The sequence below is a fragment of the Mercenaria mercenaria genome, chromosome 12 (genome assembly GCF_021730395.1).
Source record: "Mercenaria mercenaria strain notata chromosome 12, MADL_Memer_1, whole genome shotgun sequence".
Lineage (NCBI taxonomy): Eukaryota > Metazoa > Mollusca > Bivalvia > Venerida > Veneridae > Mercenaria > Mercenaria mercenaria.
In genome coordinates, this window is record NC_069372.1 from 51,131,095 (window position 1) to 51,185,436 (window position 54,342).

Here is a 54,342-nt window from a genome sequence, read left to right on the forward strand (position 1 = left end):
TAGCTGTATTTTTGTTATGGTAAATACGACTAATTATTCTATATCTATTTTATTTACCCAATCGTGAACGTTCATTTGCAGCACATGACCGTACAATATATTACCTTATTGGACACACGTGTGTACAAATATTTGTATTTCTCCATATTTGGGCGGTTCAAAAAGTCACATGTTAAACATACGATAAAGCCCGAAATGCTTGAAAATGTTCCGAATGTAAACCGGGTGAAGTAGGCGCTCTATGTACAGAGTTATATTATGCGTCTTGAAATGAGGAAGGCAGAAATACAATATTCAGTTAATTATTTTTAATTTTAACTAAAATAAAATAGATATAGAATAAAAAAGTTATTTAACATTGAACTGTACAATACGAGATGTATTTGGACTCGTATCCAGCTGGGAAAACCATATTGGACTCGCCTAGCGGCTTGTCCAATATGGTTTTCTCAGCTGGGTACGTGTCCAAATATATCTCCGTATTGTACAGAGCAATGTTAAATAACCTAATATTGTTAGCAAAGGACACACACAAGCAACCAAAGATATGGCAGACTCGCCCCTAGTGTTAATAAAACTGAATTGATCAAAAATAATATCTTTCGCACTTGTAATATTGTATTTACATGAATATTGGTAACAGACTTTGTTTGTTTTTTTTGTTTTGGGTTTAACGCCGTTTTTCAACAGTATTTCAGTCATGTAACGGCGGGCAGTTAACCTAACCAGTGTTCCTTGATTCTGTACCAGTACAAACCTGTTCTCCGCAAGTAACTGCCAACTTCCCCACATGAATCAGAGGTGGAGGACTAATGATTTCAGACACAATGTCGTTTATCAAATAGTCACGAAGAACATACGCCCCGCCTGAGGATCGAACTCACGATCCCGCGATCCGTAGACCAACGCTCTTACCTACTGAGCTAAGCGGGCGGGTAGGTCAACTGTTAACATATATACTATAATCAAGATCGTCTTTTTTTCAGTACAAATAAATTTAGGAAAATCTGCAGCTAACAATGCACCTTTTGGCTAAAAAGCACCTTGATTTTCATCCAGCTAAATGATCAAATGCTTTACTCTGCAAAGAAATTACACAGTTTGGACAATCGCATTACAACTATGCAATGATGGAGTGGCGGGGGTACAATATTTTAACTTCATAAACATTGTTCCTTACAATATGGAGAGATATTGGGACGACCATCCAGCTGAAAACAAATATTGGAAGTAATATAATAATTTATTTGGCATCAGTTTTAGCCTTTTTGTTCTACGCTTATCATGGTGATGAACAAATCTGACGTGCTTGGCCTACGTAAATATCATTCAATTTCTTTAAACGATGAATCAGTTAAAGGTGAATCGTCAGAATATGAAATAAAATTGTATTCAATACAGAAGTATATTGACTGGCGATATAAGTTAAATCGCTGATTGGAAGAAAGAATAGGTATAGAATAAAATATCTAATAAAGGAGGAGACACGTAGCATGACTTAACAATATTGCTTTTATTCTCTTGCAGTATTTGTGATGACGCCACAAGGAAAACCGCGTACCAGCTATCGAGTCACCGTATCAATTTTTTCTCTCAATTTTCAATAATTCAATGAGATGCAACAGGATGCCGCAGATCTATTGTACAAAAGCAAACACGCTAAAAGAACATTAGCTCTGATGCTTGATAATATCAAACGTATAAATGAATATTATTTATGGTGTTTTTGATCACAGAAAAGCTGGATAATTTGTGTTAAAAGCAAGCATGGGAATATTTTTGTGGTAGGATAATTACTGATGGGATTGATTAAATGAGAAATTTATCAGTGAATCAAGGTGAAGTGAAATGTACTTGATGAAATGGTTTGCATGTGTTAGAGAAACTGCCTATACGGCTATACAGGGTGGCAAAAGAGTACGTTGCCACAATTTTTTACAATAGCCAGGGATAAAAGACTTAGTGTTAATGAAATAAAAGTGATGAAATGTAAGCATAGCTTTTAAAATAAATTTTCTAATAACCGTATGTGCAACTTAAAACGCAGTTTGGTTAATTTTGGAAAACGCCTTTATCTATAATAAATGAAAACTGTAAGTAATAAGATTACGTGTATCATTGTAACTTTTTCATACTTACAACAAACCAATGAATGATATTTGGTAATGTACATCATTGTAACGGAACTTAACCGTTATAGACGAAGTAGGTAATACTTTTGAATACAGGTAAAACTATATACAGTTAGTAAATTACTAATTTTCTTGCACACAGAAATTGAGACGGAATGCAGGGGCATTGGTGCAGCCTTATTGTCATCTCTAAAATATCTGAGTTGAAGATTACTGTAGAGAAAAGCGGATACAGTTTGCCGATTATTGAAAATGCCTTTATCTAATTATGAAATTGAAAACTGAAGAATATACACATTATGTGCATAATATCCCACGCTGTTTCATTCTTTCTAAGAACTGTTGAACGAGAATTATGTGTCTTTGTATCACTAATTTCATTGCGATTTTTCGGACTTTTAACAATTTCAAACAAATTTGGTTTGAACTTTGAGTAAAGTTAAAAAGTTACATGTCTGATTGTACAGGAAACAATGTCAACAGAGAAAGAAATTAACACGGAAGGCAAGGGCATTGATGGTGCTGTTCAGAGCCTAATTGACACCTCTACATTGGGCGCGGCAATAGCCGAACCAGAGGAATTCGTTGAAGATTACTGTGAACAAAAGCGAATAGAGAGAAGGCGTCCTAGAATTAAACACATACCTAACTGTAGGGAAAAGACTACAATCTGCATTAAAATAACATGTGTTTATATGCTGTCATACGTTGGGCTTACTTGTATAGTAGTCGGATATTCGATTCTAGGTGGATTTTTGTTTCGTGCTCTCGAGGAAGCCAATGAAGAAAGAGTTGACCAAAATGCATTGGATCAAAGGCATAAGTTTAGTATTGACCTCGATAATGATATCAGCGAACATTTTAGAAGCGCTTTACACAGTTTTTCAGACCCAGTAGTTGCAAAACTTCGTGAGAATGCATTGGCAATTATAAAAGATGAAATTGAAACAAATATGGAGAAATTTAAAAATGATGTGACACAGCAGTTTAATTTAAACGAAAGAAACCAAACTGATTATAGAAATCATCAAAATCAAAGTCATCAAGATCAAAACCATTTGCGAGGCCTGCTAAGAAGCAAACAAGACCAAATCGAGGATGCGTTCAGAGTTTTTGGCAACGACTTGGTAAACGATACCGTCAAATCTATTAGAACTAGATTATATAAATCATTATCTGTAAAGGATTCCTTAAAACATTCTCTTAAATACAACAAGTTTAAATTAAATACAAGCAAAATTCATAAGTTTCAGTTAGACACGTATGAATTAGTAAACAGAGACGGTTGGAATGGAGTAGACCCTGATTCTGAGGAAGGCGCTAAATGGACCTACGCTGGTGGTCTGTTATATGCTGTTACTGTTATAACTACGATAGGTATGTATGAAAAAAATCGTCAACACGTTCTTCTTGTAAAAAACTTAAAATTATTTTATGATCATGATCGAATTTTCATCCAGAATGCTAGTTAACCTTTGCCACAGATAAGTCAGACCGATTATAACTACTAAAGGTATGTAAGACAAAATTATCGCCGACATAAGCTTTTACATTATTTCATTATTGAATTTGCATCCAAAATGCTAGTTAACTTTTGCCACAGATAAGTCAGACCGATTATAACTACTATAGGTATGTATGACAAAATTATCGCCGACATAAGCTTTTACATTATTTCATTATTGAATTTGCATCCAAAATTCTAGTTAACTTTAGGTGCAAATTAATCAGAACGAGGCTATTTTAGGCACAAGGTGGTGTTTTACTCGTAGAACATTAGTTCTTTACTCTGATTAGAGCCATCATTATATTCGTGATCTGCTAAAGTAAGAAGTCAGGGTTAGAGCGTTGGATTCTTGATCTGTAGGTCACTTGTTCGCATTCTGGAGAGAATGGAGTTAGAACGTGACCTCAGCAATACTTTTTGTCGTGTTGAGTTTCCACTCTTTCTTTTTTATCATCACAGCAACGTTGTTTGTGCCGTGTGGCGGCCATAAAAGTCTCCCCGCACATTCAATCAGGGCTGTTATATTTCGTTCAACACAACTTTTTATGTCATGTTATTGGTACTGTTTATTTAATCAGCTTGAATATTTCGGCCTGGATGGTTCCAATACTCCCGCTTTCATAGCTTTGTGTATTGTATAATCCCCCTTGCATATGTGCCTGCTTTTTAATTTTGTCTTTTGGCAGTTCCTGTGATATGCAGGCTCAATAACCTCAGATTCCCTTTCTAAATTCCAGTTTGTTAAGTTCTGCCCATTGTTTTCTCAGTTAGTGCAAACTCTTTATTTTAACTGGGGACCATACGCCGCTTTTCATGGAATTACACGCTAGTGTATCATTGATGGTTACATGTGCACCGCCGTATGAATACATCTGTGGATGGTTCTAAATTGATTTTTTTTACTTGTAATATGTGTAAATATTGAGTTCTGCTCAACCCGGGGCTAGAGGGCGCGGACGGTAGCATGCATTTCCGCTACCGTCCATGAACGGGCTCAATCAAACCGAGCTTGTAACATTTCTGTTTTTGTCGTGTTGAGCGACCTGTGGAGTTTCCACTTTTTCTATTTACACTGGTAAAATTACAAGAAGCAGTCATTGACTGTATCTATCTCTGATATACTTGAAATAAGCAGTATATTAAATTTGCTTCTTTATTCAGAACGATAAATATACATATATATGGCCCATTCCCAGTTTCAGTTGCATAGTTGTGACGTCACGTAAAGGCAGACTACTGAAGAAGTTTTAACGGCAGATTTGCCATGACCCTTAACATAGTCTCAATGTTTTTTGATACACGTACTTTATCGGGCGCTAGCAATGGTAGCTATGGTAAGAGTGTTTTGTGGCTTTACGTTAACATGATTGCTATTCATGCAACAAATGTTAGATGACGATTCTATCATTTAAGATGTCTCTAGTTCAAAATATAAGCAACATTCAATGGATCATTTAAAAGTTAAAGGGAGAAAAGATACCCAAACGTAAACTATATATTTATCCGCAATTTATTTAAAAGTAAACTATGACTTCTGAATAAACAGACAGCTGTATAAGGTCTAGCACAATATTAGATATTAAACAGCATCTCAAATCATTTTGAACAATAGAGAAAAGCGAATTAGTCTTAGAAATAAATAATGCTGTCTGACCCAATAGCATCTATGCAGATTTGTTTAAGAAAACACTATCTTTAACATGAGAATCATGTTTAATTTTGACAGCACGCGTTAACGGTGACACCGCGGTAGCCTCCTTGAAGCGGCTTAGAAATAGTGCTACCATACTCTATCTACTGTATACGAAACACGATACCTCGATTGATACATTACAGAAAAGTGTTGTAATTTAATTGTTGACACATTGTATTTGTTCTACTAATAATATTTATCTTCGTCGTGTATAAATTGATTAAAACACACTTTTGGCTATAAACTATTTCTTGAATGTTGATATAGAAATAAACTATGAGAATCTTATGAGCGTCTTTGCTTATCTGCCACCACAGATAAGCGAGTCTGTATGAACAAAGGTTAATGATAACGAACTAGTAGATACATCATTGTTTTTCACAAAAGGTATTCTTTCACTGATTTGGCCGTGTGTCTTTTCTGTCGACAAAGAGGTTAATGATTTTTATTCATAGTTCAGACATTTTACTCAAGTGGCAACATTTCAGATACAGTAAAGTACACTGTTAAACAACTTTGATCAGTGTGAACTTTATCTTTGTTAACAGACTAAATATCCTAGGTGCATAGGCAAAATCAATCTTTATCCCCGTAGAGAAAAGATCGCATCCGATAATTTATCAAATTACTCACAGAAATTAGGCTGAAGCTCGCGTCCATCGTCAGATTAATCCAAACGATATTTGATATGACGTGGTGCTAACAACTTCTTTTCTTTGCAGTGAACAACCCCCGAGAATCACTGAAGAAAAACCCGTCGAGAATATCTGAAATTCGTACTACCAAGAATATAGTTTCCTTTATGACAAAATGATAAATGTGTGCTGCAATTGTACCAAGAACATGTTTTAGTATCAGATTAGTTTGTGTAAATCATACTTTGCAAGACCGTTTGATGATTTTTAGCTTACCTGTCACATAGTGACAAGGTGAGCTTTTGTGATCACCCTTCGTCCGTCGTGTGTGCGTCCGTCCATCAACAATTTCTTGTCTGCACGATAGTGGTTTCATTTATGATATTATTTTAACCAGACTTGCACACAACTTGTATCACCATAAGATCACGGTTCCTTTCTTGAACTGGCCAGATCCCATTATAGGTTCCAGAGTTATGGCCCCTGAAAGGGCCAAAATAAGCTATTTTGACCTTGTCTGCACAATAGCAGTTTTATTTATGATTTGATTTTTACCAAACTTGCACACAACTTGTATCACCATAAGATCTTAGTTCTTTTCTTGAACTGGCCAGATTCCTTAATGGGTTTCAGAGTTATGGCCCCTGAAAGGGCCAAAATTAACTATTTTGACCTTGTCTGCACAATAGCAACTTCACTTATGATTTTATTTTTACCAAACTTCACACAACTTGTATCACCGTAAGATCTCGGTTCCTTTCTTGAACTGGCGAGATTCCATTATGGGTTCCAGAGTGATGGCCCCTGAAAGGGCCAGAATTAGCTATTTTGACCTTGTCTGCACAATAGCAGCTTCATTTATGATTTGAATTTAATCAAACTTGCACAAAACTTGTATCACCATAAGATCTCGGTTCCTTTCTTGAACCGGCCAGATCCCATAATGGGTTCTAGAGTTATGGCCCCTGAAAGGACCAAAATTAGCTATTTTGACCTTGTCTGCACAATAGCAGCTTCATTTATGATTTGATTTTAACCAAACTTACACACAACTTGTATCACCACAAGATCTTGCTTCCTTTCTTCAACTGGCCAGATTCCATCATGGGTTCCAGAGTTATGGCCCCTTGAAGGTCCAAAATTGGCTATTTTGGCTTTTGCAGCCATATAGAGACTTCATTTATGGTTTTATTTGATACAAACTTCCAAAATACCTCCAACAACAAGAAATCTTGGATTCCATGACAAATCAGATCCAATCATAGTCATAGGTTCCAGAGTTATTTTATATCTGATTACCCCCCCCCCCCCCCCCCCCCCTGACTGTAATCAAAATAGATTTATATCAGTAAGTACTTACAGGACTTATTTGAAATTTCATTATTGTTATTAGTTGGACTGAGACAATCAGGGTAGATAACTATGGACTGATTTTATGTCAAATTACCTCCCTTTATTTCAAATTAAAATGGGTATATCTCCATAACTTATGAAGATACTGATCTGAAATTTCATTTATGTCAACAGATTTATTTGGCAGATCCTTCTTTTGTCCACTTACAATATTTTTTTTAATTACTTCCCTTTTACGTTACTATAAAAAAGCTTATTTTTAGTAACTTTTTTTTATTAATGGCCGTAGGGAAAACATGAGACCAGTTTTCTGTGGTACAACATAGATGGTACCTCCAATTTTTAGATGTATTTTAACATATCTATACCTTGTAAGATTTTTTTTCTTTTTGGTTAAATTTCTTCCTTTTGTTGTTCCTGTCCTTTAGATTTAGATATTTTTTCTGAGTACCTTCTTGTCCTCAAGTGCATTGATAACAGGTGAGCGATATAGGGCCATCATGGCCCTCTTGTTTACCTTTTAATGCAGCGCAAAGCAAGGGAGCTGGTTTCCCGCTAAATGATGCGCACAGCAAGGAGGATAGTATCCCTTACAATGCTGCGCAAAGCTAGCGATTTAGTTTCCCCTTTGATACTGTGCAAAGCAAGGGGTCTAGTTTGCTTTTTAATTCTGCGCAGAAAGGGAGTTTGTTTCTCTTTAAATGCTGCACAAAGCAAAGAAGCTAGTTTGCTTTTTAATGCTGCGCAAAGCAAGGGGGCTTGTTTCTCTTTTAATTCTGCACAAAGCAAGGAGGCTTGTTTCTCTTTTAATGCTGCACAAAGCAAGGAGGCTTGTTTCTCTTTTAATGCTGCACAAAGCAAGGGGGCTAATTTCCTTTTTAATGCTGCGCAAAGCAAGGGGGCTTGTTTCTCTTTTAATTCTGCACAAAGCAAGGAGGCTAATTTCCTTTTTAATGCTGCGCAAAGCAAGGGGGCTTGTTTCTCTTTTAATTCTGCACAAAGCAAGGGGGCTAATTTCCTTTTTAATGCTGCGCAAAGCAAGGGGGCTTGTTTCTCTTTTAATTCTGCACAAAGCAAGGAGGCTAATTTCCTTTTTAATGCTGCGCAAAGCAAGGGGGCTTGTTTCTCTTTTAATTCTGCACAAAGCAAGGGGGCTAATTTCCTTTTTAATGCTGCGCAAAGCAAGGGGGCTTGTTTCTCTTTTAATTCTGCACAAAGCAAGGGGGCTAATTTCCTTTTTAATGCTGCGCAAAGCAAGGGGGCTTGTTTCTCTTTTAATTCTGCACAAAGCAAGGAGGCTAATTTCCTTTTTAATGCTGAGCGCAAAGCAAAAGGGTTAACTTCACTTTCAATGTGCATAAAGCAAAGCAGCTAGTTTCTCTTTCAATGCTGCGCAAAGCAAGAGGGCTAATTTCCCTTTTAATGCCGAGCGTAAAGCAAGATAGCTAGTTTCTCTTTTAATCTTGTGCATAGCAAGAGAGCTAGTTTCCCTTTTAATGCTGCCCAAAGCAAAGGAGCTAGTTTCCCTCGTAATGCTGAGCGCAAAGCAAGATAGCTAGTTTCCCTTTTAATGCTGCGCATAGCAAGGGAGCTAGTTTCTGTCTTAATGCTTAGCGCAAAGCAAAGAAACTAGCTTCCCCCTTAATGCTGCGCACGATATTCTTTCACATTACCTAGATGCGTAGAAAAAATACATGATTTTTTACATTCTTCTTATCATTATAAATTTCTTTGACATCGTACATGCAAAATGTTCATGGTTGCTAAAAATAACACATCCCAAATTATAATTCAGCTAGTTGTGCCACCGGAAACGTAAGATAATTCAGAGTTTAATGATTCGGATTTGTAACATGTCTTTGCGGCTTGAGTTATAGTAATAATTGATAGTTCCTGTGAGACTTATTTCGATAAAAAGATCGCTTTCAGTTTCCTTTAATTGATTAAATCAAATATTATCAATAAGTCATGGGTCTATTTCACGAAATAATATGTGCCTTACATCTCCATCACCTATTTATTTCTACTTGAACTCTGATATAGTTCAATTGGTCTGCACTCAACATACTAATTGATCAATCAATCGAAATGATACATTGAAAGTAAATTTTCTATAAAACAGAAATGGAATTATAAATTATCGTCGTATTATATAGCGCGGTGGTCGTCATTGCTTTTTAATTGGATTGTATTATCTCATATAATTTCAGATTATACTGTTCAATGAAAGGCAATTACTTGATACATGGTGGTTTCGGAATAGCTTCCGAATTATAGCATTTTACATATTGAATAACAATTTGTAATGAAAATAGATATTTCCTAAATATTTTCAGTACTTGTATTTTTGCTTTCACGATATTTATGCTCATTCGTCAATAACAATTTTTACTATTTTTGTTGTGTCTACGCCAAGATGCACTTGATGGTCTCTTTGTACAAAGCATATACTCCGAAACAAACAAATATATATATTGTACCCGTATATATTGATTGTACTATTTTCAGCAATAATACCACGCCACTCAAATTTCACATAATAAAAGACAGTATACAGACAGAAATACATTTACCAAGACTAATTATCAAGAATATGAAATGACACTAACCAGTCATGTACTTTTTTAGTTTTGTCATCAGACGTCTTTCGGATCTCATCAATAAATGGTAATTTAAATTCTTAATTGTCACAACTTCTGAAATTGTTCTTCTAAATACAAAAGTTACAACTCTTACAACATAAATAGAGGATATTAAGTTACTGTCTTATAAATTTAAATTTATTAAGTGAGTCGGAGAAAATATAAAAGTCGAGGCTCTGCCGAGACTTTTATTTTTTCGTAGACGAACTTAATAAATTTAAATTTATAAGACAGTAACCTAATGTTCTATTTATCCTACCTTCTGATCTAAAATCATTCTTTAATTAAAATTCAAAATTTACCACCAACTAGATCTGAGTCTGTCTTGCACAGAAATTAATACGCCCCACCATTATACAAACAGGTCTTTAAAATAAAAATATTATAAAATTAGAGCCGAAAAACAAAGGCTAACCTTGTTCTGCTTTGTGTCTGACTTCTCTGTTCTGCTGAACATTAAAGAATAATTTTAATTTGCTGCCAAGTGAAGTTTTGTCCGAAGATCAGTTGAATGTCGGATTGCCCATCCTCACCAAGTAAACGATTGACGAGACTTATATAAACGCCATATCGCCGCTTGACAAAACGAATAGGCAAACCGTTTCCTCGATGATTTTATTCAATAACACTCCATAACAGATGCAATATATTCCTAGATTGACGAGTAGAAAGCTAAAATTCTGAACAAACGCTATACATGAGTCACTTTCTGTTTCTCCGAGCGTTTCCGTTATAAAAACTTTTTGTAGTAATTGCAAGTACGGTATGCATACACTATACATTTGTGATGGTCTCACATACCTAATAAAAGCGCGTTTATGAAAATAATTGCATAAATATGTCTTTTAGCAGTTATTCTCAAAAACAAGATGGCGTCGTTTTAAAAAAAATCCAAAAAGTAGTCCGCCAAGCTTTATTTAGTCACTGACCAGATAAAGCAAAATTTATCTGACCCCTTGATTTTTGCCTTTATTTTGCATGAAGGTAGGATAAATCTGTTTATTGAACAATTATACCTTTTTAAAATATAGTAAGATTAAGTAATTAGTTTTTATATTGACGATAAAAGTTTTATTCATGTCGGACAGATATTTAACTATTGCGTTATAAAGTATGTGCTTGATATGCATCTGTCATGAACCAAGTATGCTGTTATCTTATATGGTTGTGTTTTATGCTTTTGAAAGGATCGTCTTATAGGGTTTTTATTATTTTATAGCCAAGAAACCAGTTTTTCCCTCACAACACATACCTGGAGAAAGACTTTGTTAAAATTTTACTGAGAATTTCTGAGTAATCATCTGTACATATCAGCCCGCTTGTTTCATCATGCTTTTAAGAATAAATCAAATTCTTATTGAGACGATCTACTTTGAGTTTTTCTCAGAAACCTTTAATTGTTTGTAAACGGCGTCAATGGCGTATAAAGAGCCGAGCAGATACATGGTGTATTACATCTAACGAGAAATCAAAACAAATCTATTATTATTTTGCATAGTTATGTTCTATGCCTCTACGGAACTTCTTATAAATATATTATTTTCGCATTTGTTTGATATTCATGAACTTGATTTAATCAATTTTCATTGGCTGGTACTCGTAATGGATACATACAGCATGCACTCTGGTTTGAATCGTCAAAATTTAAACGGACGGGAAAATCTTGTAAATTGACAGCCAATTTAGAAACAATTCTTCTGATCAAAAGCTTTTCATACCTCCAAATAAGAAAAGGAAATATTATACTTTCTTGTTTGATATACACCACATTTGTTACTGAAGTGGTAATATTTGGTACAAATCGTACTTGGAAGAAACATTATACTATTACACTATTTCGATAAGCAATACCACATGGGTAACAAAACATATGAAAGATCATTATACAATACTACTTTACTGGAACCTGTAAATCTTTATTTGTCTTGTTGGCAAGAATTATACATTAGTGTCACTACTATGAGTATATAGATATCATATTTCTTTGAGCTGGGCGGTAAATATTTCCAGCATGACAAGGATATTGTCAACCGAGGCGAAGCATAGGGTGCCAGTATATCTCCGAATGTTGACAATATTTGAGTTATCTTACCGAACAAATATATTTGATACGCATATTACAAAATACTTGAGAAACAGTTTCTGTAAATGTTAAATAAACCTACTTGTTCTGATTTTATGCTATATACAGGAATAATGGTGCTGTTCTGAAACAGCAGTAAACATGAAAGAAAACTGTCACGGCCCTGTCAGTTAAAGGTTAGATGTTACAAAACATCTCATTTGGACAGGACCAAGAAGTAAAGCATTTGTTTGATGGTATTTTTTCTAATCACTATAATTACTATGAAACTGAACATAAATGTATACGAGCGGTCAGGACTAGTTTTTAAAATGTTACAGCTTGCTTGATGAAGATTGGTAATGTTAGACTACTGACTTGCTACGGACATGTCTTTGACAACCTTCAACGATGTGATGTAAATCATTGAGATTTATCAAGTGTTATGTTAATTTGTAATACACATGCTTTGAGATTTATCAAGTGTTATGTTAATTTGTCATACACATGCTTTTGATAATATACAGTTGATACACTATAAATTGATATATCAAATACTGAAAAATTGGTAAATTCAATGTATAAGTATATAACGTTTTATTAAGACTGATATTGTTACGATAGAGCAAACGCAATATTTCTAACAAATATTGGAAATACACAGGCAATATCGGAGAATTCTCTATAAAGGAATCTGTAGAAAATAGATCAAAGAAAAAATAAAACCTATTTGATGTCAGTTGACACCACTGACTTCGAATAATGGACGGTATACATACGTTCCATGCATGTTTTTACTGAAATTAAAGGTAATTATCAAGAGGTTTGAATTTAATCAGAAACAACCTGTTACGAAAAGAACCTGTTTGCGACCAACTCAATATACGGTCTTATATACCGTAAAATCCAAGTTCATGTTTTATAGATTCTATTAAGATAATTTGGTTATGATGCAATCTAAAAATAGCTAAAATTCTTTTAGATTAGTAACAAAATCAATGAAATAATTTCACCATTGTCTCATAGAAATTAATATACGGATTGAAAACATTCGAATTAAACCGAAATACGTAATCAGAATATATTTTTTTACATCATCGACAACGTTTGCACAATAGCTAGACCTTGCTACAAGCAGAAACAAATACGTCAATAAATATTTTAGTGTTGAGAGAGTATACCCAGCCTACCTGTTTCTTTTCATATTTTTTTTAACTTCTATGTGTCCATACATACAATTCTTTAGGATGAAGTGTAAGGTGGACTGCATGAAATTCTCAGAGCATGTTAGTTCTATTTGATCATTGGTTTTACAGTTTGGTGTGCGATAAAACGAGTCAGCTAATATAATCCTGAAGAAATCAAATAGCTTTACGGTTACAAGGATATCTTAATACATATCGATACTTGCATAAGTCAATCATAAGATATATATGTGTGTGTGTGCGTGTGTGTGTGTGTGTGTGTGTGTGCGTGCGTGCGTGCGTGCTTGCGTGTGTGTGTGTGTGTGTTAAAATGTTCATCTAAAATCAGTGTTTACTTCTTGTAATGATCAGTGTACTTAGTGGACCAGGTTATGTATTAAATGAGCATCCGTCTGTGTGATACATTATTATACATTTTATGAACATAAAACTTGGCAAAGCAATACAATTAGATGAAAGTGTCCAAATTACGAGAAAGCATTAAATCACTATAAATAATTTCGCAAACTTAATTTGTTGTCTGTGAGTGTTCCATATCTGGAAGTTCATGGAAACACCACTAATTGAATAACGGCATATGCAAATCAAATAATTTCTAACACTAGAGAGACATTTGAGTTGGAAAATTGGATACACAGTAAAATCCGGCAGAACTAGCATTGCAATTATCGTATATGTATATGATTATGTAGGTATGATTGTAGGAGTCATTGCACTTTCAAGTATGACATGCTCTTTATAATACTGATTTTAACAAAGCAGAAACAAGTTGTGCATATTTGATACCAGTAATAGGTTGGCGTTAAGTGACGCAACAGATACCACAGATTCAGTAATCCCCAATAGATAGAGCATGTATCTATCTTATTCAATATTGGAAGATGCCCGACAGGTCCAAGCTATTACATTTTTTCTTATTTACTTAACATTTTCATTAGTTTTACTGACGAATTAACATTTCCATTAGTTTTATTTACGACACAGTTCAAAGCTATAACCTCAAGCCTTGAATTCGATATCCATAGCGGTAAGGAAACCAATTCAAAACTCGTCTTACCCAATTATTTACAATATTCAGAGCCATTTTAGTGCAAAAGTGAACAAACTCGGTTTAAAAAGATGTGTTTATTTCACTATGGAAAAAATGTTAAATCAAATTAAAATTTATTAATTAAAGGGTTTACAGTCTTTTCTCACATAAAATGCTGTATTCTTTTGATGGTTATTATAGAAAATATTTTCACAAACATACTTTGATATGATACCTCATCGTGCAATCTCTTTTATCACTCTAGCACAATGAAGCGAGAAGCAATTAGAAATATAGTAATTAGGTTCACTTAGAACATCCCTTTTAAGGTAATTTGTGTTTGCAAATTAAATTGATTTGAAAATTGCCTTGTGCAAATAATTCATTTTATTTCATTTACTTCGTTGATTAAAAGCATATCTAAAATAATGTTATTGAAGATCCGTATCTCTAAATTCGTTCTAAAGATAAAAATGTGATGCTACTTTTAACAAATTTATTGATATTTTCCCTTGACATTTTCCCTTTAAAACAGTAACAATTTAGTTCACTAAATTAATTGAGATAATGCTCGAATAAATGTTGCATCAGGTACGAGTACATCCCAGATAAATGAGGATTTTTTACAATAGTAGAATAAGCAACATTTCTTATTTATCTTTTTATATAAATCATATAGAGAGATATAATAAAAAATGCTAGCAGACTATCTGATTTGAGTTCATTATGATAAATAGTTTAAATAGTTCTGACCAGTGCAGTAAAAGGCCTATTGGATTATCAAATAAAGAATATCATCTAGATGGTGTGATATTTTCTTTATTGCAGTTAAAGCTGCATATTCGAAGAAAGGCCCAACGGAACCTCCTTCTCATATAATAAATTCTGCGGTGCACGATTAATGTGCAAACTAGGGGATTTAGTGTGAGTGCATATATTTGAATCGGTGACATTTGTGCTAAATGAACTTTGTATCAAAAGAAAGGCTGTTTAATTGATTAACTAAATTGGTAAGAAGACAAAATTACTATTTGATTCACCTTTTCAATAAAATGTTTTCCTTGTTTTCTCTTTAAATATGAGACAATATGGAACAATCTACCTACTACTGTTACTCATATTAATAAATAACCACTTCTCAAAACAATTATTAAGAATTGTTTGCTGATAAATTTAGCATACCTATTCCAATCATTTTTTATGAACATTATACATAATCTTTTCCATACAGGAAGTATTTCTATTCACGTTGTCCTTCTTTTATTTAAATACAAGTCAATAATTGATATTCCTAGGGAGAAACGAACCATCTGGAAATTATTTTTGAAATGCACCAAAGATATGTAAATAATATTTACCGCCATTTCACAGGATAAATTATAAAAAGTATGAAGAGGAAGAGAAAGAATAATGTTAACTGTCATATAATAGTATATATGTATAAAGGATATGAACAACAAGGAAATGGAAATGATATTTACTGCCATTTTATAGGATACCACATTGTGTTTAAGAAGAGCTACGGTACATTCACTCACATGTGTATGCTCAAGCCTTATTATTAATCAAAGCACTAAAAGTGCTGAATGCGGCGGGCTTAAATAGAAGACATGAAATATAATGGAAGATTATATTTTAAAATTTCTCTTTCTCAAAACAGTGAGATTTTGAATTTTAATTATAAATTTGCATCTAGAATATACACATATCATTGAATACATATTTTTCTCAGCGAATCACATTTGTACCACGTGACTGTCCAGTATCTTACTGTATTGGATCCATTATATATTCCGTATTTGACTAGGCAAATTTTTTATTCTAATCTGCATGTTAGCAAAACGATAAAAGCCATATACCGATGAAAGTATCCGCATGAATATCAACTTAATGCAATGTTACATACGTCTAAAAGATGAGTTCATATGTCTGTTTGATTGTCTTTTTCCTTTTTTACCGAGAATAAAAGGCATAGAATAACAAGAAAATAATGATAAACCAATGGATGCTCACCAAAATATGATTATTGCATATTAAAAGAAACAAGAGGACCATGGTGGCCCTACCTCACTCACCAGAGTTGATCTGACCTACTGACCTAGTTTTTGACCTCACATGACCCAGATTCACACTTGACCTAGAAATCATCAAGACAAACATTTTGACAAAGTTTCATGATGATTGGGTTACAACTGTGGCCTCTAGAGTATTAACAAGACAAACATTCTGACCAAGTTTCACAAAGATCGGGTTACAACTGTGGCCTCTAGAGTTTTAACAAGCTTTTCCTTTGATTTGACCGGGTGACCTAGTTTTTAAACCCACATGACCCAGATTCGAACTTGACCAAGACAAACATACTGACCAATTCTTATGAGTTTCAAACTTAAACTATGGAGGTTAACAAGATTTTCCTTTGGGCTGGCCTGCTGACCTGTTTTTTGATCCTAATGACAGTTTCAAACTTTACCTAGAGATCATCTATACAAACATTCTGACCAAGATTCATAAAGGTTGGGTTACAACTGTGGCCTGTAGAGTGTTAACAAGCTTTTCCTTTGATTTGACCGGGTGACCTAGTTTTTGATCCCACATGACCCAGATTCAAACTTGACCTAGAGGACATCAAGACAAACATTTTAAACAATTCTCATGAATTTCCAACTTAAACTGTGGACTCTTGAGTGTTCACAAGATTTTCCTTTGATCTGGCCTACTGACTTAGTTTTTGACCATACATGACCCAGTTTCGAACCTGACCAAGAGATCTTCAAGACAAACTTTCTGACAAAGTTTCATAAGATTGGGTCACAGATGTGGCCTCTAGAGTGTTAACAAGGTAAATGTTGACGGATGACGGATGACGCATGCCGCATGACGAACGCAGCCGGACAATGACTGGTCACAATAGCTTACCTTGAGCACTTCGTGCTCTGGTGAGCTAAAAAGTGGAATTCCTGACTGGGCACATATAGTTTTAAAAAATACTCATGTTGAATTAATAAAATATTAGAACCTCACTGGAATATTATCCCACCATAAGATGAAGATACATGAGGGCCATGAAGGCCCTGTATCGCTCACCTGACCTATTGACCTAAAGATCATCAAGATTAACATTCTGACCAAGTTTTCATTAAGATATGGTCATAAATGTGGTATCTAAAGTGTTAACTAGCTTTTCCTTTGATCTGACCCGGTGACCTGGTTTTTGAAGTGACATGACCCAGATTCAAACTAGACCTAAAGATCATCAAGTTTAACATTCTGACTAAGTTTCATGAAGATACAGTCATAAATGTGGCATCTAGAGGGTTAACAAGCTTTTCCTTTGATTTGACCTAGTTTTTGACCCCACCTGACCCAGATTTGAACTTGACCAATAGATCATCAAGATCAACATTCTGACCAAGTTTCATTAAGATGTGGTCATACATGTGGCCTCTACAGTGGTAACAAGCTTTTCCTTTGATTTGACCTGGTGACCTGCTTTTTGACCCCAGATGACCCAATATCAAACTCGTCCAAAATTTATTGAGGATATCATTCTGACTAAGTTTCATTAAGGTTGGACCAAAATTGTGACCTCTAGAGTGTTAACATGCTTTTCCTTTGATTTGACCTAGTGACCTAGTTTTTGACCCCAGATGACCTAATATCGAACTCGTCCGAGATTATTTTGAGGGTAACATTCTGACTAAGTTTCATTAAGATTGGGCCAAAATTGTGACCTCTAGAGTGTTAACAAGCTTTATCTTAGATTTGACCTGATGACCTAGTCTTTGACCCCATATGACCCAATATCAAACACAACCAAGATTTTATTGAGCGTAACATTCTGACCAAATTTCATTAAGATTGGGCCAAAATTGTGACCTCTAGAGTGTTAACAGTCAAATTGTTGACAACGGACGACTGACAGACAGACGGACGACGACGGACACAGAGCGATCACAAAAGCTCACCTTGGAGCACTTCGTGCTCAGATGAGCTAAAAATGCGCACCACCTTTTGTTGCCAAGAAATATCCTGACTAGAATGGCGCTATAGTTCATTAAAGTTGAACAATCAAAGGGCAGTAACTCAGTGATAATCATTCGACCAAAACATGAAGATAATATGCAACTTCCGATGAAGTTTCTATGGATTCCAGTCCAGGACAAAAAAATGGTACTATAGTGTACTAAAGTTGAATTATCAAAGGGCAGTAACTCAGTGAATCATCTGACTGGAACGCGCATTTCCTCTTGGCAGTGAAGCTTCCTATGAAGCTACTATAAATTCCAGCCAGTGGTTGCTGAGGAATACTCTGGACAAGAAATGGTACTATAGTAAACTAAGTTGAATTACTAAAGGGCAATAAGTCAGTGAAAAATCATCTGGCTGGAAGTTGGAACATCAAGAAATATGCATATTTCCTCTTCGGAGTAAATCTTCGATAAAAGATTGATGAATTCCAGGAAATGGAACTTTTGTATACTATGTTATGTAATCAAAGGACAATAACTTTGAAAAATCATCCGACCAGAATATGAAGATAATATGTGCATCTGATATAGCAATAATATCAAACAAGAGATTTAAAGAAACAAAACTTTTAGTTGATGAAAAATGCCTGAAATAAAACACTTGAGACACCAGGTCTGTATGAACAAGTGACCGAGTATAGCCGTGGCAATACATAAGTCCCATACCGGTGAAAATGTTTTTTACTTGACTTTCAATAATGACTTTGACCTATGGCCGACAACAATGGGTCATGTCCGCGACATATAGCATAATCATGGGGAACATTTCTGTGTAGTACTAAAAATATCCTTTGATGCAATTAATGTAGCAGAAACAAATTTTTACTTGATCTTGAACAGTGACCTTGACCTTTAACCGACAAGCATAGATCAAGCATTGACACACTGTCTCATCATGGGGAACATTTTTGTGTAGCACTAGATAATCCATCAGCAGAAACAAATTTTTCTTGACCTTCAATAGTGACACTGACCTTTGACCTATAAGCATAAGTCAAGTACATGCATATCTACTTATTGCGCTCTAACAGGCGTCATTCCTATAATCCACTCCGGTGTTCCACCTGTAGGGGACTATAAAAACCTACTGTTCTATTTATCGTCTGATTTAATATCATTTTTTTAAAATAAAATTTCCCAACAACTAGAGTAACTAGCAGCTGGTATCCAGGTATGTGTTACTTCTATAAGTAAGCTTAATATTACCTTTAAACTTCATTTTTTACGATATTTTAAGTTTTTTGTTTTTCATCACGTTATGTCTTATGGATCATAGTACATGTTCATTTAGCAAAACGGAAATGCACAACTTCACACAATAAATACATTAAGGTCTAGAGGTCCGGCTAAGGGTGTAATTAACGACATATCGAAATTCACTGTATCACGATACATATATATATATATAGTCTGGCGATAAGACTTAGAGTATCGTATCATAGGTCTGTTTTACGATACAGTGAAAAGTAGAGATCGACATTGAATGAAAACTTCCATACAATCACTGTTGAAGATAGCAACTAAACAAATGTATCATTTATTACAGTTTCTTTAACTTTAAAGCAAAATTTCAAGTACTTTCCAAGAGAAGGAACATAAATTTTTTTTAATTTTGTCACATGATATGTATTGTATTGTGAGACTAAGCATATCGCTACACCCCTAGTCCGGGCATCAATATACAACATGTACAGTCATGTACTATTAATTTATTATGTACTGTATTACTGTGTATAAGGTAATTGCTGGTAAAAGTTCTGATTTCTTGTCATAAAGCAGAACATTTTGGGACAGCGTGATAACATAAATCTGACTGTCGCTGTCCCGTCACGTCCAAACTTAAGAAATCCCCAGTGAAATCCGTTGTGAATGTTTTCTGGTACATGTACAATGTATTTGTATAGATTACATCTCTGATAATGAATTTATGTTGACATTAAAGCATAAAATTGCATCACTGACATTTTTTTAATGTATATGTGTTTTCTTTCTGCAAGTTAGTGTCGTTCGCGTCCGCTGCGTATTGAAACTGGTGTCGGGGTAAATATCTCCTCACACCTGTTTACATTATATTATATAGATTTATGTCTATATAGATTTATCACACTGGATAGGCAAAACGACAGTCCTCGCATTGTTACGTCAGACCGAGCGTATTTGAGCGCCAAGGCTCGAGAAAAAATGGCGAATTCCGATCACGATATATTCTGGAAACAGAAAGCAGAAGGATAAAAATTTGTATCGTGAAAAACTTTCTATTTTAAGATCGTTTGTTTATAATGTTAATGGGTTTTTTTATTGTTGTTAGTATTTTCTACAAGATCACAGGGAAGAAATGAGTTTATGATTGGAAGTCTGAGAAATCAACAGTGCTCGTTTAAAAATTGGACCCGATTCTGTTTATTACGCAACGGCCGTACATGTATCACCAGTTTTAAATTAATAAGCGTCTATCGATTTGATCAGGAGTGATCAAGTCAGCATTAACCCTTCAAGATGGTAACATCAGTTATCGCGGGGATACGTGCCTGCGGGAGATGATCTCCAGTTGCGATTCTGTATATTTATAGTTATACTTCTTTGCTAAAAATCAATACACCCTACAAATTATTAACCTTCATAAAATAGCTCTGACAAAAAATCCCAAACATCATGAAATAAAAGCAGAAAAATCAATGGCTAACATTGTGTTTTGTACCGGCCTTCTGTCAATCTGTGTCCTGCTGAACATGAATGACGTAGTAATCTTCTTTTAATTTGATGCCGAACTTGTGAAGTATCCGAAGTTCTGCTAGTTAGATTCTAGTATCTAGTTGCAAGTTGGAATAACCATTCTTACCAAGCAAACGTAAGGCCCGATTTAAATCTATACACAAGCCATAACGCTGCTTGATAGAAAAATAGATAACCTTTTCCTCAATAACATTCCATTCCAAATGCAATATTCCTTGATTTGAGATTTTTTTAAACTGTTAAAAGTGCAGAAATCTATAATGCTATCGGTCATTTTCCGTTTCTTCGAACGTTTCCGTTATAAAAACTATTTTGTGGTAATTGCAAATACGGAAGGCATACGCTATATATTAGTGACACCTTGACACGGTCTCACGTTCCTATTAAAAGCTCGTTTTATAAAAAAAAATCACCGCATAAACAGATATGTCCTTTAGAAGTTGTTGTTGTTGTTTCATTCACAAAAACAAGATGGCGTCATAAACAACAATAATTAAAGAAGTCCGGTAATACCTATTAAAACAAAAAATATCATTCGCCTAGATTTTCTTCTTTATTCTTATTAAAATGCACGAAAGTAGGATAAAATACAAACTTCATCAAATGCATTTTTACGGTGTAATAACAATGAAAATGTGGACTATTTTGTCACAGTGTGTTGTTTGGTTTTGTCCAATGACATTCCGCGAAGTCAAATAGTTCTGTTATTGAACTAGTTTGATGGGTTTATTACTGTATAAAACAGGTTTAACATACAAGATATGAATACTTTATAAATCATCACGCAGTAACCACTAACCCTTCTTCTCATTAAACTATCCGTTTTACAAGAATTATTACGCTTCAATTTGATGTGTTATTCGGATTGTCTCCAATTTTCGATCTTCCGCGCGATGACACACTTTGAAACTGTGAGTGTTAACTAAGCGGCAGAGGCCGCAAGCGGCCCGCCGCAAAAAAGAGTTAAGTCGAAATACAATCTACTAACTTTCGAAGCATTCTATATCATATTTTACACAATATGAAAGTACCTGACTGCAGACATGTGGTTATTTCTGGTAACGGTCTAATATGGAATGTTGCACATTTACAAATCACTGAAAGCACTGGAAAAGCACGTGAAAAATCTATTTGTGACATAGTACTGTACAAGAACTTTGCTGCTTCATTTGGTACGATAAATGTTGAGGAATTTGAATTTAATCTAAACAATAAAAAGTGCATTTTATACATTTAACTTAAATTAACAATGCATTCAATTGCTCGGTTTGAAAAAAGTAGGAATCAATCAACGACATAGACAATGGTAAGACAAAACTAAATGAAATGCTTCAGTAGGTAGGTAATACAGAGGTAACGTATGAACGATGCTTTAATTATATCATACTGACATTTAAGCAGATCCTCGAACTCAGTTTTTAAAGATACCCAGTGCATATCCTTTACTAAAATAGTTTTTAAGGTACTAACTAGTAACTTAGAAAATCCTCATCAATCGAATTTCATTTGACTTAATATTTAAAAGAGGTGTCTTCGCAAAAAGAAAACAAAAACAATGTAAACCAGTCATTTTAGAAAACAACCTTCCAGTTTTTAATATCACATTCGTACTTTGCTTATCTGTACACGTTTTTACATCAGGCATGCGATACTATTTATTCACCAAATATGTTAATTTTATGTTAATATAGATACTTTTAAGTAATAGTTCAGATTTTCAAATATGAATTTATGTCTAATATATTTTTAATATTCTTTTAATATTTTTAAAGATGTTGGATCCAGTTTAGGTATAAATATATATGATACTGTGAATGGGGACCAACGAATAAGTGGAATAGGTATTCCAGATTAAACGTGGTTGGACAGTTATATAATTTCTTTGATTTAAATTAATTACCGCCATACTTTTCTTCCAATAGACTGTATTGATATCGATCAAATCACGAGATACATGCGCTTTTGATTATACTTTTACATTTTTACAAAATCTTATAATTGCCCATCCAACTATGATTGAACTATCGAGAAAAAGTAAATGAAGGTGAAGATCTTAAATAAAATATTAAAGAAAGATTGGAAATGTAATTTACTTCAAGAGATGTTGGAAAGCTATGGACTTGGCTTTCTTTCTATGTTTGTCATACAATCATGGACTAAAGTCAAACAAGAAAGTCCACATTAAAAAAAAAATCCTCTGTGAGTAAAAGATAGAGTGAAAACAACGAGCAACTTGATGTTTTTACAAGGAGAAATAAGACATGTAACTCGTGTGTAAAATGCTTTTATTTGTATATTCGATACCATTAAAGTTTTGGTAGCCACTTTCCTATTCAATTGTTAATTGTTTCCCTTTTTTCTATCAATTTCTAGTTCTAAGTGTCATCTATCTTTTAACAATTTTCTAAATGAATAAGAGCACACCCGTATATTACAATACCTTGTAACTGAAACACATAAATACTGGTTTCAATCGTGTAGGCACTGGAATTCTGCTAAAAATCAGTAATTTCTTCACCTAGTGCATCAAGATAATTGGTTATGTTCGGGGATGGTTTAAATGATAAGATTGGAGAACATTAGTTTTGACAGTAATGCATTTTCTTGTCTACAAAAATAAAAAAAACCGGTCACTTAAGGTGATTTATATCCTCAGGAAATATGCTTTGTTGTAGACCAGCCTATTTCCTTATTTGATCTCGGAGTTAACATTTTTCAAAAGAAGGAAGTGTTCAGAGAAAGAGAGGAAATTTTCATTGGATCATTTCAAAATTGATCTATTTCTAATCGGGTTCGCATGCTTATGGAAACTTATGAAATGTGCAATACCGATTTGAGCTGAACACTAATGTAGAGGAAAATTAAATGTATCCTATAGTCGCAAAGAAGCAGAACGAATAACAACACTGAGCGGAAATACAGTCACCGTAATTTTTACAGTCGGTTTATGGCACTTTACGACTGACGTTTCCATATTATGCCAGAACCATAAACCAATTAAGAAAGGCAGTGGCTAGGTAGCCGGTTCCGGCTCTATATATACATATCGTATATGAACATGTAAGTCAAGGTAGCCGGCTCTTTCATAAACTGTATGTATAAGGGATCATTCTTATGTTAGTTTAATAAATTACATTTCTTGTGATGTATTATATACTATTTGTGATTTACCTGTTTATTTCGCCATATTTACGCACTTATATCATATCGGCCGACATTTTGTTATGTTATCAACGAAAGATCAGAGTGTCGTTATCGTCATCGTAACCAATCTTAATTGGTTCTAATTGTTTGTTTGAACATATGAACTCTTTATTCTAAAGCAGCGTATGCTAAATTACATATCAAAAGGATCGCCGACAGTTGACATCATCTATCAAAGTGATTTTAAATATTTAACAAACAACAAAAAAATCATTAAAATATTTAAGAATTTATAAACACGCTATTTAAACACGCCTTCGTGAAAATATTCCATTGTCTCCCTTATCGGTGAAGATACATTTCGATATCACACTGCAAACAAACAAATATCCTCTATGTATTTCATACTCAAATGGAATATACAAATTAACTTTTCAATTTTCTTATTTCCTTCTTTCATATTATCTAAACTGATCTAGAAGTACATACTTTTGAAATACAGAGTTCTACGTCGTCTGTTGTAATAGCAGTGGATAATATACGGTGATATACACTCATATCGTCTGAAGACCTCATGTATGTTGGCAACTGACGCAAACCGAGTGTCACTTATACATGTTTTGTGTATACTACTCTTCAAAACGCTGTCATCTACTTGAAGTACCATTTGTATTCAGGAATAGGGTTAAATAAAGGGGCTGCACTATTGCAGAAGTCTCCGAGTACTAAAATTGCTATAAACCACTACTGGATGCACATACCATTAAACATGGTTTAAAACCCTGTAAAATACCCATTAAAATAGGAAAAACCGTAAATTAACCCTATAAATTCTTGCATCACTTTATTTAACAGGTTTCACAATATTAATGGGTTACATGTTAAAATACCATTAAAACACCTATTTTTTACCATGAATCATGCCATTAAAAATTAAGTTTGGTAGCTAAAAGAGTTAATGGCTTTGAAAAAAATAGTAAAATTCTGTATATTTTGAATTTAACAGGATTATTCATGGCCATTAAAATTGATTTAATGCCCATTAAATGTTCAGGTTCTGTACGGTTTCATTTAAAATAAACTTAATGGCCCTTAACAGCAATGTGATGCCCACTAAATCCTTCATTCTGTAAAATGTGATTCGTATATTTTCTCTTCTTTTTTGGTTTTTGGCTTGCACTCCCATTGAATGCTTATAATTCCAGTCCCATATTGTTCTAAAATGGACTTTAATCACAATTAAAACATACTATGCACACATTATCTATAATATATCATGATGTTATATTTAGTTGCATTAAAGTTATTTCCCCTTGATGCAGTTACGCCATTGTTTTTCAAATGTTTGCCAAATTGTGTTCCTACAAAAAATCGGATTTATTTCAATGAATGTCGGATGAAAACATATTAATTTATTTGATAACATCAATCTACATTATTTTGGTAAAGGTAAATATGTATTGATGCATGCCACTTTTCTGTTTTTTTTTTGTTTTTCCTGTCCAAATAATTAGCATTTGTATAAGAAAAAGGGTGGGGTAAGGAATTTACATTATAAAATGTGCTCAGACCAGTTTAGATTTTCAAATTAATTTTCCAATCCTTGAGTAGAAACTAAGGTTTATAGAGAAGTGGACAGTACACATGATTGTGAAGATTTACAGTCTGACTTAAATTCATTTGGGGCATGGGCAGATCAATCGCTTCTTCGTTCCGATAAATCAAAGAGTGTGGTACGCTTGATTGGGGAGGGGGGAACTTGTGATGCAATCCATCAAACATTTGCTCTTAGCTGTTTAAGTGCATGCACCTGAGCACAAAGTACTGAAGCAGAGCTAAGTTGTGATTGCCCATTGTGCGCTGACATTGTCATCAACAGTTGCTTTTTGAATACACCTGATGCCTAATGTCTGTACCAATAAAAACTTGGTCAGAATGTTGGTCAATATTATAATGTTGAATAGTTAAAACTACCCACATGGTCACTTGATCTATTAAACCGGTACCTGTAAACCTTTCTCAGAACAAAACAAGACAATACAAAATCCATTTATTTTCTCATTTCATATGAACATATGACAGAATAAGGATACAATATGACAACATGTACGAGGCTGTTGCATGTGTTTGCATTACAAAATAATGAGAGAAAAAAGAAGAAACAAATATTCATCTAGCATTTTACAAAACAGTACATATGTATAGATACTATTACACGTGTAGTAATACGTAGTTTAAATCAATACGGCAAAAATAAATATGAAGTTGATTATCTTAAGATGTCTAATTCTTATGGCAAATTTTCATGGCCCTTAATATGATATACCATTAAAATATTACTGACCCATTAAAATTGAATCTGGCATATTTAATGAGACCATTAATCAATTTTTTAATAATTAATGGGCATTAACAGAGTATTAAAGAATTAATGGCCCATTAGTTCTTACTAATTAATGGGAATTAAGGGTATTTTTAATGGCACATTAATTTCATGCCGAGTTTTAAGGAGCCTGTTAACTTATTTTAATGGTTTATTTTAAGCAGCTTTTCATGGCCATCAAAGTCATTTTAACAAGGTATATTTTACCAGGGTTTTAATATACATATTTCATGGCTTTTTAATGTATGGCATTAAAACTATGGTCGTGAAAATCCCATTAAATAGTAAGAACTAATGGGTGAATTTTAATGGTGACCTGTTAAAACTCTGTTAAAAACGTTTGAAAAAATTAAGGCCAATTTCATGACCCTTTTAATGGCATGTGCATGCAGTAGTGAAACCAGAAGTCATTTTAGTCATTCACTATCGGTGATTTGTCGTTGCAAAACATTTCTTTTTAAGAGAAATCGATGTTCAATCTGTTTGCAAAGAAATCGTATATAAGTTATCAAGACTCTAGAAAATTTCTGGCTCTAGATAGGTCCGGCTAGGTCTGGCCTTTAGACACTATCTAAACTTAAGTTGATCAGTTACTGTATATACCTATTTGGAAAGGGGAATATTTTTCTTTACTAAAGTACAGGTGATATTCATTTTTAAATGTTTGATATTTGTTAAATGACATTTTCAAAGAGTAATGTCTTTGCTTTGTCCATAGACTGTTTCTCTTTTTCTCTTAAAATTGAAACAAAACAATGCACATAATTTCGGTAAAAACACTTCTTTTGTTCTGCAAATGGAGATGATTTAATAAGCTAGTACACTGCTTGCTATAGATTTTGGATCATTAATTTGCTCAATGGGAATTCCGATATTTATTGGTTGGAAATTGTTTATGACGTGTTACTTTCATATTTCTAAATTATTAGTCTCTACAGACCGCTGAACGATATTAATGCAATCTATATGTGATACGTGAGATAATTCAATACCAAAGTGTCCTTGTTTGGCTTATACCTCTTAGATGTTATTATAAAAATAATGATAATAATGATAATAATAATAATTAGTATTATTAATCATAGTAAAATGTAAACCAAATAAGAACACTACTCATGATTATAAAGATAACGATGATCTTAATTTATCATTATCGTTGTTTATGTCAAAACTATTGGATAAAAAAAATATGAGTGAAGTAATAGTTTTGAAACTTAGTAAGTACATATTTCTTCTTTGAGAAACCTATGACATGACCTACGTATTAGTATGTCTTTCCTGCCTGTTGTGTCACTTTTCCATTCACAACACTGACAGTTTCCAACTAAGAAAGATATTGTGGCAAGATCAATAAAATCCTAGGCCATTAGTTATGTAGGTTTTAGAAATATTTAATTACTATCCACCTCTGTTTTATGATAAAATAAAAAAGTGGCGTCTTTTGCTTTTAATTTCCAACTTTTAAGGTTTCAACACATACTGTTTAACGTTATTAGGTACTGTCTTACTGCAGCGTACAACAGTATACTTTATAAATTGTATCATTTTATAATCTTTATAAGTGTTGGAAATGGCATAGACAAATCTTTAGCATTGGGAAACCGAAATGCAGGAAGCGCAACGACAAACCACTGTTTCGTAATGTTAAAGACTTCATTTAAGAGCCTCTGTCCCCACCTGGTGCTTTACACACTGTGCTATGCAGCTCTAAATAGGCCAGGCTCTATCACTCTGTATATTTTAGTATATGATTTACAGCAATGAATAATTAAAAATTTGAAAACAGTTGTGTACAAACATGTCATAACTGAATGTTTCTAGGATGACCCTTACCCTGTTAAATTTCTAAAATGAACTGGTCCATCATTCAATTTGGGCAGTGCCACTTATTATCAAAGGGATGTTCACTGAAAATTTACTGACTGAATAGCGAACAGTGCTGACCATGATCAGTCTGCACGGAAGTCGCAGCAGGCTTAAACTTAACATTTGCGCCATTGATAATACGGTAATAAGTAGACAAGCATAATACACCAAACACATTTAGATATATTTTAAGTATTTGTCTTTCCATTGTGGGTCAAAGTAAAGGGCACGAATAAAAGGCAGGCAAGGAATGAAAACCAAAAAAGAAAGATTTATTATATTAATTATTTTTTGCTTGATGAAAATTGTCTCATCTACTCATTTTTACTTATAGGCTATGGTACAATCACACCAAAGACGGACGCAGGGAGGGCTGTCACTATATTATACGCTCTTATCGGAATACCTCTAACTGTACTGTGCATCACAAACATTGGAAGAGGAATGGCGTCAGTCTGCCGCGCAATTTATGGCGGGACTTTCTGCGTAGAATGCCGGCAACAGTTTTTCAATTCATTAAAAACACGTCGCCTCAGCAGCATTGCAACGGACGACTTTGAGCTTGAAAAAGTGAATCAAGATGGCGTATCGGAAACGGAAGTAGTTATACACAAACACCAAGAGGTTCCGATATTCATCAGTCTAATCCTCGTGACACTGTATATACTTTTTGGCGCCATAATGTTCAAATTTTGGGAGGGTAATTGGAAAATTTTTGAGAGTGCATATTTTTGTTTTATAACATTGAGCACTATCGGATTTGGTGATTTTGTACCAGGATTTTCTGACAAGGATTGGGACAATCAAGTAAAGCAGGTTGCATGCTCTTTATATTTGTTAATTGGTCTTTCTACCCTAGCTATGTGTTTTGACCTTATGCAACAAAGGGGCAAAGAAATTGCAAACCAGTTTGCAAGTTTTATTGGTCTTGTCAGAAAAGATAAGGCGGATAGGCATGAGAATCACGTGTAGTTACCATTTTAAACGTTATTGTCCGGATGTTTGCATATAAATCTTCTGAACTTTTTGATGCGTTTTATATAATATTTATATTTATACATGTGCTTTGTGAAGCTTGTTACATTTCAATAAATTCTACATCTTTGGCTTGAAATGTGTCCTTAGTTTTGATAAAAGTGCGTAGGCTTTTTCAATTCGTTCTTTTATGCATAAAAATCTGTTACAGTTATCATAGCTGAAACAATTTTTGTTTCTGTACTTCTCCAAAAGTTATTTTCATGGAGTATCTTAGTAACACACAGTCGAGCCTCTGCACAAATACCAATTTTGGAGAGGTCTCTATTTACAGGTAGTTTTCAGACACATTCTGAATTCTTAACTTATCAGAAGGTCTTAATTCGCTTTGGTCAAATTTTCCTACTAAACGACTAAATGTTACGTGAGTATAAATATGCCGATCATCAAACACCTACACATTTTCTAATATATTCCATGACTAACTGAACTTAGCATGTCTAAAGAATGGTATTTGAAGTTGCAAATTTATGGACCGGAAATTTTGATACATTATGAAAACATGTATGTCATACTGTACACTTTCTTAAACTGCAAATAAACCGCCAAATCTATTCCAGCGCGAAGGCATATATGGCTTACTGTAAAGTATGCTAAGTTTCAAATGGGGTCCCAATATCTACGATAACATATTTGCCATACTGTAGACTTAACTAAGTTTCAAATGGGTCCCAATATCTACGATATCATATTTGCCATACTGTAGACTTAACTAAGTTTCAAATGGGGTCCCAATATCTACGATAACATATTTGCCATACTGTAGACTTAACTAAGTTTCAAATGGGTCCCAATATCTACGATAACATATTTGCCATACTGTAGACTTAACTAAGTTTCAAATGGGGTCCCAATATCTACGATAACATATTTGCCATACTGTAGACTTAGCTAAGTTTCAAATGGGTCCCAATATCTACGATAACATATTTGCCATACTGTAGACTTAACTAAGTTTCAAATGGGTCACAAAGTTTGATACGTTACGATTACATATGTTTGCCACAGGAACATGTATTAGAGATTTTACTAAGATGCAAATGTGCCGCCAAGTTAAATCAATTACGAAAACATGACATATAAACCTTACTGCAATATTTTCTTAGTTGTAAATAGGCCGCCAAGTTTGATCAGTTACGATAACATTACCTGTGATGCATATTGTAGACTTTGCTAAGTTGCCAACAGGCCACCATATTTGATTCATTACGAGAACATCAATTATATGACATACTTAGACTTTGATATCTTGCGAATGGACATTCAGGTGTAATCCATTACGGTAATGTATTTCCCATACTGTAGACCGATGCTCTACCTACTGAGCTAACCCAGTCCGCTTAGCTCAGTAGGTAGAGCATCGGTCTACGGATCGCGGGGTCGTGAGTTCGATCCTCGGGCTGAGCGTATGTTCTCCGTGACTATTTGATAAACGACATTGTGTCTGAAATCATTAGTCCTCCGCCTCTGATTCATGTGGGGAAGTTGGCAGTTAATTGCGGAGAACAGGTTTGTACTGGTACAGAATCCAGGAACACTGGTTAGGTTAACTGCCCGCCGTTACATGACTGAAATACTGTTGAAAAACGGCGTTTAATCCCAAACAAACAAACAAACAAACAAACAAAAAGATTTTGCTAAGATGCAAATGAAACATAAAACCAGCCCGCTTAGCTCTATAGATAAAGGGCCGATCTACGGATCGCTGGGTCGTAAGTTCGGACGGGCCGTATGTTCTCCGTGACGATCTGATAAATGACATTGTGTCTGAAATCATTTGCCCTCTACCTCTGACTCATGTGGGGATGTTGGCAGTTACTTTCGGAGAACAGGTTTGTACTGGTACAGAATCCAGGAACAACTGCCCGCCGTTACATAACTGAAATTCTGTTGAAAAACGGCGTTAAACACAAAACAAACAAACAAAACAAAGCAAATGGATCACAAAGTTTGATCCATTACGATGCATAAATGATATCATGTATTAATTGACATATTGTAGACTTTTCTAAGTTGCAAATAGGCCGTCAAGTGTGATACATTACAATAACTTCAATACCATATTGTATACTTTTCTAAAATGCTTTTTTTTTTCAAAGATGTAGATATGCTACTAAGTTTAATACATAATGTAGATTTTGCTGAGTTGCAAAACGGCCGCGAAGTTTTGTCTAATACGGTAGCATAATATGTCATGCTGTTGACCTTTCAAGGTTCTTAAGGGGCCGACAAGTTTGATTTGGTAATTTTGAGCTTACAGTATGCTACAACGCCTCGTAGCACGAAGGAGTTATACATGTTCGAATCAAGTGTTTAGTAAACTTCTTTAGTTCCTAGGTCATGGCAATTTTTAAAGAACGTTGTATTCAAAGAGGTTATCGTCCAACAATTTTGAGACATACCGCATGTTCTATGTTCAGCCCTTTTATATCAGGACACACTAGACTTTCCTCGTTGCTTGTGTCTAACTGAACCTGCGGAAGGCTCTCCAAGATAGGCAGTGGTCAGATCCCACTGAGACTGATCCGTTTTTATTCTGTCTTTTTGGCCTATTTTGCCGGGTCCTTAAAATGCGTCTCCCGTTTCTCTGTCAGATACAAATGCACTTAGTGCATCCGGATATGGTACTTATGGTATTTTATATTTGCAAAATGGTGAGGATAAAAAATGGGGTATAGTGCACACATGTATGCTGGTTTTGTAATAAAAAATGATATATATGAGCCGCACCATGAGAAAACCAACATAGTGCATTTGCGACCAGCATGGATCCAGACCGCCTGTACATCCGCGCAGTCTGTTCACGATCCATGCTGCTCGCTCACGGTTTCTCTAATTGCAATTTAAAGGCTTTGAAAGCGAACAGCATGGATCCTGACCAGACTGAGCGGATGCGTAGGCTGGTCTGAATCCATGCTGGTCGCAAATGCACTATGTTGGTTTTCTCATGGTGCGACTCAGGATTATGTAGGCCTACGGATATAATCAAATTTATCTCAAAACAAGACAAAAAGTGAATCATATCCAGAACTAATTGTGAATGATAAAAGGAAGAAGTTTACTCGTTGTGGAACGACATTCCCTCATGCTTCTCAAGTTCATTAAGATTACAGAATATATATTAAATATTATCCCATTATTGCGCATTCACCTGTCGGCAAAAATATGAAGACCGTTACATTTCACTAGTGTTAAATTATGTGAAAAATCTGCGGGAATAGAATGGAATAGCAACAGTTTGAATATTATAGTTTTATGTCATAAAAAAAGAAAAAAACTATAAATTGTTCTTCAGTGTTACTCCGTGTTAATCTCCCAGAATTAAGCATTATAAACTCTTCTAAAAATATAAACATGTCATTAGAATCTAGAAGATTCACTTTTACAATTTAAAAAGAAAAACAGTTCTGTCAAACAAATTGTAAAACCATCTTATTGATATAACGAAAAAGTTATAAGTCCTTATTATCTACGATAGGCAATTTTATGCTTGAAATTTAAAGAAGAGTCTTGGTCACCTAAATATTTACATTAGACCATGATGATGATGATGATGATGATGATGATGATGATGATTATTTTACAGCTTATGTGAATGTTAATATTGTGACTATAATAATATGATAGCAATGTCTATATCCAATGATTCGGAAACAACCAGGAACCAAAAAGTCTAACAATATCAGAAAACATTAGAAAAAATGCAAACATTGCACAATTCCTAAATGGCTATTCTAAATTTTACAGCATGAATGTCATCAATCAAAACAGACGCGATACGGTAAGCCTTTGTTATATAAACGGATCTATCATAAATCCCGGCTTAACCAGATAATAGCAGATATTACTATATCATACATATGCTTCTGCTGTATGCAAATGCAATAATGTCTTTCATTGCATTTCCGCAGCAAATTGATTTGTTCGCCGGGAACATAATCCTTTCCAAATGCACTGTAGCAGAAAACATAAGATAAGATATACTTTGTATGGAGAAGCTGTCATTTCTTCATTAAATCTATTAGCAAAGATAATTTTGAGTGACACCGCACTGGTTCCAGTAAATCAACTTATCTATCAAATGCTTAAACGGATGGTCATTTCTTGCCTACCTATCAAGGAAAGTATACATTTGTCCGATCTATTGTCAGGAGTAGATTTTCCTCTTTCCCAAGCGAAAGAAGTTTGTTTTAAGTTACGTACACGTAAGTGACGCCATATAGTATTGGCACTATTACAAGGTCATAAACTACATACATAATTCCAGGCTTTTTGTCGTCGCGATTTATTTAGAACGTTATAGGCAAGACAAATGTTACAACATGTTTTCCTAAAGTTGCCAGCTATTTTACCAACAGACAGTAGCTAACGATCGGTGTTTGCACTCTAAACCGTCCCTCGGGTAAAGAAAACATTGTTTTGCAGGCAGGCAAGTAAATTCGCTTTATAGATGTATATATAATTAGTGGATATGATAATGTCTAACGAATACTCATTATTAGCATAATGCAAACAGTTCGTTGAAATCATACTGATTAGTTTTGCTACAAATGACTCTGTCACACTCTCTGCTGTTTGTTAATTCTTAAACATTCAAAATCAGTATTGCAACATAATGTCGACGTGGTCAAAGTGAATCATTCAGTTTAAATGTTTCTTATTTCAAAACTGAATCATTTACAGTAATAGGCATAATCATGCTTAGGCTTAATCAAACTACAAGATACTTACATACATCCTTAACAGAACTAGCTCTAATTTGAATGATTGACCGATCGATCATTCTATCAACTGATATTTTTCAAAAAGGTCCTTGGTAATAAACTATCTAAAATATACTATACAAACCTAACATGAAAACAATGAATAGAAGTTTTTCAGGCCTTGATCGCGCATTTTGCCATAAAAATTCTAACTTATATAGCACTGTCAATGGTCAAACACTTTTATGATATCTTGAATGTTCTGGGTTAAGTGGTACTCAAGTTACTGATAGAAAACTTCAAGGTTCAGGCCCCTGTGACCTTGACCTTTGTCCTACTGACCATAAGAACAATAGGGGTCTTTTGTTTCATTAGACAAGTCATGCTGTCATGGTTGAAGGTTCAGGGTCAAGTTGAATACGCTTTTTAAGGTGCGGACCCCTATGACAATGACCTTTAACCTATTAACCCCCAAAACAATTGGAGTCATCTGCTTTATAAGCCAAATCATGCTATCGAGATTGAAGGTCCTAGGTCGAGTGGTTCTCAAGTTACTGGGCGGAAACCGTTTTCAAAGTTCCGGTCCTGTAACCTTGACCAAATGACCCCTACAACTATAGGGTTAATCTACTTTATAAGCCCAATCAGGTCACCAAGTATGAAGGTTCTGGATCAAGTGGTTCTCAAGTTATTGGGCGGAAACCGTTCATTCTACGGACCGACCCACCGACGCGACCATCAAGGGCATAGCAATATACGCCCGCTTCTTCGAAGGGTGCATAACTAGACGCTGATATTAGAACTTTAATTCGAACCTCGATTTCTGTTTAACTCTAAAGATATAAAATATTCATTAATTCAAAATATTGATTAATTCAAAACAGCAACTCCTCCTGAAGATTCTTTTTTCATTTCATGTAGCCGTCATAACGTGGACTATTAAACACACTTTCCAAACAATTATTAAATGTACATCTGCATGGGTGATAATTGAGATACAATCTCATGGCGTTAAACAAGGAGCGTAATATTTAATCATTGGTAAAATTGCACAGTGCATTTGTTATTATGATTGAATCATAATGACCGTAGGGTATTGTGTTAATATCATTTAGACAATATCTACAAAGTTCATCCATGTATATTTAATATGAAAATTTAATGTGTCCTTATGGAAAACGCATACGTGCCTAAAACACAAATAATGTGTGATACTTTCATACAATCTTTGAAACATTTTGTATTTGTAATGCCACCGAGCCGGCTTGTACACAATAAAATTGAACTTTTACAACATGACATGTAAGATGGTCTTTTAGAAGAATAAAACGCAACTAAGCAAACAGACGCTGTATAGGGTTTATTCATCACAAGTAATGAAATATACAACACCCGTCACGCCCCCAAACCCAGGCTTTAGAGGGGCACTAATCTGCATTTATAGATCATTGAATAGAGTCAGTGATCCCAAAGGATCAGACAATATAACAACTCTAGGGACTTTTCACGGCCGACATACTGCACATAAAGACTGTTAAAACCTTTGTAACAAAAGTCCTTTGAAAGTATGCAACGTAGCCAAACAAAATAGTTTTATCTTTTGTAGCCCAGCGTTAGGTTTGTTCCATAAATTTACTTTTTTTCTGAATCGAGAAATACACTACGACAAACAAAGAACAATTGTCAAGATATTTTTTCGGATTCAAATAAAAGTATACAATCAATGCACGAATCTAATACATACAAAATTCGCTAGTTGTTATTAACTACACAATATCAATATGTGGGTTCCAGGTTGGTTTTGTCAGCATGGGTAAATCACTACTGGAAACGTCAAGCTTCTGTGCAAAAAGAAACGTCGTTATGTTGTATATTATGCGTTTAATCCTTAAACCGTCAGCCGTGACGTACTGTATTGATACAGAATGTAATTGCATTTTTCTCAAAGCACTTCAACTGGTAATAATCAGAGCAACTTTACAGACTACTAGCTGAGAATAACGAAAAGGGCGATAGTAAATGACAAATTTTCGTTCTAATGATGTTCAAATGTGGCCAGTTTTACCCGCTGAGTGATTGTTTGTGACAAGAATAACCCTTTTTTGTGAAAACATTTCTCTTCCATTTTGCAAATTCTTCGTTTTCAAACTTCATGTCTAACTCAGATGTTAAGAAAACTTATATATTTTCCTATCTATAAAATTCAGTTTTATTCCATTCTTTTTTTAAAATAAATTTGTAAGCCTGTTAGGAATAGACGATATGTATAGTGTATATGTCTGTACGAGTATGTTTTGTGAATTTTACTTATGAGGATTTCTAAAGCGTTTATTTACACTAAATGTGCATGAAACTGAAATATCAACTTCAGGCATATGTACCAGTGAACAATATGTTTATGATTTCTCGATGCAATGGGTACTTATCAAATCATTAATATTTACCTTCTATAAGCAAACGTATTCTGACATCTCTCCAATATGCAGTGAAACGGGGAAACACTTGCGTGTTTTATAATGTTAATACCTTAAAAACGGGCAAGGTAACATACCCTAATGTTCGCTGAAATTAATAAACTTTAAGTAAATATTGAAATAAATGTATTTAAAACAAGTCTGACCTTAGAGAACAATCCTAGAAAATGTCCTTAATATGGTTGACAAAGACGATAAAATGAAGAGTGTCCCTGTATTGTTCGTTTAATCTTGTCCGAAAGGTACATCATCAATGGCGTTAAATAAAAGATACCGTGACATATTTGGTCACAATGCAGACGATTTAAATGTTTTATAAAAAATAAGATAAAACAAAACTAAAGAAATAAATAAAAAGCCACCACACGGAGGTCGCATACTCATTTCTTGTCTTTTAAAATGAGACACAAAGCCTGGAATAACAGACATAATGTTATGCTTGGAGACTTAAATATTTCACATATTAGGCTCAAGTGTTTTATGGCAAAATGCCAAACACTTAATGTTCATGGTAACAAATGATCAGTGCTAAATTTGCATATTAAACATTACAAAAGATGTACTAGTGGTCAGGCGTAAAATACCAGATCAGACATTAAAATATATAGCCACTTTAAGCAATAACTTTGCTTTGTTACTATCGTCTGTTTTGACACAAGTCAGCGTATACTATCAGGAAGCAGAAAATTTCATTACAACGATAACTGAACGTCAACTTGACAGTAAAACAGCGGATGTTAAACAGAATGTTGCTGTTGCCGTTAATACTGGGAACCATGCAGCGTCATATAATTAGGAAGCCACTGTGCTAATTGTAGAATCTTATATTTCATAGGAATGTCTGGTTGAAGGCGAACCAGCTTTTGGACTGAAACAGGCAGCGTTGACCAATCTATGGAGTCGTAGTATTTACCTTCTAGGTTATATTTTGTCTACCGGCTTTCTCCTATTACACTTAACTACATTCGATGATGCAAAACAACGGAAAACAATATAATGGCTTAGAACCGTAGCTCCAAGCCAATAGATGGATCCATTAGAGCATAGAACGCAACTAAGTATAATTTGTTGTTGTTGCATTTTGTCTACAAAAGGTGAGAAAATGTGTTACACCATTCATGTCCCCTAGCACCGGCTTTAACTGAATAAAAGTAAAGTTGATTTACTAGCTTTAAGATGGGTTATATTTCCTTATAAACCCTGAGAGGATAGTTTAGTTTTGTCCGATCACGTGCAAGGTCTTTTCCTAAGAACAATCATTGTCTATTCTAACATAGCGTGTACTTAAATTACGTCATATAGTTCTTACACTATTGCGAAGTCTTTGGCTGTAAACATAATGCCAGGAAATACTCTAATATATTTGTAATCGCGATCCATTTTGAATATGATAGACGAAGATGATGTTAAATGTCTGCATGTGAATGACTTGCACGTAAGACCATTATCTTTTAGTGATATTTAGAATAAAACACTTTATTATATAAATAAACAAGAAATGTCTTTAAAAAGACAAACGGCGTAGAGGTAATGAAAAATTCAGAATGTACGAACAGGAAATATTTGGATATGCATATACGAACACATTATTTATTGGCAAATATTCCAACTAAGCAGCAAATATAAATGACCAAGAGGTATCCTTTCAGTGATAGAAGGTCAAAATAGTTTGATGTCCTGGCCCTGTGTTCACAAAACATTTTTCGGTCTCAGCTGAGATTGAGTTTGAAATTTTAATATCATTTTACTAAAACTTCAAGACTTAATTCCAAATGAAACTGACCATCAATACTGAAAAGTCATTTGAAAATAGTTATAAACTTAAAATTTAGTTTTAAATATGCTATTTAGATATAAATTACAAATAAAGTTTCATTATCAAACTCAGCTGAGACTGAAAATGTTTTGTGAACACGGGGCCTGGGCAGATTCTGAAATAATTTCGTGTTGGGTCAGAATCCCTCATAAGTAACCCACTAGCACAATATGCCGACACGTTACAATTAGTTGTACTTGAAAGGGCTAAAGCAGTTGACATGAAAATAAAACCCTAGCTTTTTAATCACTAGTAGTGACCCCCATAACTCTAATTACTTGATTAAATTCTCAGTTAAAAAAAAAACAAAACACAAAAACTTAAAGCAAAAAATCAAACATTTGCAGATTGGGATACCTTCTATAAATGTTGAAATCTTTTTTTGTTTGGGTAAAGTAATAGGTAAATACATAATATATGATGGAATAGTGATTTTTAAATTTTATTTTGCACATTGTTGTTGTTTGCATAGTCATTATTTTCATGAAATTAAAAAAATCAGCTGATCTACCGGCCTCCATTGGTGTTGTTATTGTTTTTGTCTGCACTTGCCAGAGCGAGGCTCCAGTGGGGAAAGACCCCTGTCAAATTATGTAGGGAATAACTCAGATTCGTGAAATAATAACAAAGAATTGTTAAATTTTCTGCTTTATTTTCACGAAGAACATGAATTTGCCATGTGTGCGAAACCGCTAACAGTACTACATCGGGTACACTGACTCTACAGTTATAACTAGCCACAACTCATTCATCCGTAAGCGAGGTACGCAACAAGGAAGAAGTTTACTTTCGATTTCTCTAGCGGTGATAAATTACAAAAACTTTAAATTAGAATATATCATTTTAATTTAGGGTAACAAAACTACTAAATATGTTCCATTTAATATGTGCCTTCTGATAATCAATGTCATTTAAGACTTAATAAATGGTTTATCTTCTCAGCGCTTACCTGTTCCGTGCCCCGATTACTACAGAATCTAGGTCAAAATCAATATTATTCATCTAACGCAGAAAAAGCCGCAAAAGTCTTTCGAGAAGAAAGACACTGAACAATAAAGAGAATCTCATAATTTCTATCAGAACGTACTGGGTAATCCCAGTTGTATTCACAAAATGTCAACAGTAATAATGTCGGAGAATGTCAAATTATTTTATTCCCTTGGCATTGGCGTCATATTACTTTTGTGGTGGCCATAGGCCTTGTCTCTTAAGTCCTGCCTGTTGGCCATTTCTAAAGAACCGCCTCTGTGTAGTAGACTCAGACTATTTGATATTTTACCAATTGTTTTGATACTTGTGGAAACACGGATTTTATAAATCATATCTTACTTTTTTGACAAATAAACAAGGTCGTTTATATGAGTATTAATCACAACAGTATTTATTGTTTTTTCCCATAAGGGTCATAATGAGAAGCTGCGTCCAAGCGAAGCGTCTTTTATGACGGCATATGGGAGGAAAGAATAACGAATATCAGAATGTAGTCCAAGCTGGTCAATCATCAAAACTGTATCAAATCAGTTCCGGTTAGTCTTTTTGGCATGGGCGCTCTGTTAACAATTTCCAGCCTCCGTCCTCTACACCTCACATTGAATAAGGTGCTATACTCCTTTAATAAATTGTTTTAAGTTAGCTACATTCAAAACGCGTGTTTCATATCTTATAATTTTCAACATTTTATTTAAGGTTCTGTTATTGTTATGCATTTTTGTACTTCTAGTCAAGTTGTAATATGTTTGTGCCATTTCTACAGAAACGGACACTTTTCCTAATTTTGTTAATCTCAATCTTCTAAATTTAATGTTGACATATTTTAAACATTTTGTATTTCCAGTCAAACTTTAACGTGTTCGTACCATTGTGTATCAGTAGCATCTGCAAGAAACTTATCTAAGTATAAAATACTAGCCACAAGATCTCTTTCGAGCAGTCAAATTTCTTGTAACAAATAAACTTAGAATGATATAGGAGTATACCAGTTATGCAATCAGAGGAAAATGGTAAATGATGGTTATTCAGGAAAGAGCCTTACAACATGAATAATTTAAACATTTGTTAACACGGAAAAGTCTCATTCAGTGTTAAATTTCCATTAGTCAATACGATAGTAAGCGAGATAAAACCATTTGTTTGCACAACATCTCATCATACACATTTTTGTGCAGAAATTCATTTCCGAGAGATTTGACGACCATGTCTGAAATCTATAATCATAAAATACGTGATGAAACAACATCTTTCACTGTAAATAATTCATATTACAAGTGTTACACATTGCAAGTTTAATTTAATTGTTTAATAAAACAGCAGGAAATGGGATTTAATGAAGTTACACAAAATTTGACAGTGGACCAGTTCTGAGTTGAACGAACTAAATGCATATATGATGGCAACATTTACTTTTGTTTAGCCGAATGTTTACAATCACATAAAAAGTTGCAGAAAACATGACAAGAATTATTTACATCACCTGGGATGTAAGTGAGTGTGACAAAGTCTTATTAAACACGTATTAACGTCAGCCAATCAAATACGCAGTTGCTTGCCAGCTAAAAGTTCGTGAAAGATTCATTAACACGTCTAAAGCACGATCTTGACGAAATGTTATAAATTCTATGTACAGATAACATGTCAATTCATTCTATTCGCTAATCACTATTTATGATTTTTCATCACAAGCATGAGGAAAGATTTACTACACATCAAATCCCAGAAAATACATCGTATCATGTATCAAAACTTGGATTTTGTGTACTGGTTTGATTGATAAGGGTTTCTTTTTTAATAACAATACTTTATAGGATGGACAAAAAACTATAAAACTGGAAGAAAATTATAAAAGAAGACTAATATCATAAACCCTGGTCATGAATAACCTTTATTTGAATATAAAACTGAAAAAGTATATTAGGACAAAGGAATTTCTTACAAACAAACTCACTTTTACCAGTTTTACGGATTTTGTGTTCACGTTACTCTGCAACCAGTGGCAAATAATGTTTTTATTAAAATTATTAATTAATATTTTAGGAGATATACATATCGAGGGCTGAGCGCGAAACTATTGTATCTTGTTCTTTATTCATATACAGTTACAATAGTTTCGCGCTCAGCCCATGATATGAAAATCTTTTAAAACAAATTTTAAAAAGAAACACAATTTTAAGAAACTACGCTAGCTTCCAGGAAACCTTTGACCCAGTTACCAATATTTGTATACGTTGAGTGAATTTGAACATACACAAGCTTAACAACTTGTCCATCTTCCAATTTGGACAGTACCATTACTGTTAAAAGGGGTGCTAACCCAAACAAAAAGATACTGACTGAATAGCGAACAGTGCAGATGATCTGACCGCAAGGATGTGCAGGCTGATCATGATCTACACTGGTCGCAAAGGCACAATCAGTGGTGTCCAGCATGGTAAGGTTTAAATGAATTGAGTTTTACTTACTTATAAGTTTATGAGAGCACAAAACATACGACGGCAGTTCAGAAAGATTAGTAAATGTTTTAATATTAAAAAATAGAAATAAAAAGTTGATACCATAGTCTCTTTTATGTAACATTTATTTTAGAAATAATATAGAGAATAGCTATGTTTTAATACTTCAGCCTCATGTGATACTAGCGAAGATACACAAACATTAATTTTTAATGTCAGGGTATGTTACATTATATTGCATTTAATGAAATATATATCAACTTGCTTGGAGTAAATCAAACACGACACCTATTTCATGTAGATTTCAGCGATATATAATTTAATTTTTGTCATTTGATGTCTTGTCATGTAACACATTCTGTCCGCTGGCAAATCGAAATTTGTAGATTACTGCCTTTCAGAAGTTTATCTGGTAAGATGTCGAAACACGCCCAGCATGGCTGCTTTCTACCAGTTTATTTCCAAGTAATGTTTACTATCTTTCTAAAAGAAGTCCGTCTCCTATAGACAAAGTCAACATGCAGTGACCGTTAATAATACTCAAGTCTTAACGACACACCGGTTGAATGAAAGCGTAGTGGTAAGATAGCTAGAACTGACAGAGGACAGACGTACTCAAATACTCCAAAGCCTCGATACTAAACATAATTGAAGTAACATACAGTTTTTCCTCTTATGGTGGTAAAGAAATTACATAAAACATTACTCAGTCGAAAATGGACAAAAGTATGTAAAACGGCAAAACAGAATCATGGGAATGTGCATCGCAAGTTTACATGTGTCTGAAGTTTCAGTGGTTAACAAGAAACCAGGTTACATACAAAAACTTAACCAAATTTTGCTCAGTCGAAAACAGTGGGCAATATTTTGCAAAATACAAAATAAAGTTATGAAAACTTTATAGCGCCTGACTGGTCACTACATGTCATCAGAGTGAAAAAAAAGTGTGAAATTTTAATCAATTCCCGCCAGCTGGTAGTGCAAAACCATTTTACACGCACAAACTCCGATTCATTCTCATAAATCTAACCAAAACGGGACGCGAAGGAGAACGCTAATGCTGGTGACGTACTAAGTGAAATAGCTCTAGACTATCTTTTCTTGGAATACTCGAGCTATAAACTAAAGGAAATGTCTTCAAATTTACATTGCAAGAGTTTTAAGCAAGCGTGATAAATCCACTTTATTGCTGGAAAGCTTATAGAACATTTCAGACGGTTTAATGGTATGGTCTCAAGAGCGTCGCCGTGAATGGAATGACGAGTAATGACGCCATTTGTGAGAATCTTTAACATACCATTTAGCATACCAATCACTAAGCATGATTCATATCACCAACGTTACGAAACCAATTCTATAAAACGTATTTATTATCTACAGATCTTTCTCACAAAATGACATGAAATTCGAAATAATTTTTTCTTTTTGAATTAACTGTACCTCATGGACAGAACAAACAGATTTCGAATTAGATAAATCTTCACAAAACACTGACAGATAGTACGCCATTTTCTTGAGAAAGTGCATTCGATTCTGTCACAAATCAATCAGAAATTTGTACTAGACATAGAAATCTTGCTTACAAGTTTTTAAGATAAACATAGTTTTATTTGCCTTAGATAATATGTTACTCAACATTAACTTCCAATGATATTTTGATGTCCTTTATAGAAATGTAACTTAAAATTAGAATCCAATCCAATCTTAAATTCTTACATTTGTGAAAACAGGTTAATTTAGCTTTAAAATGAATTTAGAGAGCATTTGAAACAATTTAGCAACTGGTGTACCTGTCCGTGAAAACTGGAATGAACCGTCCATCGTGATAAAATCAAGGTTTCTGTAGAGTCAGTCGATGTGGAAGGTCTACTAACAACGAGAAGTTATTAAAAAATTAGAAAAAAAAACAGCAATGAAGACATGTGTCTAGTATTCTTGTATCTACCATATATTTTTATGAAATAATCAAGATAGGCTTTTAACCTATCTCATAAAAACTTCTAGCTAGTCGTTCCGTAAATCGGCATTTGTCTGTTGATTTTCCGCCATTACATTTGGTACAATAATAAAACATTAAAACTCCAAGACAGAACTTAAAGCTTTGACAATATCTGCATTTGATTGCTGAATAAATTATGCACGCAAACAAAATCAAGGAAATTGAAATAGAAGTTGACTTTTGGTCGATACACTTACATGAGTGAGGTTCGGGCCTTATTTGCAATGCTGGAATAGTTTATGCTATACATCAATCAATATCTAATGATGTCAAAGAAAATCATACACAAGCATTAGTTAGCGATAATACATGTATCATAAATATCAATGACAACGAAAGTCAGTATACATGGTAAGTAGTGGAACATTTTTCCAGCTGAAGTGAAGAATAATTTCCTGTGGAAATGAGAGGTCATACAGCAAAGTGAAAGAATTAAATTTAGTTAGTTATATAATGCACTATACGTCATCTTTCTTCAGCTGTCAGTAAATGCATTCCTTACTCCCGAGAGACTTGCAATTAATTAATCTTACTTCGAGTTCATCAAAGGGTATTCAGTTTCGTAGAACTCCATTTGGACTGGGTTGAATAAAGTGTAATATTAATTTCACCTCATTTTGATACATTAACTTTGAGAAATGCTCATTCTTGCATATGAGTCTTGAGAAAGACTTTTTTTTCGAATATAACACCAATGAGACATAGTTTGAGTTTGAATTTTCAAAACAATGTCAACTCATCTAGTTTGAAAGCAAACTTCAAAAACAGACTGATCAGTCAATTTATTCATTATTTATTTATGTCAAAATGTAAATATATATATCGAATATAGAATATATTAACACGGGTTATATATTCCAGTAGCAACAGGAAACGTTGCACATTGCATTGAAATAAATATATTGTTAGAACACGATAATTTAGCCCTGTTCATAAACAAATTTTCTAGTGATGGTACAAAAGACGGGAAAATATCATAACAAAAAAGGGTAAAGCAAAGAAGTCAGATAGCATGATAGCACGTCAGCCAGAAATGTTTTCGAATTTTTCATTGAAACTGTTATCATTGTATTGGGAATGTTCTAACTAAGAAAATAAGTGGTTATATCAAAAGTTTTTATCCAGAAACAAAAATGTTATTGCATTTTTTCAATTTTATCCATAAATTGAATTGCAATACTACTCTTATTGGACAGTTTCGTGTATATATTAAGTCTGCGAAAATATATTTTGAAAACACAAAATGCAATCAAGCAACAGCATAGTATACTCTGTTTGATTGAGTCTATTCATGAGAGGTAAATGGGCAACACTCTTCATGCCCAAATCCACTGGCACCGTCTAAAGCGGAATTTTGTTTTAGTCCGAATTTCGTTTGCAAATCCGGAATTTTCGCAAACTTAACTATCTTTTGCCGTTGACTTTTCTTTGGTTTTCTGACATCTAACAATAGTTTAGATATAACAGAGAAATAATTGGCCATTTCCCTTTACATATCTCTGAGAATGAAGCCTTCGGTCCTCCCATGGGAGTACTTTTTTCTCCAGCGGATTTTTTGGGTTTTTTTTTCTATCCCATAGGTTTTTTTTTAGTTTTCTCTCACCATTTACGGTGGAGGTGGGTGGGGGGCCCATGTGGGTTTGATCTAAAATTTTCAAAGCAAAAGAGTTTAACTCAAATGAATGATAAATGTAATAAGTATCTTTTCTGACATTATTTCGCATTGAAAAACGACTTTTGGAAAAAAATACTCCCAAATTCGTCACAGGAGGAAACCCCAACGGGAGATTTGATGAAATGTTTAATATTGCACTTAATGTGCCATTTTTACATATTAATTGGGGTTTTTGGGGGGTTTATGGGTTTTTTTTTCAATATTAACTTAATTCTAACTTAAAGATGTATTATTGAGCGAAATATAATTTTTTAGATTAATGTATTCACTGCATGATTCCAAATGACAAGAAAATATTTAGCCCAACTACTACAGGGATACTTTTTACAGCCACTACACGGCACAGGAGACTGTTGTTATGATAGTTAATAAAACCTATGAAAAATTCTTCGGTCTCTTGAGTTTAAACAAGTTTTTCTTAGATATGACCTAGTGACCTAGTTTTTGACCCCAGATGACCCATATTCGAACTTGACCTAGATTTAATCAAGGCAATCATTCAGAGCGAATTTCACGAAGATCAATTAAAAATACAGTTTTTATCGCATACACCAGGTTTTTCTTTGATTTGACCTAGTGACCTATTTTTTGACCCCAGATGACTCATATTCAAACTCAACCTAGATTTCATCAAGGCAATTATTCTGACCAAATTTCATGAAGACCAATTGAAAAATACAATCTCTATTGCATACACAATGTTTTTCCTTGATTTGACCTATTGACCTAGTTTTTGACCACAATTGACCCATATTCAAATTTGACCTATATTTCACCAAGGCAATCATTCTGAAATAATTTCATAAAGATCAATTAAAAGTAAGTCTCTATCGCAAACACAAGGTTTTTTCTTTGATTTGACCTAGTTACCTAGTTTTTGACTCCAGATAACCCATATTCGAACTTGACCTAGATTTTATCAAGGCAATATTTCTGACCAAATTTCATGAAGATCAATTGAAAAATACAGCCTCTATAGCAAACAAAATGTTTTTCTTTGATTTGACCTAGTGACCTAGTATTTGACCCCAGATAACCCATATTTAAATTCAATCTTGATTTCATCAAGACAATCATTCTGACCAAATTTCATGAAGATCAATTGAAAAATACAGCCTCTATTGCATACACAAGGTTTTTCTTTGATTTGACCTAGTGACCTATATTAAATCCTAGATTTTCAAACTTGTCCTAGAGTTAATCAAGGCCATCATTCTGACTAAATTTCATGAAGATCAATTGAAAAACACAGCCTCTATCACATACGCAAGGTTTTTCTTTGATCTATCCTAGTGACCTAATTTTGACCCCAAATAACCCATTCTTAAACTTGGCCTAGCTTTTATCAAGGCAATCATTTTGACAAAATTTCATGAAGATCAGTTGAAAAATACAGCCTCTATCGCATACACAAGGTTTTTCTTTGATTTGACCTAGTAACCTAGTTTTTGATCCCAGATGACCCATCTTCGAACTTGGCCTAGATTTTATCAAGGTAATCATTCTGACTAAATTTCATGAAGATCAGCTGAAAAATACAGCCTCTATCGCATACACAAGCTAAATGTTGACAGACGACAGACGCCAGACGTCAGAGGACGGACGCCGGACATCGAGCGATCACAAAAACTCACCTGAGCATTGCTCAGGTAAGCTAAAAAGAGATAACTTTGTGTTTTGAATGAAATAACGAAAAACATTGTGTTTTATTTTACTATTATGCTCGTTTATGCATGTAAAGAATTATTCCCAAACATTTGGATTTTCATACAGTTCAAGACAACGTGCTGTATACTTTCAATTTCAAAGTCCCGTTCGTTAAACAATCTCATACAAGACAACAAGACTGGATGTTATACTGTGCCACTGAAAGACCCATCTATTTTACTCTCTAAAATTGCGTATTTATGCGTTTGTTTATAGTATAAAACATTTTTATAGATGCCGGTGCCATAATATTAACGTTTATTCCTATATGTAGAGAAATAAAGTGTATGTCTAACTACTTTCAGAGGAAATAAAAAGACTTAGTGTCTCTCTAGTAGCTTAAACCTAATTCAAATGCCAATAGGATTTAGAGTTTCTTTATTAGCTTAGTCGATTATTCATTTTAGCGTAAATGTCGATAAAAGGTGACAAATCTTTTAAAAGATCCTTTGAAAGCTTAAAACACAACCAAGCAAAAAATAGCAGGTTCAGTTTTATTTAATCTGTTTAAGAGAGCTAATGAAATATGCTTCACCTCTCACACCCCTAGCAACGCGTACGGAAAAGCACTATGAACTTTACGATTCCAAAAGAACCAAAAAGGAAAGTAAAAAAATACACTGTTTCCATGTACATGGAGAACGTTTACAACCAAATGTTTCCTTTATTATTTCATTTTGTTGCAATATGTATTATCTAAGTTGTCTTTATTTAGCGTATGAAGAACTTGAACAAAAGTGCAAGTAGAAAACCTGATTTATGATTTGTAAATTATGAAGGTGTTTTCTGTCTGGGAAAAGTTCTTGTTCGTAGCAGATACTGTCGAAAACAAATTCTCATATCTCATTATATTAGGTGAGCAATTACTGAAAGTGGGGAAATGTAGCTGAGGATTAAACTTAAAAGTGAATGATCAGGGAAATATAAGCTATGTATTCAATTCCAACACCGATTGTGAATGGTATTTTTCTGTAGGTGGTCATACTTTAGCTATCTCAATTTATGTTTTTAACATTGCAGGCGGACAAAATTTCGGTATATGAAAATCGGTAAAAATCAAATTTTATGATGTTGGTATGACATTTGTTGAAATGAATAAAGCCCGTCTGATGCAACTGCTGGACGGATGTGACATCATAATTGAAACAATAGATAAAATGCATGTAGTAAATAAACTTTTCGAATATTTCCCTCCGCGATAAAACTGAACGTAGTGGGAGAACACTCAGCAAGAAGCTATGTATTTGAATTCTGTCATACAATTTAGATTATTAATTATGTAAACAAGTACTTTTACCACATGTTACCTAATTTTCATTCGATGGGTCAAGAAGAAAATTCGGCTGAAGCAATTCATAATGCTAATATCGATATGCTTGTCAATAGACCAGTTTCCCATTCGGCGAATTTAGCATTCTTGGAATTTCTCGCCAAATCCCGCATTTTCAAAACGAGGCGCAGACTGCCGGGTCAGAACTAAGTGATAATGATAATGAAGCGATAGCATGTTGCTTGACAAAATGATTTACCATTCCTACAGAAAAGTCATTGTTCTTGAGTTGAGTTCCTTAAAAGTCAATAAAAAGAAACCTTAAATGTTTTAAAATCTTTAATTTCATCAAAATTGATAGATCTAAATTACATAAGTGCGACACAGTGCTCTGACATTCAAATCACTGCTATTTTTTTCAAAATACGTAGCTGATATTTCAAAACTTTATTCCCTCTATTCTTTAGACTAATTAAAATACTAGTAAGATTTTACGAGGAATAGGCGCTGAAATGCTTTCAGTCTGTCACGGCCTTTTCAGTTGCTATAAATCTGTGTCTATTAGTAATTGTTATTAGATATTTTGTACAAGGCTTCTTTTCCTTTTCTTTTTATTATTTTCAGTACTTATGTTTCTGGGCGGCATCCCAGGTCACCAGTTCCCTGGTCCTTTGTGGCGGTATTTTTCGCCCAGATATGTGAAAATATATATTTGTTAAGGTATTCTTCGGCAAAATAAATATTGCCCTTTTTCAGTCAACACTTAGTTCACTCTTATATTTTCCCATACATAGTCCTCAGGGCCAGTGCTTCTTGGTGAACAGATGCACATAAATGTATTTTATAGTTAGCTCGAACCCACGACCCCTGGATTGAGCGATCCACTAGACCACCGCTCCCCTTAACTTAACAGTTTTATTTCGCATAATTGCAAAATATTCTAGGTTGTGGACAATCTAAATGCAAGCAGTTATCTGACTTTATATAGCGCCATACGAAAACTTTAAATGACACCCTAAACTATAACAGATCAAAAGAACTTTACCAGTTTCCATTTTATGTGATCTAGCTTGTATCTATTTGAAATGCGGTATGATTTTAATTAACAACAATGTAAATGTGCTTCCCGCCAATCAAATAGTTTTAGGCTTCCTTTGAGGTTTTAATTCGAAATTTTGAATTTAATAATTTGGTATTTTATTAACATGTTACAATTTTCTAAGTGCAGATGCATCTAAACATAGCTTTTACCACATTTTGGCTGTTTTATACACTACGTGAATATTCTTCTACAAAGGCATCGCCTAGACTCGCTTAATCGCCTTGACTTATTGACTTATTGACTTTTACTATTTAGTTATTATTTAATTTTACTTACAAATGAAAGTACTTTTAAAACAGGCATACATCTGGAGACATTTTCCTGCTTAAAATAAATACCTGCAAATTGGTCACAGTAATCAGAAAACCAACCTGGGGGGGGGGGGGGGCCGTATTAATAAAGCATTTTAAGTATAAGAAATTGATTATTTACTTAAGTATTACTTAAGTAAGAAATATATTTACTTAAGTATATTTGTTATTCATAAAACAACTTAATAAGTAATTCTTGGCTTTTATTGTGGACGAAAGCATTAAAAAAACAAATAATTAATTCCAGACAGATACAACATGCACAATTATGTTTAAAGTGCTTTTATCTGAAAAACAACACTTTAATCGTACTCACGACGCTATTTTATTTTCTGACTTAAGTCATTTCTTACGCATCTTAAGTTTAAGCTGTTTTATGAATAGGACTTAAGTTTTTTAGTTAGACTTAAGCTGAAATCACCACAAACTTTAGTAAAATCTTCAACTTAAGTCAAAACTTATACTTACGATGCTTTTTGAGTACGGCCCCAGATGTCAATCAAGAAGGGCCGTCCCACATGCTGTCAAGATCTTTATTATATTCGAGCGAAAAAGAGAATTAATTGAATCATTATGTATATAATACCAAATTACATTATAGAGCGCTGACTGTCCTTTTAATCATTTAATCAAACACATCTTCTCATTGTTTGTATTTAAATTTAGCTCTTTAGTGCGACTTTTAAGCTTTTACTTTCACTGATTGAATGTCTGCGCCTCGTTCTGGATAACAATGAGCAGATAACTCTGCATGTAACCACGGAATAGGAAAAGGGTCTATTTAACAAAATAATTAAATCGGTTCGTCTCTGGACTGTGACGACCCTCTGATAGATGGTAATGTTAGTAGGTATTTATTTTTCGGTTTAAATGATATCCAACATTAAATTAACATTTATGCATATGCATGTATTAACAGTACTATTCATTGTGTTTTAAATAGTTCACACTCAAGACATAGCCTTACATTTTGAGAGAAAAAAATTCAGACAGCACCAAATCATGAGAAGAAAAGCTTGTTTCACATGAAAATTGAACAGCATATAAACATATATATTACCCTAAAATCATCTGCCAGTTTATTGATATATCCATTGAATTCCAGACAAGGGATGCATAAAGGGGCACAGTTCAGCACTTTTAAAAACCATTTTCAAAGAAATGTTACATATCTTCGTTCCGATGCATTTGTAATAATGTCCTAGTGCTGGAATGTCACATAACTAGGTTGAACGTAGTTTTCAGCAAATGTTTTTTATTTCATTACAAATTGTACTCATTTTTTTAAAAAGGGACAACTATTTGAGAATATTTATAGTATCCATCGTACGGGACAGTACAGCAGAATATGTAATGGTCAGGCAGATTGTTGGTAAAGATGTTGTTCGTTTATCAAATATTTCTGAAGTTTGATATACATTGTACTCCTAAACCTTAAAACAAGTATAGCCAGGCACAGTATTCATGTTTGCAACTACTATAATCTAGAAAGTTTTTAACAATCGGCTGTTACTGTTGAATGTAGCTCTACAGACACAGATAGTTTATATGTTTAGTAAAGTTTAATGCATTTGATGAGGATTCCCCATGTTTGTAGTAAATATCTAAAGATAAAACTGTTTAGTGAATGACAGGCATTTGATACTTTTAAATAACAGCATTTTGGTCAAACGATTTCTGTGAACATTTCATACTTTTGCGAGAAAAGCTACAAGTTATGAGTGTATTTGAAAGGTATTGTTGTTGTTTTTTTTTAATTATTTTATTTTGCAAGAATCGTCCCTGAATGAAATTCAAGTAGCCACCTTTATACCTAAATGGATTAAGGATCATTTTTTTATTTAGCAAGAACCATCCCTGCATGAAATTCATTTAGTCATCATTGTACATACATTATTTTACAAAAACACTCCCTTAATTAATTTCAGGTAGCCAACTTTGCACCTAAATGGTTTAAGTATCAGTTGTTTTATTTTTTATTTTGCAAGAACTATCCCTGAATTAAATTCAGATAGCCATCTTTGTTCTTTATTGGTTTTAGTATCAGTTGTGCTTTTTATATTTTGCAAGAACCAGCCCTGAATGAAATTCAGGTATTCACCTTTTTACCTACATGCTTTAAGTATCAGGGTTTTATTTTTTAGTTTTGCAAGAACCATCTCTGTAGCCATCTTTGTTCTTTGCTGGTTTTAGTATCAGTGTTTTATATTTTGCAAGGACCAGTCCTGAATAAAAAAACTACCTTATTTTTATATGTTTTACAAAATGGATCATTCTGTTTAATACTTTTGCGTGATTGAATTACTCTACCTATCTGGACCACAACATATGTTATGTTAAAATATTGCTACGCTTTTTTGTATATGTTTTACAAAATAGATAATTTTGTTTCATAATTCATGTTTGTATCATGATGTGCACCATTATATGATTTCGTCAAGACCATTTCAATTTCAATTTCAATTTTATGCGTTTTTGTCATTCCATGAAGTTCGCATTAAACAGCGGACAGAGCCAGGGATCAATGATGACATTCTACAAAGTATCAATGCTAGAGACAAAGCTTTTAATTTGTACGAAAAGAATAAAACAACTGAACATTATGAAAGTTTTAAACAACATAGAAATAGTACTCAAACTCTTATTCATAATGCAAAGAAACATTATTTCAAAGACAGTGTAGAAAGCAATAAATCAGACTCTAAATCGCTCTGGAAATGTTTAAAACAGCTTGGTTTGCCATCAAAGAAAGGCGTTAGTTCTTCTAGCAACTTTGGTTTGAAAATTGATGGAGAAGTTAGCTTTGATTTTATAAATGTTGCTGAAAAATTCAATAGTTTTTATACAACCGTTGCATCAAAATTAGTTGAAAAACTGCCAAGTAGTTGTTTTAAATATGGTAAATCATTTGTAAATGAATTTTATTTATCTAAAGGTATTTTTCCAAATAGTTTTTCATTTTCAATTGTTTCTGAAAACAAGATTCTGAAGTATCTTAACAGACTCAGTGCTAATAAGGCTACTGGTTTAGATGGCATCCCCTGTAGGTTTCTAAGGGACAGTGCTTCAGTTATAGCCAGTCCTATGACTCATATTATCAATCGTTCAATTATCCAGGGTTCTGTTCCCGATGATCTTAAGAATTCCCGGGTTATCCCTCTTTATAAGAAGTACGATAAAACCGATGTTGGTAACTATCGTCCTGTGTCTATTTTATGTATAAGATTTTTGAAAGGGTCATTTATGATCAAATGGAAGGTTACTTGAATGTGAAATTTTTTATACAGTTTTCAGTCGGGGTTCAGACGTGGATTTTCCACGGATACCTGTCTTATCCATCTTTCAGATTTTGTCAAGTTTCAAATGGATAAAGGTAACATGGTTGGAATGGTTCTGCTGGAAGGCGTTCGATACAGTTAATCATAGTATTTTGTTAATGAAACTGAATGCAATTGGCCTTAGTTCAGATGCTGTTCTCTGGTTCCAATCATATCTTTCTGATAGACACCAGTTAGTTGCTGTTTCAGGTGTCCATTCCAATCGTGCCCCTGTAACCTGCGGGGTTCCCCAAGGTTCAATCCTTGGTCCCCTTTTATTTTTAATCTATGTCAATGATATGTCAGCTGTGGTCAAAAATAAATTATTACTGTATGCTGATGACTCTGGAATTCTTGTATATGGTAAAGGTATAGCTGATATTGAGTCTACTTTATCTAAGGAAATGGAAAATGTAAGTGAATGGCTTATTGACAACAAGCTTTCACTCCATCATGGTAAAACAGAGTCTATACTCTTTGGGTCTCAGCCTAGGTTAAAGACACAAAATGCTTTAAATGTTTCTTGTAATGGTACAAACATTCAAGCAACCAGTTCAGTGAAGTATCTGGGTGCTACATTAGACCAACATTTTTCGGTGATGAAATTGCACGTTCAGTGGTCACAAAGTCTAATGCTCGGTTAAAATTTCTTCATAGAAAGAATCAGTTCTTGGATCTTCAAACTAAGAAGCTTTTAGTAATGTCTCTGATACAGTGTCATTTTGATTATGTATGCTCTTGTTGGTATCCAAGTTTGACAAAGTATTGGAAAAATAGGCTCCAAACTACTCAAAACAAAATGATCAGATTTGTTTTGAACATGGATAGTAGGTCTCATGTTGGGTCAGAGCAATTCAAGTCTCTAAATTGGTTGCCTGTCTCAAAGAGAGTAGATCAGATAACTCTCTGTCATGTCCATAGAATAAAGTCAGGCACTGCACCGGAATATCTTAAGGAGCATTTTACATCCCATTTTCCAGCCCATGACCATTTTACCAGATCTAGAGTGTCTGCACTTCCATCATCAAATTCTTTTGATTCTAATTATTCCCTTGTTGATACTGGTCGGTTTTC

The 54,342-nt window shown here is 33.9% G+C and overlaps 1 protein-coding gene across 2 annotated transcripts; it reads left to right on the forward strand.

Annotated features, from left to right (window-relative positions):
• The first annotated feature begins 1,502 nt into the window (after positions 1-1,502).
• On the forward strand, positions 1,503-29,513 carry LOC123535175 (uncharacterized). 2 transcript variants are annotated; one of them, XM_053520039.1, is made up of 3 exons: positions 1,503-1,989; positions 2,600-3,509; positions 28,748-29,513. In XM_053520039.1, exons 2-3 carry the CDS (start codon positions 2,606-2,608, stop codon positions 29,383-29,385), a joined length of 1,542 nt encoding a protein of 513 aa, XP_053376014.1. In that variant the 5' UTR covers positions 1,503-1,989; positions 2,600-2,605; the 3' UTR covers positions 29,386-29,513. The 2 variants fall into 2 exon arrangements, with proteins under 2 accessions (XP_053376014.1, XP_053376013.1); XM_053520038.1 differs by having other exon boundaries at positions 1,504-1,989; positions 2,275-3,509.
• The last annotated feature ends 24,829 nt before the right edge of the window (positions 29,514-54,342 follow it).

Excerpts from the sequence above, each read along its gene's own strand:
- LOC123535175 (XM_053520039.1), top strand. The coding sequence starts at position 2,606 with ATGTCAACAGAGAAAGAAATTAACACGGAAGGCAAGGGCATTGATGGT. Across the intron at positions 3,510-28,747 it reads TACTGTTATAACTACGATAG|GCTATGGTACAATCACACCA; the intron begins GTATGTATGAAA and ends TTTTACTTATAG.